The sequence below is a fragment of the Miscanthus floridulus genome, chromosome 12 (genome assembly GCF_019320115.1).
Source record: "Miscanthus floridulus cultivar M001 chromosome 12, ASM1932011v1, whole genome shotgun sequence".
NCBI lineage: Eukaryota > Viridiplantae > Streptophyta > Magnoliopsida > Poales > Poaceae > Miscanthus > Miscanthus floridulus.
The window spans coordinates 55,720,219-55,791,629 of NC_089591.1; the positions used below are offsets into that span (position 1 = coordinate 55,720,219).

The 71,411-nt window shown below is 45.0% G+C and overlaps 3 protein-coding genes and 2 pseudogenes across 5 annotated transcripts; 4 read left to right on the top strand and 1 right to left on the bottom strand.

Annotated features, from left to right (window-relative positions):
- The first annotated feature begins 9,110 nt into the window (after window positions 1–9,110).
- Window positions 9,111–14,589, top strand: LOC136496599 (hydroxycinnamoyltransferase 1). 2 transcript variants are annotated; one of them, XM_066492318.1, is made up of 3 exons: window positions 9,111–9,334; window positions 9,483–9,905; window positions 13,326–14,589. In XM_066492318.1, the coding sequence occupies exons 2-3, from the start codon at window positions 9,483–9,485 to the stop codon at window positions 14,235–14,237; spliced, it is 1,335 nt and encodes a 444-aa protein (XP_066348415.1). In that variant the 5' UTR covers window positions 9,111–9,334; the 3' UTR covers window positions 14,238–14,589. The 2 variants fall into 2 exon arrangements, with proteins under 2 accessions (XP_066348415.1, XP_066348414.1); XM_066492317.1 differs by lacking the exon at window positions 9,111–9,334 and having other exon boundaries at window positions 9,477–9,905.
- Window positions 14,590–35,229: 20,640 nt separating this feature from the next.
- Window positions 35,230–40,550, top strand: LOC136498637 (probable protein phosphatase 2C 42). Of its 2 annotated transcripts, XM_066494523.1 has the most exons (11): window positions 35,230–35,302; window positions 37,290–37,419; window positions 37,552–37,621; window positions 37,739–37,844; window positions 38,039–38,159; window positions 38,248–38,370; window positions 38,489–38,630; window positions 38,747–38,823; window positions 38,937–38,989; window positions 39,622–39,676; window positions 40,016–40,550. In XM_066494523.1, the coding sequence occupies exons 2-11, from the start codon at window positions 37,309–37,311 to the stop codon at window positions 40,403–40,405; spliced, it is 1,248 nt and encodes a 415-aa protein (XP_066350620.1). In that variant the 5' UTR covers window positions 35,230–35,302; window positions 37,290–37,308; the 3' UTR covers window positions 40,406–40,550. The 2 variants fall into 2 exon arrangements, with proteins under 2 accessions (XP_066350620.1, XP_066350621.1); XM_066494524.1 differs by lacking the exon at window positions 35,230–35,302 and having other exon boundaries at window positions 37,213–37,419.
- Window positions 40,551–41,631: 1,081 nt separating this feature from the next.
- On the top strand, window positions 41,632–43,714 carry LOC136496828 (large ribosomal subunit protein uL23-like; annotated as a pseudogene).
- Window positions 43,715–45,383: 1,669 nt separating this feature from the next.
- On the top strand, window positions 45,384–50,544 carry LOC136497167 (eukaryotic translation initiation factor-like; annotated as a pseudogene).
- Window positions 50,545–63,598: 13,054 nt separating this feature from the next.
- Window positions 63,599–64,159, bottom strand: LOC136495919 (uncharacterized). Its single transcript, XM_066491703.1, has 2 exons — window positions 63,889–64,159; window positions 63,599–63,819 (listed from the first exon to the last, which is right to left on the bottom strand). The coding sequence occupies exons 1-2, from the start codon at window positions 64,157–64,159 to the stop codon at window positions 63,599–63,601; spliced, it is 492 nt and encodes a 163-aa protein (XP_066347800.1).
- Between the last annotated feature and the right edge of the window lie 7,252 nt (window positions 64,160–71,411).

Genomic DNA, 71,411 nt, shown 5'->3' on the forward strand with positions numbered 1-71,411 from the left:
CTCACCTAACCAATTCTAGAAGTAAGGTCACACAGACCTATGCCACTAGTACTTCAAGCAACAAGGGAGCTCCTACATATGCTAGTAAGCAAAAGCACAAACCCACCTAATGCTCACTAATAATGCTCAATAACAAGGAAACTAATGCCAAATTAGAGGGCACAAATATTTAGCTACATAAACTAAATAATGTGACTAACAAGGTTACACAACTCAAATTAGCCACGCAAGGGAGCTACTTCTATGCTACACAAGCAAGAAGATAACTAGTGACCTACACAAACTAACTAATTACAAGAGCAACTACACAAGCACAATATATATAAAAGTAATCACAAGCTTGTGTAAAGGGATTGCAAACCAACGGGAAGAACAAGGTTGACACGGTGATTTTCTCCCAAGGTTCATGTGCTTGCCAACACGCTATGTCTCCATTGTGTCGACCGCTCACTTGGTGGTTCGGCAGCTAATTGGCATCACCCGCCAAGCCCGCATGTCGGGCACCGCAAGAACCTACCCCGAAAGTGAGGGTAGCTCAATAACACACTTTACTAGAGTTGCTCTTCGTGGCTCCCGCGGGGCGAGCACAATGCTCCTCACAAAGCCCTTCTCTGGAGCACCGCACAAGCTTCTTGCGGGCTTCAACAGAGACCACCACCAAGCCATCTAGGAGGTGACAATCTCCAAGAGTAACAAGCACCATTGGCTTGCAACTCGATCACCTAGTGCCACTCGATGCAACCTCGCGATGCAATCGGACTAGAATCGCTCTTTCACACAATCGGATGATCACTATCAAGCATATGTGAGATAGAGGGCTCCCAAGCACTCTCAAGCATGGACACCAAGTCCCCCAAGGTGCTCAGCTCTAGCCATGGCCGAGACCACCTTCTATTTATAGCCCAATGGGCTAAACTAGCCGTCACCCCTTCACTGGGCAAATTTCAGGACGACCGGACGCTCCGGTCAGATCGACCGGACGTAGGACCCCAGCGTTCGGTTGCCCGATGCTTGCCATGTGTCATCGGCTTCAAACATTGTTCATCCGATCTCAACGGTCAAGTGATGACCGGACGCAGCGGCTCAAAGTGACCGGACGCAGGACCCCAGCGCCCGGTCGTTTCTAGTAAGGTTCCAGTCACGACCGGACGCGTCTGGTTGGTCATGATCGGACGCAGCATCAGCATCCAGTCCTTCTCCAACTTCTATGCATTGCCTACATCAACGTATGCTAGCCTAACCAGACACACCCTGCCAGCGTTCGGTCACTTTTAGCGTCAGCGTCCGGTCGAAGACCGATGCCTGCGCGCTCTCTGCTGCCACTGACCGGACATAGGACCCAGCGTCCAGTCACCATGTGACCAGCATCCGGTCCACTCTTTGAGACCCTGTCTTTTCTGTATAGGATGCTAGTGGCACCGTCGGACTGTTCGCACTCTATGGGCGGACACTCCATCGGTGTAGTTCTGAACCCTTGCCTCCGTTCCTTCACCAAGTTGATCCACATCAACTCCAACTTCTTCTCCTTTACAAATGTGCCAACACCACCAAGTATACACCACCATGTGTATGTGTGTTAGCATTTTCACAATCATTTTCCAAAGGATTAGCCACTCAACTTGCCACGCCACTCAATCCTAGCGACGATGCAAAGTTAGATCACTCAAGTGGCACTAGATGACCGATATGCAAATAAGTTTGCCCCTCTTGATAGTACGGCCATCTATCCTAAACCCGGTCATCAACTTCTCTACACACCTATGACCGGTGAAATGAAATGCCCTAGGTTATACCTTTGCCTTGCGCATTCCATTCCATCTCCTCCGATGTTGATGCAACACATGCACCAACATGATAAACAATGATATGATCCACTTCATATCATCACATGATCATATTGGTTCATCGATTTTGACTTCACTTGCTTTTTACTATTGCCTTCGTCCATCGATGTCAAATCTTGCTTAAGCTTCACCGTCACGCGGTCCATCGCTCTAAAGCCTCCAACCTGCCCTTCACGCTTGCAACCGGTCCATCAAGCCAAGTTATATCTTGATCTTCTCCACCTTGATCACATGACTCAATGTCATGTCTTATTTGCAATGAGCTCCTTCATCATCACATGTGTGAGCTTTGCAACATCTCCAAGCCATTTTCACCTTCATGGCATATGTTGCTCACACACATGTACCTATGGACTAATCACCTGTGTATCTCATATAAACACAATTAGTCCATCTAGGTTGTCACTCAATTACCAAAACCATACAAGGATCTTTTAGATAGTAAATAGCGAGTAAATAACATCATGTACATTACTCACAACGAGGTTTGAGCAGAGCGTTTGCTCGAATTGAAGCGCAGGCACCTCATCGTTGAAGTCATCATGTGTCCCGTAGCCGATGGAGGGCGCCCCTACGATGGGTGCCAGAACAAGTGCCTCCTTGCGGAGGTGTAGTATGTCAAGCCGGCCAGCCACGAAGTCTAGGCTTCCAAAGAGGAAGGCCTGAGACGGCTCGAAGATAGGTGGAACCCGCATCCCAACAAGTGGGAGTGCGGAAAACTTCAGTGAGCCAAAGCGAGTCGTATCGCTTGAGCCCGCTATGGCGAAGGTGGCGGAAAAGTGGGTCATCCAATGACCAAAAAGTGTGAATGTACAACGTCTTCCCCACAGACGGCGCCAACTGTCGGTGCAGAAAGTGACCAATATGTAAATATTTATAGTTTTATTGTACGTTGTGATCGGAGGTGACCTAGCACTCAATGACACAGGGTTTATACTGGTTCAGGCAACATGCCCTACGTCTAGTTGGAGTCGGTCGGTGACTTTATTCCTGAGCCTAGATGCTCGAAGTTTGCTGTGGGGTTACAAACGGAAGGGAGAAAGATGAGGGGTACAAGAGGTCCAGTCGGACTCTGGTCTGAAGGACCGAGAGTGACAGGAGCTTCGCTATGTGCTAAGTGTTTGAGCGTGTGCTTAAAGTTTGAACCTAGTGGTTCTCCTGTTGTGTATGTTGTTCGAGTTGTTGTGTCCTGATCGATCTATCTGTTGGGAGAGAGCGTATCCTCTTTTATAGATGAAGGGGACAGCCTTACAAGAGAGAGAGAGTGTGTGTGTGTACGTATGCTAAGTCTTGTTGCCCACGCTGTCGGGTACAAGATGATTGTAGGTGACCATAACATTGTTAATGTTAGATGTAGGTGGGAGGTTGCGCCGTCTTCTTCTGGTATGGCAGATGTTGGTGCCTACCATACTGTTGATGCTCAGAGGCATGCAAGGGTTTTTAACATGCTTGCCTGGTACGGTAAATGTCGGCGCCCACAACACTGTTGATGTCCAGAGGCATGTGGGGGAGCCTTTACTGTGTGTTATCTGGTATGGGAGTTGATGGCGCCCACAATATTATAGGAAAAATGTCGGAGCCTACAACATTGCTTGGAAAGGTCGTAGGGTACTGTCCTGCAGGTGTACATGGTACGGTCCTTGGTATTGCGGTTTGATTTGAGTGTCCTGCCTTACTTTCTCCGTCTATTTCCTGGTCTTTACCGAGTGGGCGTCCCCGGTCGGTTAGTCCTAGTCGGCTCTGATTGTGGCAGTTGGAGAAGAGCTGTGAGCAGGGGTTCGGCGTATCCCCGGTCGGAGACGCGGGTCAGAGTCGGAAGTGGTGTTTGGCCAGGCCTTCCGGTCGGAGAGGCTGTCCGGAGGAGGGCTGGAGTCGGAAGCTAGCGTTGTTCTTCTTCTAGTCGGAGAGGCGGGCCGGAGTCGGAAGCGGGCGCCGTTCCTCCTCGGCTAGGTCTTCCGGTTGGAGATTTGGATCGCCCTTCTAGCCTGTCGTTTAGGTTTTTGGGCCGGCTCAGGAGTTGCGCGTCGTTTGCAACGTTGTTTGCTAGACCGAGCTTTTGTTGGGAAGCTGGTCCATGAGGAACCCTGGATTTATGAACCCGACACATAATAACATGCATGCCAGGAGGGGGAGTGAGTCATGGCCATGGCTGCCTCTGCCTGCCTTCCAAACACCTAGTATACACGTATGTCAGTGTGTATTGTTACATTCACTTCAAATGTGTAATCTTTGTCATTGTGTCCACGTGATGCTAGAGCAAATAATCTCTACTACTCATCTGAGCTCCGTATAATGAAATGACGCTCACGCATGGTGTACACACCATCTTGACAGCAGATACGCTATGCAGTCAAGGAAGGACTCTGAAATATGAACCATGTTTCCGCCCAAGGCCACGTTTAGTTTCCCAAATTCCTGAATTTGGTACTATGCAAAAAGAAGATTCTCCGTTACATTAAACTTGTAGTACATGCATAGAGTATTAAATGTTGACGAAATCAAAAACTAATTATACAGTTTGGTTGTACTTTGCGAGACGAACGTTTTGAGCCTAATTAGTCAACGATTGGACAATTATTACCAAATAAAAACAAAATACTACTGTATCTACAGTGTAGCTATAGTGATTTCGTCGACGCCGATTCCGCCGAACCAAACATGGCCCAATTCCAATTCAGCGCCGGTTCCTCAAGAGGGAACGCTCTATCCGCACGGACAGCACGCGAAGTCTCTGTCGGCTGTCGCCCGCTGTCCTCCGTGGGCCCACTGTTTTTCTCATTTTCTTTTTCTTTGGTGCAGTTCGCGTGAGCACAGGTTTGAACGAATTTGTCCGTGCGAACTGTGGACTACTCCCTCAGTCTTGTTGAATTTGTCGTTTTTAATTTTTAGACTTCTTATTTAATTGTTCGTCTTATTCAAATTTTTTATATAAATATTATTTATTTTGTAATGACTTATTATTTTGTTATGACTTATTTTATCACTGTAGATACTTTAATAATAATTTCTTTGTTTTATTATTTATATAAAAATTTAAATAAGACGAACGGTCGGCCTCAAAATTAAAAACGATGCTTTCAGACGGAGGGATGACCAGTAAGTGGTCGATCACGACAACGTTTCACATTACGTACCGTCACCGAGACATCTCCTCGGACTAGTCTTTCAGTCTTGAGACTAGGGTCTTGTTTAGCTCGTGAAAATTTTTAGAAAATGGTATTGTAGTATTTTTATTGTTATTTAGTAATTAGTGTTCAATCATAGTCTAATTAGACTTAAAAGATTCGTCTCGTAGATTTCATCTAAACTGTGTAATTAGTTTTAATTTTTATTTATATTTAATACTTTATACATGCGTTCAAAGATTCGATGTAACGAGAAATCTTGAAAATTTTTACAAAATAAAGTACAACTAAACAGCACCTAGATATGATCTGCTGCGCCGCCGTTGCCAAAGTAAGCAAAGATGTTTCAGTCAACATTTTTTCTACCACTAATATATATTGTCTCGAGCGTTTTTTCTCGTCCATTGAATTTACTCGATCGAGGCAAGCCACAATTATTGGTCATGTTCTCGTTTGTCTTATAATTCGTATTTTTTAATTTGTTTTTTTTTAGACAAAACAATATTTTTCTCTCATAATAAATTAGTCGTAACAATATTTCGACTTATTTTTTCAGCGAAGCGAACAGGGCCATTATCTATACCGACCTTTCATTCTTCTGGCGGAACCTGCCTCGTCATCGGAGCCGCGGCCAATTTTATCGCCGGATCGGATGATGCATGTGTACGCGCACTGCAGCCGCCCGCGTCGAACGTGAACGCCTCCGCCCACCAGGTCGCCGATCGTGACTCCATCAATGATCGCGGGCAGCCGGAACTCCAGATTGTTTGGTTCGCCGTTGACGGCACACCTTTTCTTTTTAGAAATGCTATACAACATACATGTGTTTTAGCATAAAAAAAAACACATGATTTTTTCCCTCTCTCTTCCTCACCAGTGAGCAACTCGTAGGCGTGGTCGAACAGGGCGCGGTTGGTCCCCGCGGCGTCCAGCTCCTGCACGGTGCCGATGAGATCGTCAACCGCCTCCAGGAACACGTCCACGTCGGCAGAGTCCGCCCAAATCAGACGACCCATGGCCACGAACTGCGAGATCTGGCGGTCCAACGCACGCACGGTCCGCTCCATCGACGTGATCGGCGGCCTCGGCCTCGCGGCCGACACGGCAGCCGCAGCCGCGGGTGGCGGGGCAGCACTGAACCTATACGCGTATACGTGTGCCACCAATTTGTCCTTTTGTCCTTGCATAGAAAAAAATGTTTCTTGTGATCTGTGGATCTATGATCTTGTGATTTATGATTGTCTGGAGGTAGAAGAAGGCTGGAGGTAGAAAAATGCTGTAGGTGAAAGGAGGATGGAGGCTATTGGATCTTAATTGTATGGTGCAAAAAAATTCATGTGTTGAAACTGCATAAAACACATGGTTGTTGAGTCTGTCTATCTAACACCCGGGTGTTTTAGCATCTGGGGACACACGAATTTTTTTTCCCATGGATACAGTTCATCTTCCTCCTTACCATAAATCATAAATCACAAGTAACAAATCACAGATCACAAGTAACATTTTTTTTATGAAAGGACAAAAACAGATCTTGGTGGTGGCGCCGGAGTTGAGGAAGAAGAAGGTCACCAGACTTGAGGAAGACGCTGGGCGCGGTGGCGGCGGTGGCGCGGGGACGGGTGGGCGCAGACGCTGCAGCGACGCGGGTGCGGCGGACGTGCGGTGCCGCGGCCAAAAAAATTCGTGTGCCACCGGGTGATAAAATACATGATTGTTTAATAGCATTTCCGTTATTACAAAGGCCTATCCCACCCACTCGAGTTTGTAGCAAACACTACACCACTGACTGCACTAAACATACATGAAGCCAATTTCGTTCGTATTTCCCTTATAGAGCGTCCAACACAATATTTATCAGAGTTACCTAATATAAACGTACACTAGGTTTTGGCTATCTGGAAAATTTCTTCAGTATAACATAATGATAATGAATAGCCATAACCTAAGCACTAGTTAAGTTGTGGCTCGCTCTACACCGGCGACCTAAGGCTCTGTTTGGAATGCAGAAAAAGTTTTCTATTCCTATATTTTTCTGTAAAATTCTTATATAATTCCTATGAAATTTCTACATTCCAAACATAAAACATGCAGAATCGGTTGAACATGTGGTTTCATAGGTTGCTTTTTAACAAAGTTATTTGTAAAAAAATAAGCACACCTCTCGTGTGCGTGCAATATCAAAATCCATGTGTTATATAGACCCCATTTAGAACGTATGATTTTTTTTTTCCATTTCTTGTGTTTTACTATGAAAATAAACTAATTTTTGTGAAATTTTTGTACAATTTGTAAAAAAATGTTTTTTTGCGACGAAATTTGTAAAAAAATGTTGCGTTACAAAAAGATCCATATAGTGAATTTGTTCAATTTCCCCTCCAAAAAGAGTCGTTTGGGATTTTAACACATGTAACAGTAGACATTATTCTACCATGAAGAATTGCCAGTCCTTTGTTAGATAACCCTAAAAACAGGGATGACTACGGGTTAGATGTTGGCGCAAGTGGAGCAACTTGTTTGCGACAAAACTAGCAAAATATCTTGTTGGTGCAATTTTGCACCTGTGCCCACGTGGCCACGTTTGTGGGGGCGCTCGTGTGTTTTGAGCACTCGTCAAATTTGTTAATCTAACGAGTAATATATCATCATGATTATATTTATCAGTATCGAGAATTGAAAACAAGTAAGGTTTATCAATTAGATATCACACATCTAGTCATCTATATAGGTGTTGTGTAATTATACAAGTTTTTAAAATAGGCTAAAAGTCTAATACTTACTCGATAGGCACTATATCAAACATGGTGTTTGCAACATGTTCCTTATATTTCGGGTGCCGATAGGCACCGTGTGATTTAGCAAGCTTAACGCACCTATAAAAAGTTAGCCTAAAAAAAGCAGCTGTCCATGTATACTAGTAGATGTCAAAGTCTAGGACCTATGATCTTAGGGCAGGACACCAGTCATACACTGTCTGTCTCGGCAAATTACTCGTCTCTTTCTCCGTGTGCCGAGGTCTCTCCATCTCCACGGGGCACGCTCGACCAGATGCTTCGTACTACCTCTGTTCCAAAAGAATATAATTCTAGATAGATTCTCAGTCACGCTATATATATATATATATATATATATATATATATATAGGGAGAGGCTATTCAGTAGCCGGCTACAAAATAAGTTATTCTGTAGCCACCTTCATTTACTATAATTTTATATACTAATTTACCATAATGTCAATACATATTTACGATAGTTGGGTTACTATAACATATGGGGATATTTACCATAACATTATATTAAACCACTTAGTAAGGAGTTACTATAATCTCGTAAATTAACATAGTAATTATCATAACTCAAAGTGGCTACAGAATAAGTTATTCTGTTGCCAGCTACAGGATAGTAGTTCTATATATATATATATATATATATATATATATATATATATATATATATATATATATATATATATACACCATGAAAATATGTTTCATAAAAAATCTAATGATACACATCTAGTTTAATAGTACTTATATAAAATTTGTTAAACTTGATATACTTTAACATAGCATTGTTATAGAATTGCATCCTATTATAGAGGGAGTACTTTGGTTAGACTAAGCCTTTGGTACCTCTACAGACACTGCTCCCTCCATTCTATACAAAATATCATTCATATTTCTGGAGAAGTCAAATATTATTAAATTTTACTAAATATATAAGAAAGCATTAACATTTATGATGCATAATTAGTATTATTAGATAAATCATTGGATATATTTTTATCCTAAACTTATCTAGAGATACAAACATTACTAATATTTTTTTTATAGATTTAATTAGATGTAAGAAAGTTTTTGATCACCACAGACCGCAAAATCTTATAATGACACCACCAGCCATCATGTAGCGGTTGGTCATAGCCTAATCCGACGCCCCCGCTACTGTGCAGAAGGGCCCAGAGCGTCGTCCAGTGTGCTGACGATGGAGTGTGGACCATGTTCATTGCAATTCGTCTCCGCGGCTCCGTCCCTGTCGCCTCCACGTCCCCGTCCCACCAACCCCCAACTCCACTCTTCGTCGCCACGCCACCTCCTTCAGACGCACTGCGCCGGCCCGAAGGGGAGGAGGAGCGGTGAAAAGAAAAGAGAAGAAAATGGGAGGAGCGGAAGCCAATCCGAGCAAGTCAGAGGATCCGCCCGCCTCCCCCGAGATCTCCGCCTATAAAATCCGCCCCACCCCCCACTCTCCCACCAGCTGCTCTCCACCAAGAGCTGCTGCCACCACCAAACCTATCGCTGGATTTGTCCAGAGTCTCTCCTGTTCGACCGCCCTAGATCTGATCCGCGGCGCCGCGTCTTCGCTCAGGTTGGTCGCCGCAAGCCGCCCTTCTTCCTCTAGCAGTCCAGTCCAACTCATGGCAGTGTTTTCAGCTTCGATTATTTCTTCTGTTGGTGGGGAATTTTTGGGGGGCGCTTATAAGCTGTTCCGTGGAATGGAATGGAATGGAATGCAGATGGCGATCACTGTGAGGCGGTCGACGATGGTGCGCCCGGCGCGGGAGACGCCGCGGCAGAGGCTGTGGAACTCCAACCTCGACCTCGTGGTGCCGCGCTTCCACACGCCCAGCGTCTACTTCTACCGCCGCGACGGCGCCGCGGCGCCGGCGGAGGGGTTCTTCGACGGCGAGCGGATGCGGCGCGCGCTGGCAGAGGCGCTCGTGCCGTTCTATCCGATGGCGGGCCGCCTCGCGCGGGACGAGGACGGGAGGGTCGAGATCGACTGCAATGGCGAGGGAGTGCTCTTCGTCGAGGCCGACGCGCCCGACGCCTCCGTCGACGACTACGGTGACTTCGCGCCCACCATGGACCTGAAACGCCTCATCCCGACCGTGGATTACACCGACGACATCTCGGCCTTCCCTCTACTCGTGCTCCAGGTGAGCTTGCTCAGTTCCTAGTGTTGTTTCGATTAGACTAAGGACAGAAACTGAGGACACCCCTGTTTATAGCTTTCTGGAAGTCGTACGGCAAAGTCTTCACAAACAGCACGGCAACTAATTTTGGTTCACCTGTAGTACTCCTATTTGTTTAGTGCATGATTGGATAGCTGGGCCTTTTTTTGTCGGTTGATGTAATTCTCCTGAGAGTACCTCGTGTTCTAGGTTGGCTTTTATTAGCTGTAACCGTACCACTTGCTTGCGTAGTTCTACCCACCCACCCGTGCTGTCGCTGTCTTGTTCTGAGTTGGGCCTCTGTTTTGGCTGGATTTTATTAGTACCCTTGGTTAGAATTGCTTAAGAAAATTCGGCATCCAAGGGCGGTCCCAAGGCCCGGCGAGCGTGGGCGGCTGCCCGGGCTCCAACGCTTTTTTAGTGGTATTCTACAATCGCTGCTACAGAAAATTGAATGTCCGTCAAGCAAATTGAGCCTGAGCTGAGCGGAGCACCTGCTATTGCTAGGTGACGGACGCACGACACTAGCTGGCACATATCACTTTCTAGTAAAACTACCACCATTATATTGCCGCTGTCAAACCTCTAATAATGTATCTCATACTTCTATTTTGTGGCTCCTGGATGTGTTATATTATGGGTAACTTCATATTTCCTTAGCCTAGTACGTACGCACTATCCAAAACTAGATAGGTTAGGATTATGCAGCAAATGAATAGCTACTCCTTATAGTGTGCAAATTAAACGAACTCACGATCACTTGACGGGATTTCATTTCATGATACCACGTAGCCAACATGCATCACCACCTTCTGCCGGACGCTAGCACGATGTATAATGTCAGAAGAGCCTTAGGATCCATACTATAAGACTAGTCTTGCAGAGGCCGTGTTGATCTTAATAAGCCTATATTTACTAAGATCATGCATTATTATAACCTTTTTTCTTCTTAATAAAAATGTGCTTAGGTACGTGCGGCCATGAAAAAAAAAAACCTAGCATTCATATATGTGATCATATTCGTGGTCTGTGGTTGTAACCCTGTTCTATACTAAGATGAAGAAAAACTTCCTCTGACTTCGCCCAGGCTCGGTTCAATTCCTGGGTCCGCCACTGTCGGCATCGTATTTGTTTTGGTGATTATGCATCGAAATAAACTTACTTCACCTGGACCAGCTAGTAGCCAATCTTATTCACAAACCGAGGGCCTTTTTGGTACACATGGCTAGTTACTAGTTGGGGCTAAAAGTTAGCCCAAATTAGCTGTGGTTGGCTAGCTAGTTGAAGGCTTGGCTAAAAAATTAGCCCACCTATTAGCTATCCTGTTTGGATCCACTAGAGCTAATTTTGGCTATGTTTTAGCTAGCTAGCAATTAGCACTGTATCCAAACATGCCCTGACTTGTCACGAAGTGACCATTTTATTCAATTTAAATCCTTTACTTCTCCACATTGACTTGTACTGTCAAAAATGAATATCAGCATTCATTCGATTGCATCATTTCATAGCACATAGTAACAGTCAAGCAGGCCAGTCATGAGAGCATACTCCGAGCAAACATGATAATTTTCCGGTAGAAGGACACCTAACTAATGAGGCTTCATGCAATGTCAATTGTGTACTACTCCCTCCGTTCCAAATTATAAGTCGCTTTGACTTTTTTGGCACATCCATTTTGCTATGCATCTAGATATAATAATATGTCTAGATACATAGCAAAATGGATGAACCAAAAAAGTCAAAGCAACTTATAATTTGGAACGGAGGGAGTACTATGTACTTGTTGACTTTTTAAATATTCCTGACCTCTGGATGTTTCTTGTCTCAACCTATGGTGCTTCGGGCTTGTGTCTTATGCCCGTAATCATCTAATTGGTTCCATACCAATAATGGACAAGTAGCATGTGCAGAACTTTCCTATTGACTTAAATATTAATACTTCAATTCTTTTGACTATTGTATGCCTTTTGTGCCTATAGTAGTCATAATGTTAGGTTGCATTAATCATGCCTTGTATATATTGGACCAGTGTCAATCGTTACGTGAAATTGCTACTTGCTAGTAGGGCCTACATGGTTTCCAAGTGAGGTTGCCTGGTCAAGTTTGCAGCTTCATGTAGTCAGCATTTGTTTGATTATCTTTGGATATGCATAGGTTTAATTGGATTTAATATTGATGTCTGATTGTTACTTTTAAACTAGCCCAATAGCTTAAGTTTTCCTGTCTTAAAAGTGAACCCTTTTGCTTTGCAAAACTTTGTATTCTTGCAAGTTGTAAACTATTCTTCTGTGACTAGGTTTTCATGAATACACCATTCAGCTTTCACTTCGAATTCTGCCTAAATGAAACTTGTCTGACCTGCTGGCCTTCTGGTGGTCCATTGTCACATATGCTATTTCATTTTCTAATATTTGATTGAATATGATGCATCACCAGTTTTATAGCGAATAATCTGATGAACTTGAATTTAAATTGTAAATATTGCTGTACTGTACAACGTCGATACAGGATAATCTGTTAGGCTGTAATTTAGCATCACAGATCTTACCAGTGGGCAGGGAGCTAGATGTATGACATAAGAGTTAGGTATTGTGTCTCACACCTGAAGGTAGCATAACAGAGTTTGGCACGAGGCTCTTTTTACCTTATTACACCATATTTTTGTACCTTTATATTGGTGTCCAGCATCGATTATAAATTTAGAGATATGCCTAGTAGGGGCTCCATATCACTTAAAAGGGAAAATAAAAATATTAAGCAGTGACAGGTGGTGACCCTGTCTTAGGTGAGCAGTATTGCATTCTGGGGAAGACAAGCTATATGCAGTGGAAGACTGCAAGCTTCTTTCATTATTGGCAATAGATTGACTCACAAATGTGTTACTGGTCCTTTGGAATTGCTTTCCAGAACCTACGTTTATAGGTTTATATTACTCCCGTTATCATTGTGGCCATTTACAAGTTTAAACCCACGCCGCTGTGCAAGAGCCATTTCATGCACATGATGTTTCTGTATTAAAATTATCTGCCATCTCTGGTTGTCATTCCATTTTTTTTTTTGAGTTCCATCGGTTGTCAGGTGCAATTGTTTTCTTGTTAGTGACTTGGACAAGCTTGTGCCAACTCCACAATTCAACAGTTATTTCTTTTAATAGAAAATCAAATAATCAGTTACCTTCACTTGTCCTCAAGATTTATCTGGTCTTTAAGCTCAGTGGGACAATAATCTAGTGGATAATCCTATCCATCTTGGAAATCACATGTGCCCGAAGAAAGTTGCATGATGGAATACAAATCAATTACTTGTCCTTTTGCATTCGATATTATATTTCAGCATACCGCATTAACCTCATGAAGTGGGTTGGAATTGACCACATTATTTCTCTCTTTTTTTTCTTGGTTCCAGGTGACTTATTTCAAATGTGGAGGCGTCTCCCTTGGTGTTGGCATGCAACACCATGTCGCGGATGGCATGTCTGGCTTGCACTTCATTAACTCATGGTCTGACCTCTGTCGTGGAGCTCAAATTTCTGCCATGCCCTTCATTGACCGCACTCTGCTTCGCGCTCGTGATCCACCAACTCCATCTTTTCAACATATTGAGTACCAGCCTGCCCCAGCTATGTTGTCCTCCACACCCCAGTTCCTTGCTTCCAAGTCAAAGCCACTTGCCACTGCGAATTCCACTGCTGTGGACATTTTCAAGCTCACTCGCTCAGACCTTGGCCGGCTGCGCTCACAGCTTCCTGCAGGGGAAGGTGCACCCCGGTTCAGCACATATGCAGTGCTAGCGGCACATGTCTGGAAATGTGTCTCCCTTGCACGCAGCCTACCTCCTGAACAACCCACCAAGTTGTATTGCGCTACTGATGGGCGACAACGGCTACAGCCTCCACTACCAGATGGTTACTTTGGCAATGTCATCTTCACTGCGACACCACTTGCTGAGGCTGGCAAGGTGACCAGTGGGCTGGCAAAAGGAGCAGCAGTCATCCAGGGAGCACTGGATAGGATGGACAATGACTACTGCCGTTCAGCGCTGGACTACCTGGAGCTGCAACCGGATTTGTCAGCACTGGTGCGTGGAGCACATACCTTCCGGTGCCCGAACCTAGGGCTCACCAGCTGGGTGCGCCTTCCTATCCATGATGCCGACTTCGGATGGGGCCGGCCTGTGTTCATGGGGCCAGGCGGCATTGCATATGAAGGTCTGGCGTTTGTCCTCCCAAGTGCGAATGGAGACGGCAGCCTGTCCATTGCTATCTCGTTGCAGGCTGAGCACATGGAGAAGTTCCGGAAGCTAATCTGCGAAGTTTAAACGGAATGTCAGCGCCGACTATTGAAGGAGGATGTTATAGGGCGAGAGGCTTTATGTTGTACCCAAATTCTCAGATAAAATACTGAAGTTTGAAGTGAACCCAGTGGCTGCACTTTCACTTTTGAAGACTTGCAGAGCTACCTTTTGCGCCCTTTGGGGGATGTTTTTGGCAAACCTATAATTGTATGGGTTACCGATAGATGAGTTGTTTCAGGGGAAAGATCGATTATAGAGAAAGGGTAGACATTTTCTGTGAAGAAACATAGTAAAAATCATTGTAAGGAACAAACTCCAATAGCAAACTCGATGTGAGGTTACTTGAGCATGGAATAATCTATCAGCAATTTGGCAATCCACATTTTTCTACCTGTACGACGGAGAAATAGCTGAGATTGAGCTGCAATTGCAACTGAGGCCATGTTTTCATCCAAAATCTAAACTTTGGCACTATGTAAAAAGAAGATTCTCCGTTACATCAAACTTGTGTTACATGCATGGAGTATTAAACGTTGACGAAATCAAAAACTAATTGCACAGTTTGGTTGTACTTTGTGAGACGAACGTTTTGAGCCTAATTAGTCAACGATTAGATAATTATTATCAAATAAAAACAAATGCTACAGTATAGCTACAGTACTAACGAATTCAGCCGGCGCCGAATCCGGCCAGAACTAAACGCGGCCTGATTAAACTCTTATCAAGTTGACTGAAGTTTCCTCAGTGGCCAATCTTGATCTTTCTGCAGGTGTGGGTCACAACAGGTGCAGATCTTCGCCCTTTTTCTGAGGCTTGAAAAGAGCGCCAAAGTGAAGATCCTCAATTGCTGCAGGCTGAGATACAACTGAACACAGGCTGAGGTTTTGAGGCTGAGGTTGAAAACACGGGCAGATGGAGCCATCGACTCTTCTCCAAGGGGCACTGCCATGCTGCAAGGCTACTCATCATGACATGGATTGCAGTAGCAGACGTGGAGGTTTGGGTAGTAGTCTAAGGTGGTGGTGTGTTGGAGAAGCCCTTATCAACCAGTGTACCCCTTCGGATCTGCTGCAAGCCTGATCATAATACCCGGTTGTTGTGCCTTTGATAAAAGTATGTTCGGAATCGTTGCACCTCCATGAGAAAGGAGACAAAACATAGAACACAGCACCTTATTTCAAGTACTAACAATAGATTGTTGATCATTCGCCCAAAAAAAAGATATTTTATAATGGATATTCAATTAATAAAAAAATACATTGGTTCCTTCCTGTCAATAATGTATAGAGGTTTAGAAGGAGAGAATTGACAGTATGTGAAGAGAGAGAGCATGCAAACAGGAATGTTTTGGGCCATTAATTTAACCATGAATGACAATGACATCAACGAATTCAGAATCCAAAGTAAATTTGGAAGTAATCAGATAGATTTCTTCACTGAACCATCCTTTTCGGAGAGCTTCCAAATCTAAGAATTTGGGTTCAAAACAGAGACGGTAGAAGTTGCTCTTAGAATCTATCAACGCACGATATTTTATTTGTTAGATCCGAAATCAAGGGCCCATATCAAATCACCCTTTCTATACCTTGTCCCATTCGTTTCGCTGAAAAATCAAGCTGAAACACTCTTTCGACTGATTCGTTGTAAGAGAAAAATACTGTTCCAGCTAAAAAAAACAAATTGTTCCCACCAAAATCCAAACTTTGGCACTATGCAAAAAGAAGATTCCCCGTCACATCAAACTTGCGGTACATGCATGGAGTACTAAATGTTGACGAAATCAAAAACTAATTGCACAGTTTGGTTGTACTTTGCGAGACGAACGTTTTGAGCCTAATTAGTCAATGTTTCGACAATAATTCACAAATACAAACGAAACGCTATAGTAACACATTAATTATTTGGCTACTCCCAAATCCAGAAACTAAACGTGGCCTGAAAAAGATGAATTATAATTGTCTCCTACCCTTTCTTCCAAGTGCCCATCCATGCCCGCCCAATGCTAGATGCGACTGTGCGGCCCCACCACCAATGCGTTTCCACCCGACTTCGGGTAGTGCTGCCACGATCGGAGCCACCTCAGCAGCCTAGCAGCGCCTCTAAACAGCGAACGCTCATCCAAAACAAATGCAGCGATCAAAAAAAGTGAACCCGATAAATAGTATCACTTTCGTCTTATTTGGCAAATATTGTCCAATCGTGGACCAACTAGACTCAAAAGATTCATCTCGTGATTTTCAACTAAACTGTATAATTAGTTATTTTTTTACCTCTTTTTAATACTCCATGCAAGCGGCTAAAAATTAATGTGATGAAAAGAAAATAAAAAAACTTAAAATTTAAATGGCATCTAAACAAGGCCTTGGAAGCAACTCAACCAAACCGGCCAACCAACTGCACGCGCACAGCTTATGGTACCGCGCCTCTCTCTTCCTGCGCTTTGTTAGGAAGCGTTGACATAATAAAAAAAACATTTATTTTAAAATACTATAACTTCTGAACTGTGTATCTATTTTTAATTCCGTCTGTACTAGTGTGTTCTACGTGACGTGACTAACAAAACTAGATCCCACTTACATATGTTTCGAAGAAAATTTTCTAGTACTAATTTCTGTATAATAACTTATAACATATAACTTATACATAAAACTTATTACGTATAACTTATAACATATAACTTATCCTAAAGATTAGAAACACAAAAATTATAAAACAAAACTTATGTACAAAAGCTATTAAACACAAAGGAACAATTAACTTATAATTTATGCCAAAACTTAGAAACACAAAAAATTATTAAACATAAGGAACGAATTAAATAATAACTTATGCTAAAACATGGGAACACAAAAGTTATGGAACACAACTTATATACAAAAGTTATCAAACATAACTTTTATAAATAAGTTATTCTATATAACTTATGTATATAAGTTATTCATGTACGTAAGTTATTCATTACAACTTTATATATTATAAATACATATAAATTGCTACTAAAAAATTATTTAAAACATATTTAAATGGGGTCTAGTTTTGTTCGCTTTGTCGTGTAGAACATATCGGTACAGATGGAATTTAAAATGGATACACCGTTCAGAAGTTATAATAATTTCAAAATAAATACTTTGATTAGTTTTTGCTGATGTCAGCGCTGACATCAGCGCATGCATAACCGCTCAGGGAGGGGAGGCACGCCAGTTGAGACGTACGCGTCTGTAGGAGCGTTCGCTGGATTCCTTGCCGGTGAACGATCACTGAATTGGATTTGGGGCAGCCTAGCCTATATGAACGTTGCTCTCATCAAGTCTGGACGCGCTCCCTTGTTGCCACCATCTCTCGCCGGCTTCGGCAGCGCACCCTTACCCCCCTCCCGCCACTGTCCATGACCGCCACACGCTAACCTGGCTCCTCCGGGCTATTAATTTGATGCCCTTGCCCCTACTTACCCAATCGCCATCGTCGTCCTGGCTAGCGGTAGTATTGCTGCCTCACCCCTCCCCTCCCGCACTTGCCACCAGTCCACCATTGTTGAGCCGGCTTGGCATCCTTAGAATCACCAGATTTTTCTATAAGCGTGCCAGAATCCTTGCATGAGACCTTAAACCCCGAGCCTTGCACCTTAACCGCATCTGAGTCTCTGAGCCATGATGGGGTTAGAGGAGGCAACCTTACTACTCAAATCGGACGGATTAGAGGTTGATTTGGGCTTGAATTGGACATGAGAGAAATAGAGCGTTGAATTTCGCCAAAAGACTCGATGCTCTTTAGGATTCCCATTTTGTGTTTATTTCACCCATATACCTAAGGTTGATAAATTGTGACTACAACACACAAAAAGAGTTTTGTAAAACAGCTTTTAACCCTCATGGCAATAGAAAACAATGGGAGATATGAAAGTGTTTGTACTTTTCATTAGTCCTTGTTGGAGCACCTAGAACGTTTTTTAATGAGTCTATAACATATATTTTGTTGAGTAGAGTATTATTCCTGGTTCGGGGATCGTTGTTCAACGTTGGGATTATACAAGCATTCCAAATTCACTTGGAAATGGTCACATGTTGAAGAGAAACTCTTTTTAGTTGAAGAGAACCGGACAGCCTTTGTGCTAAGGTTTTGAAAGCTAAATATTATCCTCAAGGCAATTTGCTGGATAGAGCTCCGGCTGGTGAGGCCTCGCAGACTTAGTGTGCAATTGAATATGGACTAGAGCTGCTGAAACAGGGAGTGATTCATCGTATAGGAGATGGAAGGTCTACCCAGATTTGGTGGGATAATTGGCTGCCCAAGGAGTACGGTCTTAAACCGATTGGACCCAGTCGCATGTGCACAGGCTCAGGTGGGTTCACTATCTTATTGATGACAATGGTGATTGGGATGAAACGGCTGTACGCAGGTACTTCTATCCTTGTGATGCAGCGGAGATTTTTAGTATCAAGCTTCCTGAGCAGCGTACTGCTGACTTTGTTGCATGCCATTATGAGAAAACCGGCATTTTTTTCTGTGAGAAGTGCTTACTGGTTAGTGGTACGGAATCAGTATAGAGTTGGAGCTCCTGGCAGTAGCGCAAGTTCAGATCAGGGCCGTGCCGGATGGAACAAGCTATGGCAGGTACGAGTGCCATCCAAGGTCTCTGTCTTTGCTATGAAAGCTGCCAATAATGGCTTGCCAACCATGTTAGTTGATCTCCACCAATAGGCCCAATGGTCTATTGGACCCTTGCCTCAGCTCCCTAATCGGAGGAGCCCAACCCTAACTGGTTGGTGGGCCCCTGTCGCACAGCACATATATATAGAGGAGTGGGGAACTGGGCTCGGGTCACGAGGTTGAACGGAGCCACCATCCCACCCACAGAAAACCTAATCCGATCCTAAAGAAGTGCTGCCAGCGACGGGATGAGCCCGCCACCACCGCCGTCGCTCCTGCAGGGCCATCACCGTACCACTACGGACTTCACCGAGCCAGAGCTGCCTCTACACTGCCGTCCAAGCTGCTGCGGCGCTATGGGCAGAGCGGTGAATCTTCGCAAAGGGTGAGAAGACTCACACCGGATCTACGGGTTACACGCACATAAAGGTACACCATTCAATTCTAACAAGGGTACCAGAGCTAGGTTACCTCTGTGTAACCCTAACCCTAATCGGGTAAAAGAAGAAAGAAATAGTGACTGGGGTGGCGGAAGTCACTGTCTACCGGTCGCCACCGCCACCGCACGGGGAAGAGATGCCGCACCACCGTTCTCACCGGCACACGGCAAGAACAGAACAGATCCAGTTTGGATCTAAAGAAAGAAGAAGAAGAGTGGGTTCGGATTTGGCCGAACCCTAAGACCTAACCCTAATTTTAACCCCATCCCAAATCGGGTTAATCCCAAAAGAAGAAAGGGAAGAGGGAAGAAGGGAAAGGAATCAGTCTCGGGAAAAAGAACAGTGAACCCGATTCGGATGAACCATCCTCATCCCAATCGGAATCAAATCCGAAAAGAAAAGAAAATTCCAAAGAAAGAATAAGAACAAGGGTCGGAACCCTAACCCTAACCCTAGTTTCCCATTTGGATGAACAAGCAAAAAGAAAAGAAAGAAGATACGACCCACCCCAATCGGTCAAACAAAGAAAAGCAAACAAGATCTAGATCCGATTGGGGAACAAGGGAAAAAGAAAATAGTGAAACCCCATCCCCAAACCCTAACCCCGAACCGGAAAGAACTAGGGAAAGGTCGGATTCCGAACCCTAGATCTAAACCTTTGTTCGGATAAGAGAAAAGGAGATACAAATCCGAAAGGGGAAGGGGTGGATCTACCTTGCCGTGCGTCGGGATGTCCCTTTGCCAGCGCGGGAGAAGAAGCCGAGCCGAGGGAGCTGGATCTCCGGGCTCGGCTAAGGAAGCGCCGTGGCCAGGCCGCTCGACGGCGGCGTGCTCACCCGTTGGAGATCACGTGGGCCGGCGAGGGGGCCGGCGACGGCGCCATGGCCGCTCCACCGTCGTCGCTCTCGCTTCGCTGGCTCTCGGTGTCTCGCTGTGGCGGCACTGTTGCGCTGAGGTAGAGAGAGGAGAGAGCGGCGAAGAAGAGAGAGAAGCAGACGGAGAGAAATGAAGCTAGGGTTTTCCTCGGGGGCTCGCGGCGTCGCGTTTTATCCGAGCGAAATGCGCGCTCGGCCGTCAAATCTGGACGGACGGCCGAGATCGAACGGGCCACGTCGCCAGCCCATGCGGGTGCGAGCGCGCCACGGCACTTTGCCGGCCCAGGCCCAGGTTGTGGCCTGGGTGCGGCCTGCGCGCCCGCGGACAGATGGGCCGAGTCGGTTTTGACCGGCTTGGGCCGACACAGGAATAGCAAGAGCCCAGTTTCGTTTTTTCTTTTTCTAGAAAATTGAAAATGCAAATTAGCTCAAAAGAAAAATAGAAAAATGTATTTTACCTGTGGGTAAAATTCAAGAAATTGAGTATACGTTTTCCGCTGCTAAAGAAAAAGTATATTCTTCAGTGATTTTGAACCGACGTGATATTTAACTGAAGAAAAAGAAAGTTTTTCCAGTAAATATTTATTTCCTGGAAATTGATTAATGGATTAAAGAAAATAGAAAAAGCAATTTTTCCTGTGGGTAAAATTCAAGGAAAAGAGAGTTTTTCCACGGCCAAAGAAATTATTGATTCTCCAGTTATTTTGAACCAATGTGGTATTTAATTAGAGAAAAAGAATTTTGATAAAATTATGATGTTGTTATTTTCTGACCAACGTTGTTAATAACAATATCGTAATGTTAATGATTTATGCATTAATTCTACTTCTGTCCAACGGTGATGTAGAATTAGTGTATAAGAACAGATGTTAATTTTAATGATTTATGCATTAATTCTACTTCTGCCCAACGGTGATGTAGAATTAGTGTGTAAGAACAGTTGTGAAAGTTAATGATTTATGCATTAATGAAAGCTCTAGTTTGGTTTTGGTGAATTGATGAAACCCTAAGTGCTAACCTAGTTTATCAAGTGATCGTGACATAGGTAACACACTTCAAGTAGAAGAAGCTAATGAAGATCATAGCATGACAATGGTGATGGCATGGCGATGATCAAGGGCTTAAACTTGAAATGAAGAAAGAGAAAAACAAAAAGCTCAAGACAAAGGTATAAACCATAGGAGCTATTTTGTTTTAAGTGATCAAGACACTTAGAGAGTGTGATCACATTTAGGTTTGATAGCCATACTATTAAGAGAGGTGAAACTCGTATCGGAATGCGGTTATCAAAGTGCCACTAGATGCTCTAACTCATTGCATATGCATTTAGGATCTAGTGGAGTGCTAACACCCTTGAAAATATTTGTGAAAATATGCTAACACATGTGCACAAGGTGTTTGCAGGGTTGAGATGGGTTTGGGTCCCTCTCTCCCTCCCGCCGAGCTTGCTCGACGGGATTCGGCGCTTTTGGAAAAATGAAATGTCTATTTTCTATTGCGCCGGATGCAAAATTCTTGGTGATTGGCACATTTGAGCAAGGGTGAAGAAGTTTGAGTTGAAATGGAGTTGGTAGAAATGATGCTGGCGTTGGTCTACTGACCAGACGCTGGGTCACTCAGCGACCGGACGCTGAAAGGCTGCGTCCGGTCGAGCTGTCAGACGGCATAGTAGGTAGGGTTGAGCACCGGACGCTGGTCTGCGTCCGGTCAAGGTGGACCGGACGCGTCCGGTTGGAAAAACATGCCTCGGGGAGCTTACTGGAAACGATCGGACGTTGGGGCTTCAGCGTCCGGTCAGTTTTGACCGGAGCATCCGATCAGCTTCGTAGCCGTTGGAATCTGACGAACAGCGTTTGAAGGTGATGACACGTGGCGTCCATTGGGCGACCGGACGCTGAGGGCCAGCGTCCGGTCAGTATGACCGGAGCGTCCGGTCAGAGCGCGTTTTGCCCAGTGAAGGGGTATAACAGCTCTATTTGTTTGGGGCTCTATTTATAGCCCCATGGCCGGCTCAAGGGAGAACTCTTGCACATTTTCATTGACATAGCAACCTTGTGAGCCTAGCCAAAGGACTCTCACTCATCTACATCATTGATTCATCATCATAGTGAGATTGGGAGTGATCCAAGTGCATTGCTTGAGTGATTGCATCTAGAGGCACTTAGTGATCGTGTTTCGCTGCGGGTTTCGCTTGTTACTCTTGGTGGTTGCCGCCACCTAGACGGCTTGGAGCAGTGAGGATCGTCGAGCGGAGGTGGTGATTGTCTCCGGCTCCGATCGTGGTGATTGAGAGGGGTTCTTGACCTTTCCTCGGCGGAGCGCCAAAAGGTACTCTAGTGGATTGCTCGTGGCTTGTGTGATCCTCATCTTGTGTTGGTTGTGCGGCACCCTATTGAGGGTTTGGCGTGTGAAGCCAATTAGCGCGTGAACCTCCAAGTGAGTGAATCGCCACAACGAGGACTAGCTTGCCGACAAGCAAGTGAACCTCGGTAAAAATCATTGTCTTCATCATTGATTCTGAGGTGATTGGTCATCATTGTTATTCATCTTCGTGATTGATTGGTTCATTCATCTACACGGCGGTATAACCCTCTTGATCACTCTCTTTACTTTACCGCAAACTAGTTGACAAGCTCTTTAGTGTAGCTAGTTGTGAGAGCTTGCATGCTTGGTTGGTGTGGCTCTTTAGTTAGCCTTTGAGAGCACACTAACATAGGGTAGTGTCATTGATCTTGTGTGAATTGACACTATCTAAACTAGAATTGTGGTAGGTGGCTTGCATTTTGAGTAGGCTAGCGCAACACTCGCTTCGCCTCATAATTGTCTAACCATTTGGTTAAGTGTTGTTGTAGAAATTTTTATTAGGCTATTCACCCCCTCTCTAGCCATTAGGACCTTTCAATTAATTCTATTTCTGCCCAACGGTGATGTAGAATTAGTGTATAAGAATAATTGTATGTTTTGATTTTGATCAACGTTGGAATTAAGGCATGCAAATGATGTTATTTTTATGTTAAGAAAAGTTTTGACCTGGTTTTCATCTTGTCTAAGGTGGACTAGGTAGTCAACTCACCATGTTCCACTGAGTTTGTGGCACCGGTGAGGGAGACAAAAGAGAATGATGCCACTTAGGCAACTAAAGAGAGGGATTTTAAATCCCAAAAGATAGTCCTATGACCTTTGTGCATACGAAGTGGGTCACTGTCAACAAGAAATATTTGGCTGTGATAAAGAACATGATTGAACCTGCAATTGTGGGCTTAATCCCAGAGTGTGACACGGTCACCGAGTACCTCGATAGAATAAAGAGTCAGTTCACTGGCTCTTTAAACACATATGCTACCCAGCTGATAAAGCAGCTGGTGACAGAGTGTTACTCTAGAAATGGTGGCATAAGAGCTCACGATGCATTGTCGAAATTATGGCATTATCGTTCAGGCCATATTTCGAGGGGGAGAATAGAAAGATAAGTTAAGAAGATATTCTTTCTCCATTAGAGCTCTTAGATTTAGAACAATACAGAGAATGCATAAAAGAAAAGTATATAAAGAAGATTAAGAAAGATGACAAACGAAGCGCAGAAATTTTATAGATTATTTACACAGACATCTGTGGTCAGTTTCCTATAAAGAGTGTGGATGGTTATGATTCATTCATAACATTCACAAATGATTACTCCCATTATGGCTATATTTATCCAATCAAAGAAAGAACAAAAGCATTGGATAAATTTAAGATATTAAAGATTAAGATAGTCAGGTCTGACCGTGGGGGAGTATTACGGTCGGCATACCCTAAAAGAATGGCATAGTAGCCCAATATTCTACACCGGGCGAACCTCAGCAGAATAGAGTAGCTAAAAGAATCAATCGTACCCTGATGGATATGGTGGACAATATGATAAGTTACTCTACCTTACAGTTGAGCCTATGGATGGAGGCCATAAAACCGCTATTCATATTCTCAATAGAGTATTAAGAAAGTCGGTGCTCAAAACACCGTATGAGTTGTGGACAGAAAGAGTACCCTCACTTAACCACTTGCGTGTGTGTGGGGAGCCCTGCTGAGGCTAAAGTATTTAACCCAAACAGGGAAGTTATATCCTAAAATAGTAAGTTGCCATTTGTTTGGCTACATAGAAAAGTCAAAAGGTTTTCGTTTCTACTGTCCAGAGAGACACACAAAGTTTGTGGAAACGAGACACGTTGTTTTCCTAGAGGATAAAAAGATGAGGGGGAGCATGGTAGCTCGAGAAATTGACCTTGAAGTGAAGCGGGTGTATGCGCCCACTCCAATGATTCATGAGCCAATTTTCTCACTACATGCTGTCGCTGCATCGACAGTGTAAGATACTATGGTGTCAGCACCTGTTGTTATTCTACCTATAGCAACAATGAATGAAAATGAGAAACCTATTCTTTAGGATTCTATAGAACCTATTGCCACATATGAGGGGGAGCAACAACAGCCTCAAACAGTAGATGTGCCAAATATGGAGGCCCCTAGAAGGTCTCAAAGAGTTAGAAATCAGCTATTTCTGCTGATTATGAAGTGTATAACACTAAGGAATTTCAAATAGAGGATGATCCCACCTCATTTGAAGAAGCCATGAGAAGTGATCATTCATCAAAGTGGCTTGAGGCCATGAAAGATGAAATGAAATCGATGAATGCCAATAAAGTTTGGGATTTGGAAATAATTCCTAAAAGAGCCAAAACAGTAGGCTGAAAATGGGTCTACAAAACAAAACTTGACTCTCAAGGGAATATAGAGAAATATAAAGCGCGACTTGTGGCAAAAGTCTATATGCAAAGAGAAGGAATTGATTACAATGAGACCTTTTCTCCAGTCTCATGTAAAGTTTCCTTCAGAATCATAATGGCATTAGAGCCACATTACGATTAAGAATTACATCATATGAATGTAAAGACGGCATTTCTCAACAGAGACTTGGAGGAAAATGTTTACATGGCACAACCGAAAGGTTTTGTCATGGAAGGAAAAGAACGAATGGGATGCCGCCTAAAGAAATCCATTTATGGATTAAAACAAGCTTCAAGACAGTGGTACTTGAAGTTTGATCAGACAATAAAGATTTTTGGGTTTTAAAGAGAATGTAGAGGACAATTGTGTCTATGCAAAGTTTAAGAATGAGAAGTTTATCTTTCTTATCCTGTATGTGGATGATATCTTACTTGCTAGTAGTGATGTCAGTCTACTACAGGAGATAGAAGTTTTATCCTCAAAACTTGATATGAAAGATCTTGGTGAAGTCTCGTTCGTTGTAGGGATCAAGATTCATCGAGATATAAGAAAAGGGGTATTAGGACTGTCACAAAAGGCATACATAGAAAGAATCTTAAAGAAATTTAGTATGCATAAATGTAGTCCCTCACCTGCTCCTATAGTCAAGGACGATAGATATGGGGATTTTTAATGCCCCAGGAACCAATATGAGCACAATCAAATAAAAGTGGTTTCATATGCTTCAGCTGTTGGAAGCTTGCAACATGCTCAAGTATGTACGCGCCCTGACTTGGCATTTGTTACCGGGTTTTTACTTGGCAGATTCTAGAGCTATTCTGGAACAGAATACTAAAATTGATATAGAAAGTCTTGCATTATTTGCAAGGAATGAAAGGCCTCATGATGACGAATAGAAGATCTGATTGACTCCACATAGTGGGATATTCAGATTCTGATTATGCGAGAGTGAATATATATCCAGACGTGGATTTTCTATCATCTCGCAAAGGGGAGCTATTTCATGGAAAAGCTCAAAGCAAACTATCACTATATCGTCCACAATGTATGACAGTTTGTAGCGTGTTATGAGGCAATGGGCAGGTGAACTGACTAAAGAAGTTCATACCCGGTTTGGAGGTGGTTGACGACATCTATAGACCACTTAAAGTTATACTGCGATTATAATCTGGCAGTATAGTATGCTCACAACATAAGTCAAGTGGTGCTGCCAAACACATTGACATAGAGTAATGTTGTGAAAGATAAAGTCCAGGATTAAGTCATAAGTCTTGAGCATATATGTATAGAAAAGATGCTCGCGGATCCGCTTACAAAAGGCTTACCACCCAACATGTTCAGAGAACATGGTGTTCAGAGAACATGTAGCTAGCATGGGTTTAAGAAAAAGTCTAAAATTCCTAGACAAAAGAAGGCCCAAAGATAAGTATCTATTTCAGAATAGAGTAGTGTATTGTAGCTGTTAAGTCTATCGACAATGGACCGTGACGATGAGACATGCTCTATGCGCTAATCTGTAATAGAATGAACAAAAGTAAATGATATGAAAGTGAAAGATGAAATGAGATCAAGGGGGAGAATGTTAGTTGATCTCCACCAATAGGCCCAACGGCCTATTGGGCCCTTGCATCTGCTCCCTGATCGGGGGAGCCCAACCCTAACTGGTTGGTGGGCCCCTGTCGTACAGCACATATATATAGAGGAGTGGGGAACTGGGCTCGGGTCACGAGGTTGAACGGAGCCACCATCCCACCACAGAAAATCCTAATCCGATCCTAAAGAAGTGCTGCCAGCGACGGGATGAGCCCGCCACCACTGTCGTCGCTCCTGCAGGGCCATCACCGTACCACTACGGACTTCACCGAGCCAGAGCTGCCTCTACACTGCCGTCCAAGCTGCTGCAGCGCCATAGACAGAGCGGTGAATCTTCGCAAAGGGTGAGAAGACTCACACCGGATCTACGGGTTACACGCACAGAAAGGTACACCATTTAATAAGCGCCATGTTCGCTTGGCTTATAAGCCGTACTTTTTCAGCCAACGAACAATATTTTTCTCTCACAATAAATCAGCCAACGGTACTTTCAGCCATGGCTTATCAGCCAAGCGAAAGGGGCAAAGAAATACCGTCACCTGGACCAGCAGGATGTTTGTGAATTATGTGGACCACAGGAAGAAGATGTCTTTCATGCTCTTTTAGTCTGTCCGCATGCAGTAGCTCTTCGTCAGGCCATGAGGAATCACTGGCATTTGCCGGCAGAAGAGGATCTTGTCAGGACTGGACCGGACTGGTTGCTTATGTTGGTACTGAACAATTCGTTGGAGGTACTGGCAAATTTTTTCATGTTGCTTTGGCACATTTGGAGCATTCGAAACAAGGTGGTACATGAAGGTGCATCCCCGTTCATTGCTAGTTCGGTCACTTTCCTCATTCGCTACATGCGGTCACTGTTGGAAATCCGGCAACATGAGGATCATGTGGACCTGAAGGGTAAACGTACCTTAGAACCTGCTGCTCGTATTGAAGTTCAGAATTCAGATGCCCAAGGAACTTTGAGATGGAAGCGACCGCCACACAGGACTCTTAAAATTAATGTTGATGCTGCGTTCAACCATTCGTCGGGAGATGCCACAGTGGGCGTGGCGATTAGAGACAGGGGGACTCCCTAAAACTAACTTCGTGGCGTATCATATCTCATTGCAGGGATGCAGAGGAAGCAGAGGCCAGAGCGTGCTTGGAGGGCGTTCGTTTGGCTCTTAGATGGCCGGATGCCCCGATGATTCTCGAGTCGGATTGCAGTTAAGTGGTCGCCAAGCTCCGAAGCAAAGCACGTGATCGATCTACTATTTGGCAATTCATTGAGGAGACGCATGAAGTTGGTGATCAGCTCGAGAGACTGGAGTGGCCTAAGATTAGTAGAGTCCAGAATAAGTTAGCTCATGAGTTGGCGCAGTATGCCATTAGGTCTAGGTTGTGTGAGTGTTTTTTTGCTTGTTTTCCAGAGTGGGTTCATACACTCTCTTGTAAGGATGCTACTTGAGTCTTAATAAAGTTTCTTTTTCGCAAAAACAAGAAAGAAAAACGTTCTAGGTTCATGAAAACTGTTCTATGTTCAAATAAAAAGGGTCTCAAACTTCAATAGGAAAATGATATTCGTCCTTAAAAGAATATAAAAAATGTTACATTTGCTTATTTGAAATGCACTAATAAATATTATTTTTATATTTTACTTATTTGAAACTAATGCTCCACTAGTCATTAGTGATTGGCAGTGTCCCATGCAGAGGATAAATACGGAATCAAGAAGAATAAAAAATATAATATAATAGAGAAAAAAAGAAGTTGTAAAAGAAATGGTGAAAAAAAAGGCCCAGGAGAGCAGAAGCCTGTGCGGGTGCGCTCCGCCACAACCCCGCGCCGCTGGGCTGTTGCCTGCTGGGCTACAGCCGGCGCCGCATCCGTGTTCACCTCCACCCCGTGCGGCTCTCTCTCTCTCTGCCTCTCTGCGCCGCCGCCCTTCGCCAGGTGTCGAAGCCTTCGCCGGCGACGAGCACCAACCAGGTATTCCTACCCTTTCTCTTCCCTGCCTCCTGTGCGAAACCGACCTCCCAAACTCTGACTTAAAGCTATTTGGCTATTGATGCCTACTAACCTCCAACACTGTACACCCATGTCCCTTTACTGGGTCTGCCCCTGGTAGTTAGTTGAATGGCAGGTCCCTTGTTTCATTGTGAATGTGATCGTCTTGAGAAATTGAGAATGTATAGCTCTTAGGCCTTAGCTTCGTGGTGGAGTACCTCCTGTTCTTGGTTGGTTAGCTTTTATAATCTGTGCCACGCCTGTAGTTATACCCAGGCAATCTCTGTTTCTTTTAAGAATTACTTTTTGCTGTATTCTGTCTTTTATTGGATCGGTACACTTCCCATGAAGCTTTGGTCAAAATTGCTCAAGATTCAGCAGCGTCCATATTCATTAATCCATCGAAATAAACTCTTGCTTCACTTTGATCGGATTGAAGGCTGTTGTTAAAAACTGATTTGTCGTCTAGTGGTTGTATTTCATACATTTAAAATCCATATGTGTCTATGTTACCTTATGGTGTGCTTTCTTTTTATAGGGCTATACTATGTGAATTTAATGCCAGCGTGCATTTGGTTTAGATGTATCATGAACAGCAGTAGCCAAGCAGGTTGCCATAAGAGTTACAGTCCTGCCAAACATGAGATTTTTTTTTTTCTGTAGAAAAAGAGCATTCACTGCAATATACGATTCAATTATCCATGTATGGTGTGGGTATGCAGTTCTTAAATGTTGGGGTTGCAGACCTCTTGAGCTTTTAACATTTACTCCCTCCACATTTTGGACAGTGGTCCTGAAAACAAGCTTTGGCCATTATTTTCCACTAGAATATAAATGGACATCCTAACAAATTTATGCTTTTGTGAAAGTATTTTCAAGACAAATGTACGCTAAGTTATTTGTAATCAAATTTTAAAAGACTCAAACCTTGTCCAAAACGTCCAAGTATTTGCAAACAGGAAGGAATATAATAATCTAAAAACATGCCACCTCAGCTGCTTTACTGTTTGCTCTTGTGGCTTACCCTATTAGTTATTGAAATTGAATTCATGCTAATAATCGAAAAGGCATGTGCTATCCTCTCCAGATGACCAATATATAGCATTTTAAGCCTTTAACTGTTGTATCCTTTTAGGCCAAAAATAACAGTTAGATTACACAAGCCACAGGCACAGTTGTCTTCCAATTGAGGTTGACTATGTCTGCATCTTTTCGATGATCTGGACATGCATGGAATTTACCGATTTTGATTTTGACATGCAGCTCACAGATTTGTTCTGCCTATGTTAGAATAAAATTGGACCTTTTACCCTGTGGAACCACGAGCTATTCTACCGTTACTTTGTTTTGATAGCTGCATTGTTGACATTGAGGTTCCAATTTCAATTCCTAAATGAAACCAGTTTGCACTCACATTCTGGTGTCCCTTCATCGCCCGATATTTCATTTATAGAATATTAGGTAGATTGAATAGCCACTTTTACATCCAGAGTCTTGTTCTTAAAAAGGTAAACACTAATGTACAGAAGAAAGTATGATGGAAAAGCTGTTGACTTCCTTTTATATAAATAGGAGCATTAGAGTTATTTAAGAGCTTAACCGTTATCTGGACAACTGAGTATCCTTATAACTGTTGCACATGCTGACAGTTTACCTTGCTCTTGGAATTTTTTTCACACGACACCTTCTGGGGTTATATTTGAACAAAAGAATGTCCAGTTATTAAGGTCCTAATTTTGCGCTCTTGCAATTTCTATATTCACTAGTAAGCTATCAGCCACATGCTGAACACTCTTGCTTGGTATGCACACTTCATGTTTGTTGGTATGGAAATGATAGCCTGGAGCATGCCCATGTGATAATTTTCTGTAAAGTTTTTTTCTACAATGATCTTTTATTTATTTTGCATCCTTTTCCTTCCAAGCCCTCTCTTTGTTGACTCTAATCTTATAATAATAATCATACATTGTAACTTTCTTATCGGTGATCTCACTAGATAATCATGCTGGACAAACTTATTCTAAGTACTGATCGTCTCATTTTCCTTTCAACAATTGTTTTGACATAAAATAATTAATCTGTTGTTTTGACCTGACCTCTAGGATCTAGATGTGTTTGGTTTAAAATTAAGTGGGATAGGAACAGGGTGTGGTGTGCAGTGGCAGAGCTACCTTAGGGCCATAGAGGGCCATGGCCCCCCCTTGCCGTGCATCAAGTTCCATAGTTGTCATGTGCAAGTGCATGTATATTTCCCCACTGTCTACTGGCATAGCTGCATGCATAGTTGTTTTGTCTGTTACTACTGACTAGATGCCTGATGCATGCAAGCTTGCTAGCTATGGTGCCATGCTTGCCTGTAGCAGTACGTTCTTGAGGCCCGTTTGGCCCCTGCTTGCTTTGAGCGCTAGCTCCGCCACTGGTGGTGTGCATGCATAAAATATGACTTCAATTGTTATTGGACTGCTCTAGATATTTGATCACCTGTTTGCCTTGTTTACTTCATGAAGTACTATGTCGAAGCTGAGATTGAAAATTCTTTGCATGGTAAAAGTATCTTAGGACTTCACAAAAAAATGGCCATGTGCTTATTGCTAGAATTAATTCGAAAATATTGCTTAATCTTACATCTTAATACTTAAGAGTTCAAAACTTCAAACACATTTATATCTCGTGGATGTTTTTTTCAGAAATCATTATCAGTTTCTTGTTCCATCGCTAATTTCAGATTTCCAGGTTAAACGTGCTTCCTATTAGTCAAGGCAACATTCTGTTTCAATCATTTCCTGTTTCATATGTTTGGAATGATGGCTATCTTGATCATCAATTATTTGGAAGCTGCAGATGGAAAGTATGAAACATTTAATGAAGCTAATTCTCCTCAATTTTTGCTCCTGGTGGTTGAGGCATCTCCCTGGCATGTAACACAATTTTGTGGATGGCATGTCTGGTTTGCACTTCATCAACTCATTGTCAGAGCTCTGCTATGGAACTCCAAATTTCCAGGTACCCTTCATGGATCACTCTCACCTCCTCTCCATCTTTCAACATGTTGACTACCCGCCTGTCCCAGCCATGTTCACCATGGCCCAAGCCCTCACTTCCAATTCCAAGCTAATGCCATCTGCTATCATCACAGACATTTTCAAGCTAATTCATTCAGACCTTGGTTGCCTGCGCTCACAGCTTCTCACATGTGAAGGTGCACCACATTTAAGCACGACAGCACATATGCCATGCTAGCCGAGCATGCCCGGCGATGTGTTTCTGTGTAAGGCTTCATCAGGATATACTGTGGCACTGATAGGCGACAACGGCTGCACCTTCCACTTCTGGATGGTTACTTCAGCAATGTCATCTTCGCCGCCACATCAATTGTCAAGGCAAGCAAGGTGACCAGTGGTCTAGCAAATGGGGTTGCAGTCATCCAGGAGGCACTAAGTTTGATGGATAATGACTATTGCCGCTCAGCGTTGGACTACCTGGGATTGAATCGGAGTTTTCAGCATTGATAGATGGAGCTCACATCTACCGGTTCCCGAACCTGGGGCTCACGAGCTGGGTGTGGCCTGTGTTCATGGGCTCGATCACATACGGCGACCTGAGGTTTGTTATCCCAGGTGCAAATGGCGATGTGCAGGCTGAACACATGAAGATGGTCCAGAAGCTGATATTTGAGTTGTAAATGGAGTGCTTTACTTATTGGACAAGGATTGTAATAGGGCAAGAAGCTTCAGGGCATAGCCAGGTTCTCCCTGGTGAAACGTCTGAATCTTCAGAGTGAACCTAGTTACTGTTGGCCTTCAAATCTTGTAGAGTGAATTCAGGGTCCACCATTTTACGGGAATATTTGGAAAACATCTACTTGTACAATTACCAGTAACGAGTTCTATTAAGAAAAAGGGGGCAAAAATGCAGAATAGGGTTTACAAAGTTACATTCTGTGAAGAAACTTGATGGAGGGAAATCATTGCAACTTGGCTGGTATAAAACTTAGCTGAAACTGACTAGTTTTGTGAGAGATAAACACTGTAGTGGCTGGTTGATGAACAGTGTTTTGTGAGGGGAGTCAGCCGGCTGGTCTGGACCATCCAGACCAGCAAACGCGCCCTATGGCTTGGGTCTGGTGCTTCCTTCTGCCTGGAGTACAATCTGTCACTCTGGCTTGGGTCGGATTGAGCTGCTAGTGAATATACTCAGGTTGGCTGAAAGTTTCCTGTATGGCATATCTGTGTTCCTGATGTTTCTTCAAGGTCATGCTACAATAATATGACCCATAATAACATGTGTAAATTTTCATTATTTTTCCAGATTGAACAAGCAGCTATTAGACCGTCTCTGACAACCCTAACCCAAAATACAAGACCCATTTATCCTTTGGGTAGCGTTATAGGCAAATAGTTCAATACCTATTTTTGGTCTTCTCCCAAAAGATAACCCTTTCTACAAATGGGTCTTCAGGAGAAAGGATTATCAGATTTGAGTTATGCATCTCCTGACACCCAAAATAGGTCTTCCATATATACAATCTGCTGGAGGCTATAGGTATTATGTTAGAGACCTATTTTGAGTTTGGATTCTGCAATAGATCTCCCGTTGGAGACCGTCTTATAACCTGAAGGAAGGTCCTCCAGAGTCCAGATGTCTCTTTGCCTTCGTGTGCAGTGTCTGCTGGGAGTTTGCCTATTTGGTATAGCTTATAAGCTGCTTATGGCCAAAATAAACTGAAATCAATAGCCAAATGCTACGTTTTTAGCAGCTTATTCTGACCACGTTTATTCGCACAGCTCCCATTTATACTTAAAAAGCAGAAGCTACATCAACATCACACCAACTTATTTAACCGTGACTTTTACTCTTAAAAGCGCTTCCAAATAAGCCGTACCAGCGCCTTTGTTCGCTCTCTCGGCGCAGAGACGCTCCTTGCGGGGTACGCGTGTCCTGTAAAACTGCCGATTGCAGTCTGCTGCTGATCCCGTTTCAAGGTTACTACTGGTCTGCGGAGTGCGGCCGACATGTGGGGAACTGCAGATGCCGAGGCTGATACGCTCGGGGAGCCCCACCGTTGGAGACTCTGAACTGAAAGCACAAGAGGCCTCACGCAGCCCGAGGCCACTGCAGGGGAGCACCCACTCCCACCCGGTCACCCCCACCTCGCCGCCTCCGCCCTCTTCTCTGCCCCCGCGCCGCCTCCCCTTGTCGCATCCCCTCTCGTTCTCCTTTCGCGATGCGGCAACGGCGCAGCGCCTTGAGGCTAGGGCTAGTCCTCCCGCCGTTCCGGGACCGATGATGCGGTGCCGCCCGGGGGAGCATTTCGCGGAGTGCCGGCCGGCGCACCACGAGGGCTCTGCTGCGCCGCGACGCGGGCTGGCTGGGCTCCGGTGTCCACGCCGCGGCTGCTGTCTGTGGCCCGCCATGTCGCGAGGGTTGGTCAGCCACGGGCCGCGGCGGGTCCTCCGTCTAGCGAGTGTTGCCGGGGGGGCCTTGACCCCGCAGAAGCTGCCGCTACCTGGCCGCCGGCGCTGCGACGACCCGTGAAGGTGCAACATTGCTCGCTCGACTCGTGTGCAGCCGTCGTGCTGGCGCCGCCGCGAGCGGTGGGCGGGCGCCCCCGTGCGCGCACTAGCCGCTCGACGCGACGAGTGCCAATGCCAAGCCGTCAGCTTTGGCGCCCGTGTGTGCCTCCGCAGCTCTGGCTGCGTCTCGTTCTTGCTCGCATCGGCGCACCACGTGCTGAATCGTGGGACCACACCAGGTGCTATTCTTACACCAATCCTCGATCACTTCGAGGTTATTCGAATTCGTATTTCTCACGCTTATCATGCTAGCTGTTCTATTTGGATCCCCAGTCATCGTTGAGCGTCTCGAACCTTTCCTCATGCTCACTTCCGCTTACAATTGTTGTCTCTGCCAATCACTAAGTCACACTCTGATTTCGCTACAACTAAGCCTATATGTATATTTATGTAACTCTGATTTTTCTACAATTAAGCCTATATATTTATATTACATATAAGCACCGTTCTCAATTGTTAGAATAACTAAAGTTTGTCCACATAATTTGATGCTTTCAATTTATTTAGATCTGAAACGTGCATTTTAAACTTGAAACCTTGCTGGTCTGTCTCGAGATATTTTTGCCCCATGGTTCTATAAGATTTTATCGGAAAATAAATTAAAAGCGGATAGACGTGGAAGGGGAGGAGAAGGGAAGGCATACAGCTGTCGCGGTCAAAAAGTAGGCGGGCCAGGCCGCTGTAACAAACAGGATAGAGAAATGCCCTTGAAGAAAGAAGCGTGACATCGTGACATCAGTGTGATACGGCATCGTGTTTCGTTCGAAATTTGAGATTCACATCGCCTTAATGGCTTAATCCACTTTATCCTATTACGTATTTATTATTAACAAACATGATTAATTGCCGAACCGCATTTTCTTTACTCACGGATGACGGTGGAATCTGGATTAACCATTTAACCGCCTTCCTGATTCGGCAGGTCAAGACAAAGGCGGTTCACCGGGCTCGCGGCGTGGACTTGTCTGGGCGTGACGCGTGCCGAAGCCGAAGCCAAAGCCGAGCCGGTGGAGCCGATCCATCGGCGCGTGGGCACCCAACCCGAGCGAAGCAACCGACCGGAGGCGTGGGAGTGGGGTGGGGCTGGGTATAAGTGCAAGTGCCCGCCTCCCTTGCATGGGACGGCCGCATTCTCTCCTCTCTCTCTCTCTCCCCCAGTCTCTCTCCCTTTGCCTCGCTCTCTCTCTCTCCTGCGAGGACCGCCCGGGAAGGTGAGATCGATCTCTGCTCCCTCCCCTTTCTCTCTTCTCCACGCTTTGTTTCTGTTCAACTCTGCTTCATCCCCCAAAACCCCGTCCTCCTGCTACTTCGTTCTGAAGCCCGTAAGATCTCGTTTCCTTCTGCGCTCAGCGCTGCGATTTCGTCTCGCTCCCGTGCATGTTCGTGGTCGTGTTTTATTTGAATGTTGCTGCTGTTTTTCCTTGTCGTCGACCGGATTCCATGCTCGAGATGTGTTGGTGCTTTTGGATTTGCGAAACCCTGCGAGATTTTGACCCGCGGATTTGGTCTTGTTGTGGCTTGTTCCTCCGTGTTTTGGTGCTGTTGGTGGTGGTGTTGTTGCCGTTGCTGGGGTTTTACTGTGTCGTGGTGGTTTTTGTGGTGGTGAAGGAGGTTGAGGGGGCCGCCGGGGCACCGATGGTTCCATGGTGATCTCCGATCGCCTCCCTCCTTCGAACTCGATCGGGCATACTGGTTCTTCTGGTTCGTCTCACCGTCGATCTCTTGACGGCTACCCTTTGCTTTTGTGTGCTTAGAATTGTGCGGTGCTGGTGAGCACTCTCGTTTGGAGTTCCATCCTTCTTCGCGAGACCCTGGATCTCCGAAACTTTTTGCGCGGTTGTGCCCTCAGTTCGGACTTCGCGCTTGTTGTTGTTGCGTTCCGTATTCGTTTTTAATGTTGCTTTTCGTATTGGTTTATTCGGAGGGGAGGCGGCTAATGAGCACCGCGACTCCATGGTGAACTCGATTCACCTTTCCTCTCGAAAATTCTGCCGTCCTTTCATCAACCGTGTATCGTTTAACTCCTCTTGTCGTTCGTGCTACTGCTTATGTGCGTCAGAACTCGAGGATAAATCTGCTCGTGATCTGTCTATCTTTTTTTGTTGTTGTTTTGGTATCTGCTATGCTCGGCATGTTTGAGAGATCGCTGTTTTTGAATGTGGTTTTAGGGTTTTAGAAACGTGTGGATTTGGACCACCTTTTTTCTTACCCCGTTTTCTGTTGATCTTCTCGACACTACTGGGCGTGCGACAGGGATTGGTCTCTGCCTGTCCCTTTTCCTGTTTCCTTCATTGTTCCCTTTGTTGGATCTCCATTTCGATTTTCCTCTGCTGAACAATTTCTAATCGTTGTTGTCGTGCCATCATGCGCTGCAAACTGCATGCCCTTTTATTTTCTCCCCCTTGCTTTTTACTAACCATGTAAGTTAAGCTTGCAAAATTGAGTGTGTTTTCTTGTCTAATTTCTTGTCAAGGATGTTATGTAGTGGCATATCGCTATGTAGTTCCTTCCTGTCAGAAAAGTTTGTAATGCTAAAGCATCACTAAATCATGACTGTTGCTTGTTTTCACTTCATCTAGATAGAGTGCCTATACGATTAGTTTGTTATTTGGCATGTTGAAGTAATGGTCCTCAAAATTCATACAAGCTGAAATTGCTATTCTGATTTTGAAATGAAGCTGTGTGTTATCACAAAATCTTAGTTCACTTTAGGGTTAGTTTTTGAAATAGATCTTAGGTTTTCAGAACTTTGTTAATGCATCCTTGAAAACTGCTACTTCTTCCATATTATACAATTGTCCTGTAATGCACCCAAGGGCCCTGTTTCCAAACCTCGGTAAAATCCTGCATGCCATCCAAAATTGTCTCTGTTGGTTCCTTGACCATAGAAATGGTCAAGATAAAGCGAGTTCTGCATTGAGCTTTCCAAGCAATGGTGTATGCCTATCTATGTTTTCTTTCTGAAATGAGATCCTAATTTGCATAGGACAATGCCAGTGCTAATGAATCTTTCTATTTGTATTTCATCAATGCTTTCTGGCACTTCTGTGATCATAAACCTGATGTTAGTCCATCTTAATACAAAGATAAGCAGCTCTCCTGTGTGCTGGAGAAAAAAAAACTGATGTTAGTTTGTTCATTTCCAAAAAATTTCCTGGTTATGAATTTTTAGGATATTGTACTCACACTAGTATGCAGCAGGATATCAAGCTCCGCTATGGCACTTGCTGTACCTGTGACACTAAAGACTACTGAGGAGGGTGAGAATGAAAGACTTGATTACGCCGTGTCAGCTATGCAAGGACACCGTGAAAATATGGAGGATGCTGTGAGTAACCTACCAGCCTTTGTGTAGAATCATTGGGTGCATAGTTATATGAAATACACATGATTGACTTGCTAGTTGCTATAAGTTGCTGCTAAACAATTGAAGGCTCATGTTAACCTTCTTTCTCTGCAGCATGCAATTGTCTTAAATCTTGATGCTGCAACTGGCACATCATTCTTTGGTGTTTATGATGGCCATGGAGGTCTGATCTTCACCCAGATGTTTAGCTACTTGTGCCCATTACATTCTTACTATGGATTCATGAGTACTGTTGACTCGTTTTACCATGATATTTGATTTATTGGAAATTCTGTTTCAGGACCTGCTGTTTCAAAGTATTGTGCGAGACACTTACACATTGAGCTTCGCAGACATGAAAGATTTCGTGATAATCTCCAAATTGCAATTGAGAGAACGTTCTTAAGGTTTTCAACCTTTTGTAGCTCACTGAATTCATGCATTATATATTTTTAGATGGCATAAGTTATTTCCCTCCATTACTATAGTGGATGACAAAGGACCAATATTGCCACATTCTTTGTTCATAGTTGATAGTTGAACTTTTGCTGCACGTGCAAATAAGAAATATGTAATCATTGCTCCTACTTTGCTGCTGCAGGATGGATGAGATGATGAAAGACAGGAGCGCAGGGAGGGAATTATCTGGGTATGGTGGTAATGACAATTGGAAAGCATATAGAAAGGCTATGCGCACAAGTCTATTTCTACCCTTCTGTCAGGTTCTTACTCAACTATTTTATTTATAAAATCTAGCATATGAAAGCTTGTAAGTTGTAACATTTCACTTCATCCTCAATAATTTTCCAGAAGCCTGCCTATCCGGGGCCAGAAAATGATGGATGTACCGCGTGTGTGGTTCTCATTAGAGGCAACCAAATCATTGTGGGAAATGCTGGTGATTCTCGCTGTGTACTCTCAAGGAATAATCTGGTCTGTTGACTCATTCTTTTGTCAAGCATATGTCTGATACCAAATCAGCCTGATATTTTGTACCACTAAATGTATTCTAATGGTGCCTAATACTCTGTTATTTCCATTATACGCAAAGGCGATTGATCTATCCAATGACTTTAAACCAAACCTTCCAGCCGAAAGACAAAGAATAGAAACTGCAGGACATGAGGTAACTTTTAGTGAGAGAGGAAATGTGCATCGTATTGATGATGGAATTGCGATTTCAAGATCACTTGGTACAGTTCTGCCTGACTTTTTAGTCCATTGTGGGATTCTACAATTGATTGTGTTATCAGTGTTTTACTTCTTTGCAAAAAAAAAAAAAAAAGTGTTTTACTTCCTTGCATTTCAGGTGACCTGCTGTACAAGGATAACAATAATTTAGGTCCCGAACAACAAGCAATTACTGCCTTTCCTGAAGTTCGCACTGTAAGTATTACTATATTATGTTTTTCAAAAAAAGTATTACTATATTCTGTAACCAAAATGTGATTTTATCCATCTGGGTACCGTCTGATGGAAAATTGCTCCTTATTTGTTAGGAAGAGATAACTCAAGATGACCAGTTTCTTATCATAGCATGTGATGGAATCTGGTAAGTTTTCAGCTAAAAGACACTGGTGCACTGTTTTGCGTCCTGTTTTATTTTGTTTGCTTCGAGATGTCCTCGATTCCATGAAAAATACATCAAGTTAAAATGATAGTTATCTTCCACACATTTGTCTCTTCCAAGTTCTTTATATTAGTGTTCAAATTGTCCACAAGGGGTGGGGTTTGTAGGTTTTGGTTCAGTTAAGTTTTATTTGCTTTGGACTGGGCCACTGCACCACCAATGCTATTTTGTATGGTTTCTTGAATTTCTGGATATAATAAGTTCTTTCCTGAGTTTGATGTGATGGGCCCAGAAGGGTCAGAGTTACAGGATGGTGCAATAATATCTGCCAATCCTCTGTTTGCTTATGTTTATAGTGTCTAGTGTTCAGATAATTGTGCAAGTTAATCTGCTGAAAATTATCATGAGATTTGTTTGGTTTATTTTGGAAGAACTTTTAAGAACACGAATTTTACCAAAGGTCTGGAACTCTGGATAACATCAGTACTTAATGAAACATAATGGTGATGTTGTGACAAGGATTCTGGACAACCTGAGTAGTACTCGCTGATGTAAATGATTTTTATGTTGTCTGCCCTAAAATTCACACAGCTCTTCCATGTCCTTTTTTGTAGGGATTGCTTAACAAGCCAGCAAGCAGTTGATTTTATAAGGATATACTTAAATGCTGTGAGTATTCTTCCCCCTTGAGCATATCTGCTCGTTTGAAAATGATGCACTGTACGGGAAGATTTTTGCTATTAGACCCTTTAAAAAGGTTTGGATGCACGATACGCTTATTCATTGAGAAATATACAACACATGCAAAATATTATCCCATCTGTGTAGTAGTCAAAATTTATTAAAGAATTTTTATCTGCATGGATAGTTGTGTGCTTGACTGCTTGCCTTTTTTTTTGGCTACCACCTGACTGATCGGCATTTACAGTCTACACTCAGATAGTATACATGGTTTACATCTTGTTCATCTTTTGTCACTATTGCCCCCTAACAAATGTTGTTGTCCAGGACGTAGGGCTGGCGTTCATCTGCGAGGCCCTCCTTGGACACTGCCTGGCACAACCTAGAGGGTGGGACAACATGACTGTCGTACTGGTTCGGTTCAAGACGCCAGGCTCTTGCCAAGTTAGGGGCCGCAACGCACTGCAACGGCCGATCAACCAAGCTGCTGCGGAACGAGCTGCTGCGGAACAAGCTGCTGCCGCCCAAGCTGCTTCGGAACGAGCTGCTGCGGAACAAGCTGCTGCGGAACGAGCTGCTGCGGACCGAACTGCTGCTGCCCGAGTGCCCCCACCCCCAGCAATCCGGGCGGCCACCAGTACTTCCGCACCGTCCACCCCCAGCTTCCCAGGCGCACCCCCCAAAAGCCCCGAGAGCTCCAAGAGTTCAGAGCTTTGAGTTCGTTTTGTCAGGAAAAGATGAACTTGCTTACCCTGGTTCTTTCATGTGGTGCATCTTATCTCCCACAGAGTTTGGATTCGTTTTATCAGGACAAGATGAACTTGATTTCGTTTTGCGTAGGATGATTTCCTATGAGAGTAGCTTGTCGTTCTAGGCACTGACGATGGAGTTTTTGCCTGTGAGCCATATGTTTAGGTTATCACAGCAATATTCATGTTTTCTACGGTCTGGAGGATGCTTAATGTCCTAGTGCTGTTTTTTGAATGGATATTGCGATCAGAACTTCTATATGCATTTTGTGTGTCTTTGATCTTTCATGCCTGGATTTAAGCTTGCGTATGTATTTGCTCTGCCTTAAGATTGAATGTTCCACCTACATCAGATTACAATGCCTTACAATGTGCTTATTATTGCATATTTGTTTCAAGTTTTGTTCTTGAAAGCTTGATTGGAACTGCGAGTGCACCTTAGGCACTCTAGATTACTGTGATCTGGTACTACCATGGAGTTTGTAGGATCACTAGATCAAGCCAGCAAGTATAGAAGTAGGATCCGATGCTGAAAACCCCTGTTTGTACAATTGTGCCCATTGCATTCGCCGGCCTAGTCACCTTGAGGGATTGAGATTCTAAGGTCAAGCTGAACCCGCAGTCACTCATATTGCAATTTAGTGCGCCCTAAGCTTGCCTGTCGAGCTCTGGCCTCTGGGAAGCTCCTCCCGTCGCTCGCGCGGTGGAAGTGGAACTGTACCAGGGTTCTGCGTGAGCTGAACCGCGCGCCCCGACGCTGCACCTAGCGATGGGGCTGTCGCTCTTCATGACTTCATCTTCATAGCTGTGCTGGGTCAGTGGGTTTTCGTACACAATGCTAAATCTGCGCTTCGCCGGGTCTGATCTCCGGCCACCTGAGCTGTCTGTCTCCAATCTCCAGGTAGGTGAGGCTGCGTTTACCGCCGTCCTCGCTCGTTGAACCCCAGAAGGCAGAGGACGACGTGCCGCGCCCTTGCTATCCTCAAAGTGCCCGCGGGCGCGCAACCGAACCGATGCGACCGTTCGCCCGTTTCAAATCTAAGTGGGCCGGTCCATATACAGCCCATCCAGCAGACGGTACCACGATCCGGCGCGCATTCGTCGTTCAGCCCACTAGGCCCACCTATCCCATGGGAGTGAGTCACTCGGGTCCATTCTATAAAACCTCTGCCCGGGGGCTAGGGTTTCCTCCCAGCCGTCATCGCTTCCCGTCCGCCTCAGCCCGCCGCCAGGAGAGGTAAGGTAAGCCATCCACCGCCGCCGCCGCCGCCGCCCTCCTCCCGCCCCATCTCTCACCGGTCCGGCCGTCGTGCTCTTAGCCTTCCGAATCGGATGCACTTGTTTGTTGGGAAGCCGGCTCGGTCGGTTCGTGGAAGAGCCCGGATCTGCTCTGTACGCACTTGTTATCGAGAGGTCTTTCGGCGGGAGTTGTCTCGCGAGGTGTAGCTCGCGAGTCAAGGTCTCTTCGCCTTGTAGATTTACAGCCTGTTTGGATTGAAGTATGATTGCATTCGGAATCAGTTGATTCGTCATGGGTCCATGCCCCGGAGAATGGCGTCGTCCGACGTTTTTTGCGGAACCAACCGGTCCTTCGAAATGCGCTTGCGGATAATACCAAGAAGATTGGCTTCGTGACGCACCGGTTGAGTCCATGATGTAAACCAAACAAAGGGGCTAGGTTGGGAGCTAGGTTCGGATCATTCCTCATGGGTCGGTCCGTCCATCCAAACGCATCATTAGTGTATCTGCTCGTTTAGGTAGCTTTTGCTGTTATTAATCGTGAGAGGGTTATGTGAGCAGTCTCTTTGAGCTTAGTACGCTGATCCCATCGGTGTAATGATATGTAGTGATGCTGTCTATGTTTCTAATATTCTTGCCATGGTTGATTTGGGCATGATGTTGATTTAGTAATGGTGTTTCTATGATTCTGTTTTTGGTGCTAACTTTCAGTTAATGCTAGACTGAGAACTGGGCTTTCGGTTAACTCTAAACTGAGAACTGTTGCTAATCAGTAGCAATTCATGTAGATGACAAAATCCTTCTATGGTTCACTACACTTTTCATGATTGTGTCTTCTCCTTTGCTTCTATACCCATCTGACATAATGGTCTTTCTTTCTCTGTTTCCTTTCTCTGTTTCCAGGTCACGAGAGAGTTTCAAGAGGCTGAAATGGCTCCTAAAGGTACACACCTAACATTGCATATTTCTGTAGGTGCCATATATTTTATCAAGAAATGCCCTGTGTCAACCTTGAAATTGCTATAAGCTGAGTTCTCAGAGTCATTCATTTCCTGTTTTGTTTGCTTGTGTGTCGCCATTGCTGAATTGTATGTATTAGTGTGTATTCGGTCATTTAGCACTCAGATTTAACGACTACCTGTTTATTTTACTCATGCCTTGTCCAGAACATGTGAATCATTACTGTGCACAAAGCTTTTCTATTTTTGCGCACAATCGCCATGCTGAAATTCATGAACCTGTATGCATGACTGTACTGTATAGAATTAGCAGCTTTTCTATTTCTATTTGATAGGCTTACTGTACTGTATGCATGACCTGACTATTTTATCTAACTGTGTGGTTTGATTAGCTGCTCCCGCCAAGAAGGGTGATGCCAAGACCCAGGCCTTGAAGGTTGCCAAGGCTGTGAAGTCGGGATCTGTCAAGAAGAAGACCAAGAAGATCCGCACGTCCGTTACATTTCACCGCCCCAAGACCCTGAAGAAGGCTAGGGACCCGAAGTACCCAAGAATCAGCACTACTGGAAGGAACAAGCTTGATCAGTACCAAATCCTCAAGTACCCCCCTCACAACAGAATCAGCGATGAAGAAGATTGAAGATAACAACACACTGGTCTTCATTGTTGACCTCAAGGCAGACAAGAAGAAGATCAAGGCTGCTGTCAAGAAGATGTATGACATTCAGGCAAAGAAGGTCAACACCCTGATCAGGTTAGCACTCGCTCCAGTTTTAATTTTCCTGCATATTCGTTTATGCTGTGCAACATTTTGAGATATTCTTGTTGTTTTTGTGCAGGCCGGATGGTAAGAAGAAGGCTTACGTGAAGCTGACGCCCGACTATGATGCTCTTGATGTGGCCAACAAAATCGGCATCATCTAAATTACTGTATTAGGCATCTGTGTCCTAGTTCCATGTGAAACCAGAGTTTTTGTAGCTATGGCTCAGTGGCTCCATTACCATGTCTTGATGCAGACTTATGAATTTGATATCATCCAAGTGACCGGTTGAGCTAGTTTGAGCTCTGCACTTCATTATACTTGGATTCCATCTGTTTTTGTCACCAGTTATATTGTTTGTCATATTGGGTTGGTCTTTGCAACTAAACCTTGCTCTTGAGTCTTGAATCTGAGCCTCCGACCAAAAAAGCTGTTTTGAGCATAATGGCATATGTTGTTGGAACCTGCGATGACCACAATGTTTGCCATAAGTTAGTCCATAGGATTAAAATATTTGCTAAGCTGGAACATTGTGAGACTAGTTCCTAGGGTAATCCATAGGTATTCTCGTTTCTCTCTCTCTCTTTCTTAGTTTTGCACAGGATTGTAAAGAGAAAAAAAATTATCTCATATAGGACCCACCTTATGGACTAATGGTTGGCTGAAACATTGTGGAGACAACAGTAGGTATAGTTTCGTGTGCAAATTGAAACAGGCAGTGTCAACGCTAGCCACACGGTCACGTTCTCACCGCTTCTCGCGCGTCACACTAGCACAGCCAGGACCAGGAACTACGCGACGCTCCCGGACTTGTTGGTCCTGGGCCGTGAAGGCGGATATCAGGTCTGGATAGGGATGTTATTTTGCAAATAATTGACGTTTATATGAATTCCGTTTTAGTTTTTATTGTATTTCCAGTTACAGATGAGATGAGACAACTTCGATGCTGTTTATAATTGAAAGAAGGGGGAAATATTGTCATTGGGCTTTGGGCCCAAATACGCTGGGCTAGGCCAGCCTCGGCTGTCGGCTCTACCGTTTTACACCAACCCACTCCTAGATCCCTACCTAATTGTAGACGGATTTTGATAAAACTGCGGAGGATACAATACAAATAACCGAGCTAATCCCTTTTCTTATCCTCAGATCTGCAGCAACCAAAGCACCCGCTTTATCTCTCGCCGCCATGTCGACAATGGCGACTCTCCTGCGGGCTGTCTGTAAAGCGTCGCTCGCGTCTCGCGCCGCTGCGATGGCATCCCGCTCAGCGCGTGCGGCCGGCGTAGCCGCAGCCGCCAGCTTAGGCTCAGGGGTCTTATGTCCCCTCAAGAGCTGCCCTGCTCGCGGCGGCGATGTCTCCACGACCACGAGGCCTCCCGGCCCCTTCCCTTCCATCGCCGATTACCCGCACTTGCCAGGTAAACCGATCCCACCCTCTTCCTGTTGCAGGGGTCCAGTATTCGTTAGATAGGGAGGGCTACGAATCCATCCATCTCATAAATTATTTGTGCTCGCGCGAGAAGCCAAATTGCATGCTAGTCGCTGTGCGTTCTTGACACTACTAATTCTCATAAAACTGTCATAGATCATGCTAAAACTCCGACAGACAAGGACATGAAGTCGGATGAAGCTGTATGGGCCTTATATGAGCGCTGGTGCAAGGTTTTCAAGAAGCAACGCGACCATGCCGAGATGGCTCGCCGGTTCAAAATATTCAAATGTTATGCAGAGTATGTGCACGACTGGAACACTTACGTTCCTGAAGATCCAGAGGAAGCAGCCATTCACCTTCAGAAAAGAAGAGAGGCCAAATTACTTCTTTCAAAAGGTGAAGACGTCTCACACTTTGATGAGTGGCATGTGCCATATCAATTAGGTCTACTCGCCGACGGGGGCGATCCATTTCTTCGTGAATGCGATTATAACTTGTTGAAGCTAATCGAAGCGAGTGAAGCATGCAGTGCTGTCAAAGATGTCATAGTAGAGTAGTTTGCTTAGGGAAACCCCAGACCTTGAATGAGATGATCTGAACTCGCCAAATCTCTCGAATGCAATAAGTTAGCCTTTGCTGTTCCATGTACTTTTGCTTCCGTGTGTGCTAAGTTATACTACCATGTCTACTAAGTTTTCTGTAACATCTGTTTTAAGGGGTAATGGTGTTTTCCATATGCTTCCATCTGATTAAATTGTCTATTTTAGTCTTCTGCATTTAAAGGCACAAGAGCTCAAACCTTTCAAGATTAGTACGGAGACAGTAATATATGGCAGCTGTTCGAACACTAATTCATTGAACATTACGACGAAAAAAAAGGTGAGTATTGTTATGTGTCCAAAATTTAAAATATTTATCACTATTGTTCATGCATTGTTCGTCAATGTATAAGCTAGCAATTATATCCAGTACTAGGTTTATATCCATGCATTGCAGCAGGAACAAAAATAAGACTACGGTAATTCAAATTTGTTTACGGATTGTTGCCATGGAATGAGATAAATCCGAGAGAGAGATATAACTGAAATCAAAAGAGGTAGCATACAGTTACTTGTATTGTTCATTACATAACCAGGGGAACAAAATAACATTCCAATTTTTGTATCTTTTGACGAAACCATCCAAGTCCTAAAGTTCTGTGCCTACATTGTAGGCATGAACTATACCAGTATACAGAAAGCTGGAAGAACAATTCGTGCCTCACTGCCTATAAAGCAGACATGGTTGAAGTTGTACCATCTTGTTGATTGGGACAGATACAAGAATGGAGCAATTCATGCAAAAACTGAGTCCAAGGATTGTAAATTTGAGTCCATGTCTCAACATATCATGGATAAGCATCCTTAGTGAAGTGCATGAGAATTCCATGCACAAGGACTGGAAAGCCCAACAGAAGCGAGTGCTTTATTCTCTCCAGGTGAGTGTGCATATTAGAAATTTTCTTGACCACATTGCATTTCCTAAAAACCCACAAGTGGAAGCAAGTTCCCTTGAAATGGAGCAGTAATTGCATTGTGATTGAGGAAAAAAAATCAATTACAGGTACTAAGAATTCTTTTGTACTTTTGATCAGATCCGGAGTGGCTGTGTATAGAGATGATTAATCCCCCAAAACATATCTATCAATATATCCAACTGCATTGCAGCTTGATCTAGGCTATATCACTCACACCACATTGCACCAGCAGCAACAAGCAAGTATTAGCAATGACATATGCCCAGGAAGGTTGCATATACATTAAATTGCTTCTTGCCATTGACATCGCAATAATTGTGTTAAACAAAGCTCCAATACAGGACATAAAGTGAAAATGCTGTAACAATGTATGTGTCAAATGCAAGAAAGCCAGCTAACCTTTTAATTTTCAGAAAGCACCAAGAATTTCTTCGTTTTTAGCATCAAGAAAAATTGCATAAACTCGTTTGTAACAGAATTGGATCAATATATATACAAATGCATGATCATAGGAATTCGTCCTGCATTAGCAGGTGGTAAATCCAAATTTCCAAACTATTACATAGAGGTTTGAGCTATGAATATATATACAAAGACAAAATGCAGAACAATGTCTATCCTACTATATTGCAATTAGTAATGGCAGAATCCGTATCATATCTCTCCTTCTTAAGACATACATAGTGCTTCCCGCTTTGGGTTTTAAGTAACTAGTTAATCATTTCATTGTATGGTGAATCTCTTTGCTAGGGCATTCTATTTTATTCTCTTAGTAATGATCCTTTGTCAGATTGCCTTGGAGCTGCTTGTGTGTGTATTCTTGTGGTTAAGAACTTCTGTACTTATGACAAGGGCTTATAAATCCAGGGTTAACTCGGTAACTTTTGCTGTGCTGCAGATATAGAAATTATCCACCTGAGCTGTTGGTGGATATTGTGGCAAGAATTCTGTCTATGGTACCACCATGGACACGAGTGTATCGGGTCCAGAGAGATATTCCTATGCCTCTTGTCACTTCTGGTGTCGAGAAAGGTAACCTTCGTGAGCTTGCTTTGGCTCGAATGGAAGATCTGGGTTTAAAATGCCGAGATGTCAGAACCCGTGAGGCAGGGATTCAGGTAAATATGAAATACAGTAAAACCACTTTCACTGGCCTATAATGGATGTCCTTTTATTATACTAGCTGTGCATCTGTATGTAGGATATCCATCACAAGATCAGGCCAGATGAAGTAGAGCTTGTCAGACGTGACTATGCTGCAAATGAGGGTTGGGAGACATTCCTCTCTTATGAGGATACATGACAGGTACTTATAGCTGGCCAGCCAATTTGATCATAGGGAAATGAATTCTGGAATATGATGCCTGCCTGTATTTCTAATGTGATTATAGTCTACTCTCATTCTAATGTGATTAAGAAGGCTGAAGTGCCTTGGTCAGCCCAAAGAGGCAATCTCTCAGAGAAAGAAAGAGTCTTGAAAACGGTGAAAGGGTAATATAATGATTTTGCCTTCTTAATTGGTTATTTAAGTGTGTTGTTTGTCTTATTTATAGATTTATAGAATAAAACTTCCCCAGTTCCTTGTTTCTCCATATTTTTTGTTTAATTGCTCTTTAATTATGCAGTATACTGAACAAACTTACACCAGAGAAATTCGATCTTCTCAAGGGTCAACTGATGGAAGCTGGAATTACTACTGCTGATATTTTGAAGGTTTGTTTTATTTACCACCATCTGTTTACAGCCTTTTGTTTTCTGACATCTTCCCTATTGCTTTTGATCAGGATGTTATATCTCTCATATTTGAGAAGGCAGTTTTTGAGCCCACCTTCTGTCCGATGTATGCTCAACTTTGTTCTGATCTCAATGAAAAGCTCCCTACATTCCCTCCTGAAGAGCCAGGTGGCAAAGAGACCACATTCAAGCGTGTGCTATTGAACAATTGTCAGGAAGCCTTTGAAGGTGCTAGCAGCTTAAGAGCTGAGATTGCTAAATTAACTGGTCCTGACCAAGAGATGGAGAGAAGGGACAAAGAACGGTTGGTCAAACTTAGAACACTTGGAAATATTCGGCTAATTGGTGAGCTACTCAAGCAAAAAAGGGTTCCTGAGAAGATAGTTCATCACATTGTTATGGTACATACCAGGAACTAACAAAAGTACCTCTATTATCCAGTGAGAACTCTTCTGATCCATTCTTTGTATGCAGGAGCTATTGGGGTCTGGGCCCGATAAGAAACCATGCCCTGAAGAGGAAGATGTCGAAGCTATCTGTCATTTCTTCAATACGATTGGTAAACAGCTTGATGAGAACCCAAAGTCTCGGTGGATTAATGATACCTACTTCATCCAGATGAAGGAGCTAACAATGAATCCCCAGCTCTCACCACGATTGAGGTTTATGGTTCGTGATGTGATTGATCTCCGATCAAATAACTGGGTGCCTCGACGTGAGGAGGTAATTAAATCACTCTACTGTATATATATGATTTAACTACCTTACATTCCTCGGATTTGTAATGGCATTAATGCCTTGATCTCACATGTACTATGTGACTGAATGGCATGCTTAGAATCATTCTGTTACTTTGATATGCCAGCATGAATTTTACTGAAGTTAATGCTTGACTCTAGATTTTGGATGCATACAATGAATCTGTGATATTGATGCATCACTTAGAACATTCTTGGTATCGTATATCATACATAGGTCACAGAACATAGCCACACTTTCAGTTCCTTGTAAAATTGTTCTGATATCTATGCTGTTTGTGACTTTCAGATTAAGGCCAAGACAATCAGTGAAATTCACTCTGAGGCAGAAAAGAATCTTGGATTACGACCTGGAGCAGCATCTGTCATTAGGAATGGCCGTAGCTCACCAGGAGGGCCTCTTTCACCTGGAGGTGGGTATCCAATGAATCGCCCAGGAACTGGAGGCATGATGCCTGGAATGCCTGGTTCAAGAAAGATGCCTGGAATGCCTGGGTTGGACAATGATAACTGGGAAGTTCCCTGTTCTAGATCAATGCCATGAGGTGACTCGATTCGCAACCAGGGGCCGTTGCTTAATAAGCCATCAACAGTTCAAAAGGCATCATCTATTAACACGAGGCTTCTTCCTCAAGGCAGTGGCGCAGCACTAATCGGCAAGAGTGCACTTTTGGGAACTGGTGTTCCACCATCTCGTCCTCTCGGCTTTACTCCTGGGCCAGCACCAGCTCAAACCACACCATCACCAAAACCATTAAGTGCAGCACCAGCTGTTGCCCCTGCTCCTGAGAAACCAGCCAGTGCTCCCAAGGGGAACTCTGCTGAGCTTCAGAAGAAAACAATAGCTCTTCTTGAGGAGTATTTCGGCATACGTATTTTAGATGAAGCACAGCAATGTATCGAGGAGTTGCAGAGTCCTGGTTACTACCCAGAAATTGTTAAAGAAGCTGTCAATCTTACTCTAGATAAAGGCACCAATTTTGTTGATCCTCTCGTTAGGCTACTCGAGCATCTGTACACGAAGAAAATTTTCAAGACTCAAGACCTGGAAGCCGGTTGCTTGTTATACAGTGCTCTGCTGGATGACATTGGCATTGACCTTCCTAAAGCTCCAACACAATTTGGTGAGATTATTGCTCGCCTGACTTTGTTGGGTGCCTTGAGATTTGAAGCTGTGGAGGAGATTCTAAAGAAAATGGAGAATACATTCTACCGCAAGGCAGTTTTTAATGCTGTAATGAAAACTTTGGAAGCAAACCCATCAGGTCAGGCTATCTTAGGCTCACAGGCTGCTGTAATAGACCCTTGCAATAGCCTTTTGAAATAATCATCCTAGCAGCTTTGGCCTATCAACTTTTTCAGATGCTGTATCTTGCGAAAGCTAGCGTCGTGTGTTCTCTATTGTTTAGGTGTCCAAGGAACTCAGTACCAAAGATGTGAGGAACAGCCAGTTTTGAGCTGTATAATTTTGCGAGATCAGATGAGTGTTGATTATTATTGTTTCGACCAGGAAGGAAAGAAAGAAGCCATGGATTTTGCTCTTGGGCGATCATCTTCATTTGCTGGAGCCCCAGATGAACAAGGCTAAACGTGTTGTTTTTGTGTCCACCAAAAATGTTGTTAGTTCTTTTTCTGTGACTACACATTTTGCAACATTGTACTATGGTTTTGGAATGTTTTATCGGTTACAATATATTGTGTTATTTAGGAGTCATGACTCGATCTTCCTAGGTCCTGGTTTACCCTGTTGCTGCCGTGATGTTGTTGTGGTGATGCATGTGGTTCTTCCTTTGGGCTTTGGATTTCCATGCTGTTTAACTGAAGATTTGTGATGGCTATTTTCCATTGTTTGTCACGCTAGTTTAGTTAAGGCACAAGGCAGCACGGCAGCGGCACCACATTGATAGCGTGCGTCCAGTTGCACCGCGTCGTTGCCTCCACGTCAAGCGCTAGATCCAATTCCAACACAAATCACAGTGTAAAGCTGAGGAGCGAATCGCTTTGTGTGCGCATTTGTTGTGTTGTATGTCACTGGAGCGTTCGTGCGTGTGTGGGTCATGTCAAAACTCGAAACGACACTGGTGACGGTCATCACAAAGAAAGGCACAGGTTCGGTTCTCCCTACCGTCGCCGGCCAGGCGGGCACATACACAGCACTTGGACGCTCCGAATGTACTAGGCCAGAATGATGCTACTACACTACTAACGCCAACAAAGTAGTAATCAAAGCGGCATCGAACTGGATCGACCGGCTGATGAAGCCGGTAGCAGCCACCGACCAAATGAATGATGGTGGACAGGCACCAAGACCGCCAATTCAGATTCTCATTGCAGTTGCTCCAGAGGGAAACAAACATATATGTGATTAGCACCAAAAATGCCCTGTAAGAGTATTAATGTGGTCATCACGCGAGACAACATATGTGCTTAGCACAGCACCGCTTGGTCCAGAAGGAGACAAGAGACAACGGCCAGAAGTGAAAAGTTCCTATCAGACGCCGCTCCAGAGGGAGACAACTAGAGAAGTGAAATACTACACTTTATTTACGTTACTACTTGCGACATAGCATTGGCAATTGATCTCCCATCAGTTCACCCTGGCCCATACTCTACACTCCGATTTTAACTGTAAGGAAATAAACTGTGGAAGAATAAACATGCTTCTGTACTTTCGCAGGCTAGTCAGATATCAAGGCCCTGAAAGTAAACAAAAGAAGAAAACAATTTAAGGAATGAAGAAATACGAAGGCACCTCAAAAATAAAAAGAAAATTGAACCCAGTTACTTTCAGCATAGTTTCTGAAAGCATCTAGGCTCCTAGTTGGGTTTCGGTGATTAATGACAATACAAGATTACTATGACTAACGTGTATTTTGCAGAGGCAATTAAGTTATGTCATGGTAATGGAGATCGATTGGGCAATCGAGGTGGTCATGCCCCTACGATGGAAATCGTTTCGGTTTTCAAAGGATGGACGACAAGGTTAAGGATGGACTAGTTTTAAGTGTCGATTGAAGTTGGAGAGACACTTAGAGTAGTTTAGGACTTTGTTTTTTCCTTTGGCCGTACTATTAAAGGGGTATGGACGGATAGCTTGACCTAGGTGAGTCTAGTGAGTTAGGTGTGGTGCACACTTGTTAAAACTAGCACTAGGTAGCTCCAAAATAGCCCTTAGATCCAATGGAGTAAACTTCATTCACATATGATCGAGAGTTGGAAGTGAATGCAGGGTCAAATACTGATCGGACGCTGGCTCCGATGTGACCGGACGCTGGCTCAGGGTCCGGTCAGTTCATTTGACCAAGGTGATTGCGTCTGGTTTGACCGGACGCTGAGAGGTCAAGTGACCGGACGCTGAGAGGCAGCGTTCGGTCGACTCCAGTAAGGTTCCAGAGAGGAAAAATCGTGACTGGATGCGTCCGGTCACACTGTAAACACTGGAGTTCGGGGTATACTGACCGGAGCATCCGATCAACATGACCAGAGCGTTCGGTCACCCCGCAGAGGCACATAACGGTTCGTTTTTCAGCTCATGTTATAAATAGAGCCTTCACTCATGTGTGAGGGTACTTTTGCTCATTCCAACAGCTGAGAAACACCTTAGAGAGTGCCAAGAAGAGCAAGGTCCTAGTGAGGTGATTGAGATTTGAGAATCCCAAAGAGAGCCCTCATTAGTGAAGATCAAGAGTAGTAAAGTGTGCATCCACCTTCTTATTAGGCTTGTCGTGGTCAAGTGAGAGTTCGTGCTTGTTACTCTTGGTGATCGCCATCACCTAGACGGTTTGGTGGTGATTGGGAGCTTAGTGATCATCTGGAGAGCTTGTGGATGACCCAACTCATATTGTGAGCGGTTGTGGATGATTCACCGCGACGGAGTGTCGAAGAATCAACCCGTAGAGAGCACTTGATCCTTGCGCGGATCAAGGGGGAGCTATACCCTTGCGCGGGTGCTCCAACGAGGACTAGTGAGGAGTGGCGACTCTCCGATACCTCGGTAAAACATCGCCGCATTTCCTCTCCTCTCTATTTACTTTGAGCATTTACTTTGAGTAATTCAATTCTTGTTCTTATATTCATAGAATTGCCATGCTAGAGTAGGATTGGAGCTTAAGTTGCAAGTCTTTTGTGCGTTAGTTCAATAGAAACACTTTCTAGGCACAAGGGGTTAATTGGGCTAACCGTAGGACTTAATTATTGCAAAGAAATTTAGAATTAGCCCAATTCACCCCCCCCCCCTCTTGGACATCTTGATCCTTTCAATTGGTATCAGAGACTCATGCTCACATTTTTAGGCTTAACCGCCTAGAGCAAGATGTCTCATGGGGATGGACCTCCTCCTATATTTGAGGGAGATGATTTTCCTTATTGGAAAATTCGCATGGAGACGTATTTGGAAGCTCTAGATGTTAGCATTCTTAGAGCCGCCTCACAAGGCTTCCTAAAACCTTGGGATGCTACTTACCTATAAGGCGATAAGGTGAATTACGAGAAATAGAATGCAAAGGCTCGAAACACCATTTTTAGAGGCCTTTGCAAAGATGTGTTCAATTGGGTGAGGAACCACAAAGACGCCCATACACTATGGTCGGACGTTTGTGCGCTCCATGAGGGAACAAAGAGTGAGCGTGAAGAACACTATCATCTTGTCATGAAGAAGCTCAACTCTTTTGAAATGCTTTCTAAAGAATATGCTAATGAGATGTATTCACGTTTGAATGTTCTTGTAGAGGAAGTTAATGGGCTTGGACTCACTTAAATGCAACCATCCGATATTGTAAGAAAGATATTGAGTGTCCTCCTCATTGATAAATATGGGCATATTATGACCATGCTACATCAAGGTGATCTTTCCACCGCTACACCGACATAAATATTAGGAAAGATCAATGCTCATGAGATGTACATACACATCACACCTCAAGATGGCTCATCCTCTACAAAGAAGAAAGAAAAAGACTTAGCATTCAAAGCTAGCCAAGAGAAGGGCAAAGCAAGGCTTAAGTATGAGAGCTCAAGTGGTGATGAAAGCCTTGCTCTCATGGTGAAGAAAACCGCCAAGATGCTAAAGAAGCTCAACAAGAGTGGCATCAGGTTTGATGGCAAGAAGAAGAAGTTCTTCACTAGCTCTAGAAGGAAGCCAATCTCTGAGATGGATTACTATAATTGTGGAGAACTTGGTCATCTACCTCACTAATGCATAAAGCCTAAGAAAGACAAGTTCAAGAACAAGAACAAGGGTAAGAAAGATGACTCAAGCAATGAAGATGAAGATAAGAAGAAAAAGAACTAAGCCATACAAGAAGAGAGATGTCAAGAAGGACTTCCACAAGAAAAAGAAGAGTGGAAAGGCTTACATCGTCGGTGATTGGCTCATGGACATTGATTCATCTAGTGGATCATCCGATGATGATAGTGACGATGAGAAGGTGGCCGCTATTGCTATTGATTCTTCATCATCTTCACCGCCACCACCGCCATCATCCTCTACACACCTATGCCTTATGGCCAAAGGTGAACAAAAAGTATCACATGATGATGATAGTAGTGGTGATGATCATGCTCATAATGATGATAGTGATAGTGATAGCGATGATGATGAATATGAGTCACCTACTTATAATGATCTTGCTAAATTGCTAAAGAAATACACTAAGATCATTATAAAGACTAGAGCTAAAAATGAAAAGTTTGAGATTAAGAATGATTCTCTTTTAGCTAAATGTGACATAGCCAAAAAGGCTAGTGTTGAGCTTAGAGAAGCAAATGATGCTATGTCATCCAAACTCAAAGAGCTCAAATCTTCTAAGAAAGAGCTTAAAGATAAATACGATAACTTGAGTGGGTGCACAAAGAGCCCATCACTAGTCATAACAAGCTAAAAGATGAATATACTACTCTCAAGATTAATCATGACAATCTTGTTATTGCTCAAGAATTTTTACCCAATGAGCCATATGATGCTACTAACGATGTTGTTAATATTGATATAACTACATCATGTGATGATTTAATTGATGAGAGCATTGAGCAAGGATCTAGTGGCAAAGGCAAGCAAGTGGTTGAGTGCAATGACTATGATGAGTATGTCAAGCTCAAGCATGATAATGAAAAGCTCAAGAAAGAGTTTGAAGAGTTCAAAATTCACAACACCATTGTGCTAGAAACTCTTGATCATGATGGTGACTTGATTCTTGAGAATGAGAAGCTAAAAGAAGAAAACAAGAAACTCAAGGAAGAGAGAAATAATGTTGCACTCAAGGAAGATAAAAGTAGTGATGCACTCAAGGAAGAGAATAAGAAGCTCAAGTTAGAAAAAGAGCATCTCAAGATTGGATTGAGCAAGTTCACTAGATGCAAGTATCTCCAAAGTGAGCTCCTAATGAACACCATCATGAAGATGGATAGAAGTGGCATTGGGTACATGGCAAATCAAGAGAAGAAGAAGGCTCAAGCTCAACAACAACAATCAAAGCCAAAGCCAAAGAGATGCTTTGAGTGTGGACAAGAAGGCCACTTTGCTCATGAGTGCCAAACTCCACCACCACAACCCTTGCCCAAGCATGCTAGACCATTTGCCTTCAATGCTAACTACATGCTTAGAAAAGATTCTAGTGGAAAGATGAAAGTGATGTTCTTAGGACCTCCTAATAAGAATAGGCCTAAAAAAATTTGGGTTGCAAAGTCACTTGTTGAGAAGATGAAGGGTCCTCAACAAGTTTGGGTTCATAAAGCTTAATCTCTTATGTGTAGGTGAACTACAAGACCGGTGGAAGTTATTGGGTTATTGAGAGTGGTTGCACACAACATATGATCGGTGATCCTCGTATGTTCACCTCACTAGATGAAGAAGTAGATGGACAAGAAAGAATCATATTTGGAGATAATTCAAAGGGCAAGGTTAAAGGATTGGGCAAAGTGACAATATCAAATGATCATTCAATCTCCAATGTGCTATATGTTGTTTCATTGAGCTTCAACTTGTTATCCGTTGGGCAATTGTGTGATCTTGGCTTCCAATGCTTGTTTACCGAGAAGGAAGTAGTTGTATCTAAGAAGGATGATGAACAAGTGATATTCAAAGGATTTAGATACAACAACCTATATCTAGTGGACTTCACCTCCGAAGATGCAAACTTGAAGACTTACCTATTCACCAAAACAACACTTGGGTGGCTATGGCATAGAAGACTTGCTCATGTTGGGATGAGCTCACTCAAGAAGCTAATGAAGAATGATTTGGTGAAATGATTGAAGGATGTGAAGTTTGAGAAGGACAAGCTTTGTAGTGCATGTCAAGCCGAGAAGCAAGTTGTAAATACCCATCCAACAAAAGCTTTCATGTCAACCGCAAGAGTGCTAGAATTCCTTCACATGAATTTATTTGGACCAACAACATACAAGAGTTTGGGAGGAAATCTTTATTGTCTTGTGATTGTTGATGATTATTCAAGGTATACATGGGTATTCTTCCTTCATGACAAATCTGAAGTTGCATCTTGTTTCAAGAAGTTTGCCAAGAGAGCACAAAATGAATTTGAAGTGAAGCTCAAGAAGATAAGAAGTGACAATGGGAAAGAATTTGACAACACAAACGTAGAGGCTTATTGTGATGAAGTTAGAATTAAACATGAAGTCTTTGCAACATATACTCCTCAACAAAATGATGTAGTTGAGAGGAAGAACCAGACATTGATCACTCTTGCAAGAATTATGCTTGATGAGTACAACACCCCCAAAGCTCTATGGGCGGAAGCAATCAACACCGCATGCTATGTATCCAACCGCTTATTCCTTCAAAAGTGTCTTAGCAAGACACCTTATGAGTTGCTCAATGGGAAGAAGCCGGATGTCTCCTTCTTTAAGGTGTTTAGTTGCAAATGCTACATCTACAAGAAGCGGCAACACCTAGGGAAGTTTCAAAGATGTTGTGATATTGGTTTTCTTGTTGGTTACTCATCAAAGTCCAAAGCATATAGAGTATTTAATCATGACACTGGTTTGGTTGAAGAAACATATGATGTGGAATTTGATGAATCTAACGGCTCTCAAGGAGCACATGAGAATCTTGATGATGTAGGTGATGAACCATTAAGGGAGGCTATGAAGAACATTCCGGTTGGAGACATCAAGCCTAAAGATAGTGAAGATAATGTACCACAAGATGGTGAAAAAGATGGGAGAGTAGAAAATGAAGACACTCATATCTCCCATGAGCAAATGGTGGTACAAGCACAAGATATTGATGCTCCACAACCTCCTCCTCAAGTGGTCAATAGAAGAAATACACCTCTACTATAAGATCATCCACAAGATCTCATCATAAGGAGTCCATCAAAGGGTGTAATGACTCGTTCACAAAAACTTGCTTTATTTATTGCTCATCACTCTTTTGTCTCTTGCTTTGAGCCTACTTAGGTTGAAGAAGCTCTTCAAGATCCGGATTGGATAAATGCCATGCATGAAGAGTTGAACAACTTCACTCGCAATGAAGTGTGGACTCTTGAAGAGCGGCCAAAAGATACAAGAGTCATTGGAACAAAGTGGGTGTTCCGAAACAAGCAAGATGATCAAGGTGTTGTTGTAAGGAACAAGGCAAGACTAGTTGCAAAGGGGTTCTCTCAAGTTGAAGGTTTAGATTTTGGAGAGACCTTTGCACCAGTTGCAAGACTAGAAGGCATTCATATCCTCCTTACATATGCATCACATCATGAGATGAAATTATATCAAATGGATATGAAAAATGCATTTTTAAATGGCTTTATTAATGAACTAGTCTGTGTTGATCAATCTCCCGAGTTTGAAGACCCTAGATATCCTAATCATGTTTATAGGTTATCCAAGGCATTATATGGGCTTAAGCAAGCCCCAAGAGCTCGGTATGAGCGCCTTCGGGACTTCCTCATTGAGAAGGGCTTCACCATTGGGAAGGTCGACACCACGCTATTCACCAAGAAGCTTGATGGGCATATCTTCATTTGTCAAGTATATGTTGATGATATCATCTTTGGATCATGAAATGAAGATTTTTGCAAAGAATTTGGTGAATTGATGTCGAAGGAGTTCGAGATGTCCATGATTGGTGAGCTTACATTCTTTCTTAGTTTTCAAGTCAAGCAAATGAGAGAAGGGATCTTCATCTCTCAAGAGAAATATACAAAAGATCTTCTTAAGAGATTCAAGATGAATGAATGTAAGCCAATCAAGACACCAATGCCAACTAATAGACATCTCAACCTAGATGAGGGAGGTAACATGGTTGATCAAACTCTCTACCGCTCTATGATTGGTAGCTTATTATATTTAACCACATATAGGCCCAACATCATGTTTAGTGTGTGTATGTGTGCTAGATTTCAAGCTAAACCTAAGGAATCACATTTAATTGCCGTAAAAAATCCTTAGGTATCTTAAGCATACACCAAGAATTGGCCTTTGGTATCCCAAAGGAGCTAGATTTGAATTAATTGGCTATTCCGATTTAGATTATGCTGGATGCAAAATTGATAGAAAAAGCATATCCGGAGGGTGCCATTTGCTTGGTAGATCACTTGTGTCTTGGTCCTCTAAGAAACAAAATAGTGTGGCCTTTTCCACTGCCGAAGCGGAATACATTGCCGCGGGTGCTTGTTGTGCACAAATACTTTACATGAAACAAACTTTGCTAGACTATGGTGTAGTTCTAGAAAAAGTACCTCTTTTGTATGACAATGAAAGTGTGGTAAAACTTGCAAATAATCTGGTTCAACACTCTCGCACCAAGCACATAGATATCCACCATCACTTTCTTAGAGATCATGTTGCAAAGAATGATATTTCACCAGAAGGTGTAAGGACTGAGGATCAATTGGCGGATATCTTCACTAAACCGCTAGATGAGGCAATATTTTGTAGATTGCAGAATGAGCTCAATGTGCTTGATTTTAGCAATTTCACTAAAAATTGAGCTTGTGTTGTCTCTTGCATTGCATTGTAATATACAACATGTTTAATGCTTTTATAATACATATAGGGCTTGTCTAACATGGTTAAGATAACCGCCGAAAAGCGTGTGAAGAAGCTTAACCTTGGATCAAATTTGACAAGCAACTAGATTTACTTTCAAGTATTGCATTGCATATGCATGATTGTTGTTTGCCGTTTGTCTTCAAATTGCCCTCTTATTGCCTATTTTCTTAAAAAGAATTATAGCCTAAGGCAAAATATTTTGAAAAACTTGAGGGTTTGAGAGAGGTCACTCACATTAGTCCTAATTGGTGTTTATTTGGATCTTATTGGAGTTGGGACTTGATTGAGAACAGGCAGCGTGAAGGAATTTAAAGATTTGCTGGAAAAGGAGTGACTGGACGCTGCACCGGACTCTAATGTCCAGTGTCCGGTCAGTTTACAGGAGGTGAATCTGCTGTCGAAGGAGTGACCAGATGCTGAAACGGTGTTTTCCCAGCGTCTGGTCAGAAGGAGCTTCAGCGTTCGGTCGATGATGAAGACGTCAAGGCTAGGTGACCGGACTCTGGCTGCGTCCGGTCGATGTCCACCGGACGCGTCCGGTCATGATTCTAGAGGAATTGGACCTCTCTGGAATTGACTAGACCCTAGGTGGCAGCGTCCGGTCGCTGCCACCGGAGCGTCCGATCAATAGATTTCGTGCGGCTTACGATCTCTTTTCTCCTTTCCTTTTTGGTTGCGTTGGGGGACCTACTTTATCTAAGCATCGCACTGTTTTATCCCTTACCGAGCCCTAATCTGCCACCATCGCCAAGCTCCCTGCCCTAGCCGCAAGTCGCCGGATCTACCGCACGTGCTCCGCATTGCCGCTTGCCCATGCGCCACCGCAGCCGCCATGCCCTGCTCCATGTCGTGCCTCTGCTCCTGCAACAGCTTCACTGTGCCGCCGTGCCTCCTTGCCCACGCTCACCTCTGCCCACGCCACCATCCTGTGCTAGAGCCACCCGAGCCGTCGCCGTGCTACCTAGGTTCACACCACCACCGACAGTGCCACCATGCCCTAGGCCAGCAGCTCGTGCCTCCGCTCCCCAACCCGAGCGTCAGTGCTGCTGTGCCCTAGCTACACCACCAAGCAAGCCCACAGTGCTCTACATTGGATCCTTGCTGGTGATTTCAATCGCAATCCAGTGCCACCGATCCACCACTACAAACCCTAGCCTCACGATTTGGTGGTTCCCCATGCGTTGTCTCTTTTCTCCTCGGGTCACCGGTTCGTTAGGTAGCAAGCCCATCGTTTCAATTTCGTACCTAATTGCTTGCTTCCTAGGGTTTCACATCTATTAGATATATCGTATTTATTTGTATATTCTTCTATCCCATCATGCAGCGAGTTGGTGCCGTTGAGGTGTCAGTTGCAGTTGACAGTCAACTCAGAGCCAAGCTCGTGAGTAAGGATCGAGGCCAAGCCTCGAAAGTGTCAGTGCCAGTTGATCTTTGTCAGCAGCAGTTTTTCTTTAGATTTTCAGATGGCTCGCATGAAGAATGTTGGAGGTGGTCCAGGGGATGAGGATCCGAGACGTCCACCTCGCCAACCTACACATTCTAAAGGCAAAGCAACAAAGAAGTTAGCAACCCGGAAGCACAAATATCCAGATGTAGAGACAGCGAGAGCAGCTGCAGTTGCTAAAGCCACAGAGCGTGTTGAGAGAGGAGGTGCACGCAATGGAGTTGTGATTGCAGATCCGCTTCCACCAGGTGTGATGGAGGGAATCGAGCGTGTTGAGCGCCTTCATGGTGGTCCACCTAGGACCGTCATGGTTGTAGGATGGCATCATACTATTGATGAGGTTCAGCCTCAGGGGGAGTCATAGCAGCAAGCACCGCCAGCAGAGCAGACTCAGGAGGCATAGCCAGCACAGCAGACCTAGGAGGGTGAGTAGGTAGAGGAGACAGAGTAGGCACCTAGCCATAGCTTTGCCACTCTAGTCGTACCCGTGCTCCAGTCACGCGAGGGCTGATACACATCGGAGGGGTTCTCATCCACCGCCTAGACCATAGGGTCCTTCTCTAGTGACCCATCTTGACTTGAGGGCCACCATGGCCAAGTAGGTTCAGCAGCTGAGGTTCGTGGACTTTGAGGTGTGGTTTCCTCCGAGGAGGGATGATAGAGCGTCAGAGGGCTTCTACACACCGCTCTAGGAAGATTTCTACAATGCTTATCTCAACAGTGGGGCAGTTTTCAGATCTCAAAGGGTGTGCCACATTGACTCTATAGTTGCAGCAGCTGGAGAGCACATTCACCCCTACCTTACATATCTGTCGAGGCTATCAGATTTGATTGAACAAACCGGATTATATGTTCCATCTTGGGTTTGGTAGTTCTATGCTTCCCTCTGGATTGACCCGCAGCATAGATATATTCACTTCGCATTCAGAGAAAGAGACTACCGCCTGACAAGCCAGAGGGTATGAGAGATACTTAGGCTATAGGAGCAGCTAGTCAGACTTCACGAGGTGTGCTATGGCCAGACAACACCCTAGACGCCCTCATGGTGGTAATGTGCCCCCTACTGACTTGGTTCACCACTGCTTCACCGAGCCCTTCGGTGAAGGATCACGTAGGAACCTTAGTGGCATCATCAGAGCTGGCTGCTTTAGTTATACCAGCTCAGCTTACAGCAGCACCAGTTCCTAATCTAACCTAGACTGCTCCAGCATCACTACCAGCTACAGAGGGTCAGACAGCTCAGAGTTTAGGATCAGACGATGATGGCACCTAGTTCCACCTCACTCCTCATACCTTAGCGCCCGGCTCATCTGTTGTAGCCTCACCGACCGACCCTTAGGTTTTGGTGTTTGACGCCAAAGGGGGAGAGGGTTCGAGTATGATAGTCTTAGGGGGAGCGACTATGTTCGAGTATGATAGTCTTAGGGGGAGCGACTATTTAGGGGGAGCTTAGTTATTATATTAGCTTATATATTACATTTGGAGTTTTTATGTGTGATACACTATTATGCATTCATCGTGTGTTTACTTTCATGCATTGAACTATATATATGTGATAGTGTTATCTACGTGATCATAATATATGACATGTGTGGTCTCTACTTTGAATTATTTATATGTCATATCACTTGTGCAATGCTCATTTGCCTTTGCTTCCGTGTTTTACACCGATGCAAATGAGCTTTATTACTTGTACTCATGCTTAATTCATATCTTTTGAGTACATCATGTTGGCTTGGTTCATATAAGCTTGCCTAACTCTTTTGTTCTTATTGACAAAAGCTTATATGATCCAAGCATGTTAAAAACCTCAACTCTTTCACATACTCGAGGTGGTATTGTCATCAATCACTAAAAAGGGGGAGATTGAAAGCATCTAGGCCCCTAGTTGGGTTTCGGTGATTAATGACAATACAAGATTACTATGACTAACGTATGTTTTGCAGAGGCAATTAAGTTAGGTCATGGTAATAGAGATAGATTAGGAAATCGAGGTGGTCATGCCCCTACGATAGAAATCGTTTGGTTTTCAAAGGATGGACGACAAGGTTAAGGATGGACTAGTTCTAAGTGTCGATTGAAGTTGGAGAGACACTTAGAGTAGTTTAGGACTTTGTTTTTCCTTTAGTCATACTATTAAGGGGGGTATAGATGGGTAGCTTGACCTAGGTGAGTCTAGTGAGTTAGGTATGGTGCACACTTGTTAAAACTAGTACTAGGTAGCTCCAAGATAGCCCTTAGATCCAATGGAGCAAACTTCATTCACATATGATCGAGAGTTGGAAGTGAATGGAGGGTCAAATACTGACTGGATGCTGGCTCAGGGTCCGGTCAGTTCATTTGACCAAGGTGATTGCATCTGGTTTGACCGGACACTGAGAGGTCAAGTGACCAGACGCTGAGAGGTAGCGTCCGGTTGACTCTAGTAAGGTTCCAGAGAGGGAAAATCGTGACCAAACGCGTCCGGTCAGTGCGGACTGGACGCTGCCAGCGTCCGGTCACACTATAAACACTGGAGTTTGAGGTATACTGACCGGAGCGTCCGGTCAACATGACCAGAGCGTCCGGTCAACATGACCAGAGCGTCCGATCACCCCATAGAGGCACATAACGGTTCATTTTTTAGCCCATGTTATAAATAGAGCCTCCACTCGTGTGTGGGGGTACTTTTGCTTATTCCAACAGCTGAGAAACACCTTAGAGAGTGCCAAGAAGAGCAAGGTCCTAGTGAGGTGATTGAGATTTGAGAATCCCAAAGAGAGCCCTCATTAGTGAAGATCAAGAGTAGCAAAGTGTGCATCCACCTTCTCATTAGGCTTATCGTGGTCAAGTGAGAGTTCGTGCTTGTTACTCTTGGTGATCGCCATCACCTAGACGGCTTGGTGGTGATTAGGAGCTTGGTGATCATCTAGAGAGCTTGTGGATGACCCAACTCACATTGTGAGCGGTTGTGGGTGATTCACCGCGATGGAGTGTTGAAGAATCAACCCATAGAGAGCACTTGATCCTTACATGGATCAAGGGGGAGCTACACCCTTGAGCAGGTGCTCCAATGAGGACTAGTGGGGAGTGGTGACTCTTCGATACCTCGGCAAAACATCGCCGTGTTTCTTCTCCTCTCTATTTACTTTGAGCATTTACTTTGAGCAATTCAATTCTTATTCTTACATTCTTAGAATTGCCATGCTAGAGTAGGATTGGAGCTTAAGTTACAAGTCTTTTGTGCGTTAGTTCAATAGAAACACTTTCTAGGCACAAGGGGTTAATTGGGCTAACTGTAGGACTTAATTATTGCAAAAAAATTAGAATTAGCCTAATTCACCCCCCTCTTGGGCATCATGATCCTTTTAGTTTCTAGCCTCTCACGCATTTCTTGGCAAAGGTTTCTGCCGGTCATTGGGTGTTCATAGGGAAGCACGGTCCCACTGTAAACACCACCGATGTCCATTTTTGAAATGCACTTGCATTTCTTCCTGCCCATCTCATCAGTAAGACTCCCATGTACAGTCATCTCAACTATATCCTTTTCTGCATCTGTAAAGGAAACATAATTGGAGTCCTACATAGTGTATCACAATCATCTCATGTGTTGTTAAAACTAACCATTTAGCTCTACATCACAGAGCAGCTCCTTGATGGCATCTGGTTCACTCTCCTTCTTCCTCCTGAAAACACTGCTCCGGGGGACATGACAGTTACTAACTTTTGCCAACTTGTCTTGCTCTGTTTTTGGAAGTGTCTTAGCAACAGCCTCCAGTATTATGTGGTCATAGTGAAAACCACATATGCCGTCTTTTCCTTCAAGCTCCTTCATGACAGGCTTCCCATCAACATCTAGACGCCACCCTTTTGGATCCCTGCCTAGGAATTGCATTTGCTTTTCCTAGCACTCCTTCTTCACTTCAGCTAAGAACTTATAAGCCATCTTCTAACCAAAATGATGAAAACATTTAAAATAATATGGTAAATAGGACCTAAAATTTTTGATAACAAGACCTAACATCTTAGGTGCAGTAGAAATTATTACAATATCAAGAGTTTTGATGAAAGGACCTAACATCTTCGTAATAGTTTTAAAACATCTATAGCAGCAACAACACACTGCTAAACTAAGATGTTGAACAACAAACTATTACAATATCATTTATTTTGTAAATTACATGTTGAACAACTACAGATTACCAATCAAATTTATTGATATGTGTTAGTCGCTGAATTCTCACTCTTGGTAGTAGCAGAATTCTTACTCTCATCGAGAGAGGATAACACTAGGAGTTGGGATAATTTTTTAGTTTATTTCTTAATGCCATGCCAACCTGAGGGGTTGGGGATACATATTTATAGGCTGCTAGCAAGCCAAGCATATTCCAAGATGCTAGTCTAAGATGCTAATATGCTGTCCTCTAAGATGCTATCCTAAGATGCCTCTAAGATGCTGTCCTAAGATGTTGTCTAAGATGCTGTCCAGTCAAGATGCTGTTCAGTCAAGATGCTGCTGTCCTCTAGTCAAGGGTGCTGGGTAGCAAGACCACCATGCTATTGCAGCCCCACAAAGACTGCTGCAGCCCCACAATGACCACAGAGACTTATCCCATCATTCTCCCTCTAAGTCTTATGCATCGTCTTATGGGAAAGTTGAACCATCCCGGTCCTAGAGCAGAGCTCAAGGAACTTGATCCTCCCAAGGAGCTTGGTGAGTAGGTCCGCAAGCTAGTCCTTGGTGTTGATGTAGCTCGCCTTGATCCTCCCTTCCTTAAAATAGCCTTGGATGAAGTGGTACCTCATCCAGATGTGCTTGCTGCGTTCATAGAAGACGGGGTTCTTTGCCAGGGCTAGAGCGGACTTGCTGTCAATCCTAAGCTCCACCGCTCTAGTGTCTCTGCCGAGGAGATCACCAAGCAGTCGAGCGAGCTAGAGCGCCTGAGTCGAAGTAGTGGAGGTCGCTGTGTACTTGGCCTCATAGCTGGATAGGGCCACCACCTGTTGCTTGACCGACTGCCAGCTAATGAGGCACTTACCGAGGAAGAAGAGGATCTCGCTCATGCTCTTGCTGGTGTCGTTGTTGCCGGCGTGGTCGCTGTCGCTATACCTGATGAAGTGTGCCACCCCAGGTCACCTAGGGTAGTAGAGGCCGTGGTCGAGAGTCCTCGCAACATAGCGGATGATCCTCTTCACAGCCTGTTGGTGCTCCATTGTCGGGCGCTGCATGAACCGACTAACGTAGCCAACGGAGAATGCCAGGTCCAGCCATGTGTGGGAGAGGTAGCAAAGGCTCCCCATAAGACACTGGTACTATGTAGCATCCACCTCCTCTACCATGCTGTCGTGGCTCAGCTTCAGCCTCTCCTCCATCGGAGTGAGAGCTGGGTTGCAGTTGGTGAGCCCAGCTAGCTCAACAACGCGCTTGGCGTAGGCAGTCTGTCGAAGCATGATCCCAGAGTCATCCTAGTGCACCTCGATTCTCAAGTAGAAGGAGAGAGGCCCTAGGTCACTCATCTAGAAGGTGGCCTTCATCTCTTCCTTGAATGCCGCCACCTCCACATCCTTGGTGCCAGTGATCACCAAGTCATCGACGTAGACACCCACCCGCAGAGCATTTCCTCCACTACCCCATCAGTAGATGGCTGCCTCATGCGGGCTTTGCTCAAAGCCCATCCCCTTTAGCATGGAATCTAGCTTGGCATTCCACGCCCTCGGTACCTACCGCAAGCCATAGAGGGCCTTGCGTAGGCAGAGCACCTTGCCCTCCTTGCCAGGGATCGCAAATCTCGGCGGCTGGTGTATGTAGACCTCCTCCTTCAAGTCGCCATTAAGGAACGTCGACTTGACATCCATGTGATGAACATGCCAGCCCTCCTAGGTAGCTAGCGCAAGGAGAAGTCGCACGGACTCCATCCGTGCCACGGGAGCAAAGGTGTCATCGAAGTCGACCCCCTCCTGCTGCACGAAGCCTCATGCCACCAAGTGAGCCTTGTGCTTAACAATGGCACCGGCTTCATCCCTCTTCAGCTTGTACACCCACTTAAGGGTGATCGCACGGTGACCACAAGGAATGTCAGCAAGCTCCTAGGTATGGTTCTTCTCGACCGCATCCAACTCCAATTGCATCACGGTGCGCCATGTCGTGTGTCTCTCGGCCTCTACAAATGACCGAGGCTCGTCGTCATCACACGCAAGGTGTAACTACACCTTCAGGTCATGAGGCACCAGTCCCAGCATCGGCTGGTCACCGAGAAGGTTCTCCATCGTATGGTTCCACAACGACTCACCGTCATGGTACGCGTCGATACGCTCCTTGTCGTGAGAGAGCAGAGTAGCAAGCTCAACCGAGCCATGCTCGACATGAGCTGGTGGTGGAGTAGACGTGCCCGGAGTGGTGCCTATTGGTGCTAGAGTGCGTGGCGTTGCTGGCTATGGTGGAGCCGGTGAAGAACTCATCATAGCTGAGGTCCTGGCTAGAGAGCATGGTGCTATCGGAGTAGCAGGCACCGGGGTCGGTGGAGGCTCGAGGACTGGGGTAGACATGCCCGCCGAAGAAGAGCTGCCTACTCCCCTAGCTCCCTCGAAGTGGACGTACTCGACAGTGAAGTCATCGTACATCGGAGCCAAGCCATCATCCACCGCCTTGTCCCACGCCCATCCTCGCCCTTCGTCGAACACAATGTCGCGTGCCGTGCGCACACGCTGTGTCTTTGGGTCAAGGATGTGGTAGGCCTTCAAGCCCTCCGCGTAGCCGATGAACACTCCCAGAGTGCTCCTATTGTCGAGCTTGCTGATGCGGCCAAGCTCCTTGGTGAACGCGAGGCAGCCAAAGACCCACAAGTGGGAGACCGCCGGCTTGCGCCCATGCCAAGCCTCGTACGGCGTCCTGCTGTCGAGCGCCTTGGTAGGCGAGCGGTTGAGGATGTAGATGGCCGTCACCACCGCCTCTCCCTAGAAGACAGCCGGCATCCCCCTCTGCTTGAGGAGGGCCCGAGCCATCCCCACAACCGTCTGGTTGCGCCGCTCGATGACGCCATTCTGCTGCGGGGCTGTACAGCGTGGAGTTGTGGCACTAAATGCCCTCGTCAGCGTAGTACGACGCGAATTCAGCCGCCGTGAATTCGCCACCATTGTCGGTGCGTAGCACGCGCAGCTTGTGGCCGCACTCCACCTCCATAGCAGGCTGTGCGCGCCTAATGGTGTCTGTAACCTCTCCCTTGCTACCGAGGACCATCACCCACATGTAGTGGGAGAGGTCATCGACGAGCAGTAGGAAGTAGCGTCGTCCTCCTGGTGTGGCCGATGTCACCGGGCCACACATGTCCCCATGCACAAGCTTGAGCCTCTCCTTGGCTCGAAAGCTCACCTGTTGGGGAAAGGGGAGTCACCTCTGCTTTGTCAACATGTAGACGTCACAGAGCTGCTCTACATGGTAGAGGCACGACAGGCCTCACACCATCTCCGTGGCACTGAGCCACTTCAGGACCTCAAAGTGAAGGTGCCCGAAACACTCGTGCCACTGCCATGCCTCGTCGTCCCGACGAGCAGTGAGACAGAGGGGTTGTGCCACCTGCACGTTAAGGACATAGAGTCGATTTGCACTTCTGGATACCTTGGCAAGAAGGCGATGACGATGATCCCAAATCCTTATGACTCCGTCCTCAAAGACCACGCACGAACCGTTCTCATCCAGCTGTCTCAAGCTGATGATGGAGTTCCTCAACGCAGGGATGTAGTAGACTTCGGTGAGCAGCCTATGCTCACCAGACACGGCGGTGAAGATGACGGAGCCGACGCCCTTGATCTCCACGTCAGAGGCATCCCCAAACTTGATAGAGCCTCAGACGCTAGAGTCAAGCTCGGTGAAGAACTCCCATCAACCGGTCATGTGGTGGGTGGCACCGGTGTCGAGGCACCACCCGTTAGTCTTGTCGTTGCCGGAGCCGTCGCTGAGGAGGGCGTGTGCTTTCGGCTCGTCAAGGTGGAGGAGGGCCGCTACGGCCGATGCCGCTGGAGGTAGCTCGATGCTTGCATGTGCTATGAACAGAGTCGGCTCCTCCTCCTCCGCCTGTGCGACATGGGCCTGGCCGCGTTGTGGCTGTCGGCAGTCCTTGGCCCAATGGCCAAGCTGGCTACAGTTGCGGCAGGCGTCGTCTCGTGCTGGCTTGTGCATGCCGGCGGCGCCGCCCTAGGCGCCTCCATGGGCATCACCCTCGACACGTCCTCGCGCCCCGGCCTGGGCGTCTCTGCGCGCCTTACGTGGCTTACCACGCTTGCGGCCGCCTGTCGTGGAAGAAGGCTCCCCCTTCTTCCGTTTACCTTGGCTGGCAAGCCACTACTCCCAAGTGAGAAGGAGCTTGCCGCCAGTGGTGATGGGCCCCGAGAGAGCATGTGGCTCATCGCTGTCGATGACCTTGAGGCGACCTATCGCCTCCTCGATCGACATCGTGGAGAGATCCAGCAGAGACTCGATCGAGCAAGCCATCTGCTTGTACTTCTCGAGAACACAGTGGAAGAGCTTTTCAACAACTCTCTCCTCGCCGTAGGTGTCATCGCCGAACTACACCATCTTCTGCAATAGAGTGTTGAGACTGAGAGCAAAGTCATCAACGTCCTCACCTGGTTTGAAGGCCAGGTTCTCCCACTCCTTGCGAAGTGCCTACAGTGTGAACTTGCGGGCGCGGTCGCTGCCGATGTGTGCTGCAGTGATGGCGTTCCAAGCCTCCTTGGTAGTCCGCTTGTTGGTAAGCGAGAACTGCATCTCAGGCGGGACTGCAGCGATGAGGGCATCCAGCGCCCGTCGATCTAGGTCGTAGTCGATGTCGCCGTATTGGACTGCCTCCCACATGTGCCGCACCTAGAGCTTTACCCTCATCACCGCAGCCCACCCGACGTAATTGGTCTTGGTGAGGGTAGGCCACCCATCACCGGGACCGACGTCCCTGACAATAGCCTAGAGCCCGTGGTAACCACGGTACCGATCTGGGGAGAGAGAGCCACGCTGTCTGTGAAGGCCGCGCTCTCCATCGATCCGTCGGTACCGATCCAGGGAGAGAGAGCCACGCTGCCTATGAAGGCCGCGCTCTCCATCGACCTGTCCGCCACCGCCGTGCGCGCCTCCTCTAGGAGCGCCGCCAGCGCGTCCGCGCCTGTCTGGGCTGCCGCCACGCTCATGGGCGTACGTGGCTGCCCACTGCGCCGCCTGCGCTCATGCTGCCTCCCTCTCTAATAGCTCAAGGTCCGCGTCGGCGGTGTCGTCAGTGGAAATGGAGCTGCCGATGCTGCCGCGCAGAGCCTCGACCTCCGCCGCCACCGCACGCGCTGCATTTGCCGCCACCGCTGCTTCCGTCTCCGCTCTGGCTGCTGCCAGCTCCGCCGCTGCCAGCCTTGACGCCCTTGCCGCCGTCGTAGTGGTCTCTGCCGTCGTCGTAGCGGTCTCTGCCGCCGCTCGCTCGTGTTCCTCTGCCGCGGCAAGTTTGGCCTCCTGCCGACGCCGCGTGCTCGAGGCGACCGAGCGCTGAGACTGCCCTGCGGACATGACGCGCTATCGGAAGGCTGCTGCGTGGGGAGAGGGCTGCTTTAGACGTGCTGCTGCTCTGCTCGTCTGCGCAGGGGAGGAGTGAGCAGGAGCGGCCGGAGCTGCTGCTCGCAGCTGGGGCTGTTGTGTGGCTGGGAGAGGAGATGAGCAGGAGATGCTCAGGCTACAGGATAATACGGTTCTGATACCAGTTGTTAGTCGCTGAATTCTCACTCTTGGTAGTAGCAGAATTCTTACTCTCATTGAGAGAGGATGACACTAGGAGTTGGGATAATTTTCTGGTTTATTTCTCAATGCCATACCAACCTGAGGGGTTGGGGATACATATTTATAAGCTGCTAGCCAGCCAAACATATTTCAAGATGCTAGTCTAAGATACTAGTCTAAGATGCTAATATGCTGTCCTCTAAGATGCTGTCCTAAGATGTCTCTAAGATGTTGTCTAAGATGATGTCCAGTCAAGATGTTGTCCAGTCAAGATGTTGCTGTCCTCCAGTCAAAGGTGCTAAGCAGCAAGACCACCATGCTATTGCAGCCCCACAAAGACTGCTGCAGCCCCACAATGACCACAGAGACTTATTCCATCAGTATGGACTAAGCATTGATGAAATACAAATAGAAATATTCATTAGCACTGGCATTGTCCTATGCAAATTAGGATCTACTGCTTGGAAAGCTCAATGCAACGTGTTATTGTATACCTGGGTTTCAGCCTTTGACTGGACGAGTCAGTGAAGCTCAGCTGAACTGCAAATCAACCTGATAGAACTGCAAATCAACCTGATAGCACTGCAAATCAATATAGGACCATTAAGCTCAAGCTGAATAACAAATCATATAGACATGCAGAGACCAGTCCCTGTCGAAGATCAACAGAAAACGGGGTAAGAAAAATGGTGGTACACGATCACGACACATAAGCAGTAGCAGGAACGGCCAGAGGCGTCAAACAATAAACGGTTAATGAAAGGACGGCAGTAAGGCCAATCGAGTTCACCATGGAGTCGCGGTGCTCTTCCCTCCGAATAAACCAATACGAACCAGCACCGCACAATTCGGATAGCCGTAAGAGGTCGAGACGAACCAGAAGAAACGGTATGCCGGAGTTCGAAAGAGGGAGGCGATCGGAGATCACCATGGGCCATCGGTGCCCCCGCGGCCCCCTCAACCTCCTTCACCGGAATTCACAACAAGACCAAATCCACCAATCAAAATCTCGCAGGGTTTCGCAAATCCAAAATAACCAGCGCATCGAGCACCGCAACGAACATACACGGGAGCGAAATTTGAACCAACTCGGAGGCAAACTAAAACGCAAAGCAGACTCACGCATTCAGAGAGAGGACGGGTTAGAACTAAATTGAATTTGAAGGAAGGGGGGCGAGCGCAGAGATCACCATGGAGATGCTGGTGAGGCTCGATCAACCGAGTAAACAAATAGAAGAAAAACTCGAACAAATTTCAACTAAATCGCAAAGCAGAGTTAGAACGAAAAAAAAACTTATGCATTCGAGTTAGAAATCAGAGAGAAAGAGAGGGAACGAGGGATAGTACCTCGAAAAGCAAAGCATGAGAGGAGCGGGAGAGGGAGCCGGCGAGTGGAGGG

Excerpts from the sequence above, each read along its gene's own strand:
- LOC136495919 (XM_066491703.1), bottom strand. The coding sequence starts at position 64,159 with ATGCAATTCCTAGGCAGGGATCCAAAAGGGTGGCGTCTAGATGTTGAT. Across the intron at positions 63,820-63,888 it reads CTGTGATGTAGAGCTAAATG|ATGCAGAAAAGGATATAGTT; the intron begins GTTAGTTTTAAC and ends TTTCCTTTACAG.
- LOC136496599 (XM_066492317.1), top strand. The coding sequence starts at position 9,477 with ATGCAGATGGCGATCACTGTGAGGCGGTCGACGATGGTGCGCCCGGCG. Across the intron at positions 9,906-13,325 it reads TCCCTCTACTCGTGCTCCAG|GTGACTTATTTCAAATGTGG; the intron begins GTGAGCTTGCTC and ends TCTTGGTTCCAG.
- LOC136498637 (XM_066494523.1), top strand. The coding sequence starts at position 37,309 with ATGGCACTTGCTGTACCTGTGACACTAAAGACTACTGAGGAGGGTGAG. Across the intron at positions 38,824-38,936 it reads CCTTTCCTGAAGTTCGCACT|GAAGAGATAACTCAAGATGA; the intron begins GTAAGTATTACT and ends CTTATTTGTTAG. Across the intron at positions 39,677-40,015 it reads TAAGGATATACTTAAATGCT|GACGTAGGGCTGGCGTTCAT; the intron begins GTGAGTATTCTT and ends GTTGTTGTCCAG.